General features: G+C 47.9%; 1 protein-coding gene across 1 annotated transcript; it reads left to right on the top strand.

The window, feature by feature from the left end:
• The first annotated feature begins 12,044 nt into the window (after nt 1-12,044).
• Nucleotides 12,045-51,833, top strand: LOC119387662 (uncharacterized). Its single transcript, XM_037655124.2, has 8 exons — nt 12,045-12,293; nt 34,170-34,374; nt 36,099-36,280; nt 40,286-40,441; nt 41,427-41,521; nt 42,575-42,776; nt 44,727-44,978; nt 46,131-51,833. Exons 1-8 carry the CDS (start codon nt 12,269-12,271, stop codon nt 46,403-46,405), a joined length of 1,392 nt encoding a protein of 463 aa, XP_037511052.1. The 5' UTR covers nt 12,045-12,268; the 3' UTR covers nt 46,406-51,833.
• The last annotated feature ends 20,256 nt before the right edge of the window (nt 51,834-72,089 follow it).

Genomic DNA, 72,089 nt, shown 5'->3' on the forward strand with positions numbered 1-72,089 from the left:
ACACTGCATGGTCTGTCTGATAAACGGTTTTCTGTTTTCGTACTCTTGAGCCTTCCTCGGAAATTAAGAAGCGGGAATAGGAAACAATGCCTCGATCTCTATAGACGTGTAATCACTTTGCCAGACTATTCCACGAATGTCCGATTTGTGCTTCTAAAGAGAACTGCGTTGTAACTGTTCTAATCTTAGATGCATCACTAAGCGCATCAGATTGCTGCTTGCGGTTAATGAAAAAAAAGGGGTGCATCCGCGACAATCTCTTCTTAAATCAAGACCGTAGTCACAGCGAAGGTCAAATCGCGCGCATGCCGGAATGCGCGGGCACTGACTTTCGCTGGAACTGCAGTGAACCCGCGTGATTGCGGAGTCTTCTCGACGCCGCCCCTCTCCTCCTGGCTTTTATCTCTCCGAGTTAATTATGCTCTCCAGGTCGGTTAACAAAGGCCAAGCCGTTCACCGCGTGCTGCGCCACACAGTATACATACATATGCTTAGTTCTCCATGTGTCGCTCGCGCTGCTGGTTACTTCAATTAGACACACTCGACAGCCTGCACCGAGCGGCGTGTCGTGCAGCTGTGTGTTTGCGGCCCGGCAGTGCGCACGTTACCAGTCTTTCAGTGCAAGATCCTGCTGAGGGAGGATGCGACAGTTTTGAGCGTGCCAAGCAGTTTCCCCGCTTTCTAGAACCCTGCTCTTGGTCGGAGTGAAATGAAAATAAGCGAGACAGGAAGGAGACGTTCATAGCAAAACGAGACGCGTGGTTGTAGCATTGTCTTGCCTGTGTGCAACGCAATTTTCTTTTTCTATCTCTTCTTCCCATTCCTAGAAGAACGGTAGAGAGAGAGAGCGAGGATGCTGTACGCTCAAAGAAAAAATAAAGTAACGCAGGAGACGCGTGAAACGACGTTTCCTGTCGCTGCAAAGTGCATGCGCGCGCCCGTGCGCGGACGCCTTGTGGGTGTGTGTGCATGAAGCAAGTGTATAGGTTGCTGGTGCCGGAGGCAACAACAACGCCCCGCGCGGTTACGGTTAGCTGTCTATTTGGAGCAGTCGACTTCCGTGCCCCACCCCACCCCCGTCTTGGAGGAGGGAGAGAGACGGACAAGACGACGTTGCCTTCATGGGGGCCCCCAAATCGATTTAGCATGCTCGACGGCGCGTCGCCGACAGACGTCGTCTTCTCGCAGCACGTGTACCCCACGTGCACGTGAAAGTGACAGCTCGGAAAAGAATGAAGAACACGAGAAAAAAAAATGAGTAAGGGTGGACGGAAAGAGCGGAGACAGAGCGGCGCGTCAATTGGGGCAGGAGTGAAAGTGTAACACGCGTAGGGCGCGCGAAGGCTAACTGCCGGCCGGTCCAAGAAGCGATCCGGCCAGTATCTAGCGGTGTTCTCACTGAAAACGTTTGCAACAATTCCTGCACGTTTTACACGTTAAGCGTTCATTTTACACGTTAAACGTTCATTTTAACACGTTAGTTTTACACAGGTACATGATTTGTATAGAAGGATTCCGCGGGGGTACGTAACGAGCGAAAGTTTCGAACTCTTCGGTGAAGTACGTATTCGGCGTACATGACGATATATGCTGCTGCTGTCACGCACAAGTGTTCCATTCATGGCTGCATTGGGCGGATCAAACACACACACGCACTGTCTCCCTCTCTCTCTCTGTCTGCTCTTCTTCTTTCTTTTGCGTACACTTACGTGCATATCGAATGAAGAACCCCGGGTGCACGGCTAAAATTAGAATTTGAGCCCTCCGGCACTGCGGCTTTACTCGGTGCGCCGGAAATGCACATGTTGGTATGACTCGTTAAATGTTAGTAACGATCGCACCCGCAACAACACTCCCTACACATCCGAACTTTTCCTGGCAACGTACAATAAGAAGAGAACTAAAATTAAGGTGTTAGATTTCAAGCTCGTGAAAAATCTTAAGGCTTCCGTTGTTCTGCGGCGATTGCATGATAGCTCGCTTACCCTGAAAAAGGAAGCACGCAGACTCATACGTGACCCGCCACAGTGGTCTAGTGATTATGGTGCTCGACTGCTGACCCAAAGGTCGCGGGATCGAATCCCGGCCGCGGCGGCGGAATTTTCGATGGAGGCGAGAATTCTTGAAGCCCGTGTACTTCGGTTTAGGCGCACGTTAAAGAACCCCAGGTGTTCGAAATTTCCGGAGCCCTCCACTAAACGGCGTCCCTCATAATCATATCGTGGCTTTGGGACGTTAAACCCCAACAATTATTATTATTGCTGACTCATACGCGAACTTTCCGGTCGGCACGAGCTATAGTTATAGAGGACGGCACAGCTGTGGCGTGAAAAGGACGTGCAACGTAGTACATCTATATAGGCTCTGTATGCAAAGAAAAGGCACGCTTACATGCAGCCCGCGTACAAATAACAAGCAGCCCACGTATTGGACTCGGCGAAGCGGCGTCAGAGAATGCTTCGGGGCCAGAAATGTAACGGGAACACTATCTCGTAGGAATTAAAATGAACGCGTCGTACGAAATAGAAAGGAAAAAAACCTCGACAAAGTGTGCCGCAGACAAAACATACACGTAGCTACATACTGTATCCGCGGCGCATGCGCGTGCAGCGGTGCACAGAGCCGGTGTGTATCAAACGGCTGCGGCTGGCTGCGGCTGTCCTTGACGTCGCGCCTTACTCTTCACCGGCACGTGACGAGACGGGTCACGGGTGAGGCTCGCCGTCTCAGGAGGCTGAACCGCCGCCGCCACTATATAACTCGGGCGAGGTTTCTCCCTTGCATATAAGCGACGAGAAGCCTCGGCAGAGACGCGGCCGGGTAGCTTCACGGCGTGCTCTACACGAAGGCAAGACAGGCACGCAGGGAGAGGCAAAGTATCGAAAAGAGCAGCCGTGCGACAGCACGCATTGAGGCGCCGAAGCACGTATAGTATCTATATACTCCTATGCAGGGAGCAGCGGGGCGTCGCTTCTTCGGCATGCCCTTCGACCTCCGCGATTCCCGAAATAGAGCAGCGGCCCGTCGTACGGTCGGGGAGACGGCGTTATCGTTCCACGTCTTCCTCTTCTTCTTCTTCTTCGCTATTCCAGCGGCGAGTTGCATATAACGCTGCTGCTGTTCCCCCGAGTGCGTGGCGTGTGTTCGTGAGCGCGCGGCTGCGAATGCAGAGCGTGCGGCATGGTGCAGCGGCGGCGGCATCTCGCTCCTCGTGGAACGGCTCCTGTCACTCCGTCTGTCTGGGCCCAAACGAGCCGCGACCCGGTGCTCTCTCTCTCTCTCTCCCTCTTTCTTTATTTCTTTCTTTCTGCACGCGAAAACGCCGGGCAACCTTGTGTGCCACCCCTTCGCGGAACCCCTGTAGCCGCTCGGATGTCTTCCAGGAATCGATATGCATATAGATTCGTGTTAGTGGACGCACGTGTTACGCGTATAGGAGCCCCGTGTTGTTGTTACGCAAGAAGTGTAGAGGTGCGTGTCCCTAACTATATCTATATTAACCGTAACCTCGTCAACTTCGAGGATCCGGTGAAAGTGTGCTCAGAACTGGGAAACATCCCCGTAACGCTAAAAGCTGGTGTCATTACGTTCGAAATTTCTGTCGGGAATGCGATTGGCATTCATATCCTTTAAAGATCGCATTCCAGGAGACGTATAGAGTGATTGCATGGGACGACTACGGAATACGCAGCTTTATGATCGTCGTTTGACACACTGGGAGTTCATTAAGGAGGAAAGACAATTCTGTCAAAGGATGTTTTCGAATTTTTACTGACGCGCATGCGTCCTAATTGAAACGGGAACCAGTTCAATATAGTCCATCTTCCTTTTTTTTCTTCTTCTCAAATCTGTCCAAGTTCCTTCGTCCGTCTCAGGTGAGTAAAGTTATGTAGTTGAAAGGAAGGTTGAGAAATTCATTCGTGCGATAATTCTGATCTTATTAATTAAAGCTTGAGCGTCAACACTTAGAAGCAGTCTCGCTTCGGTTGATTTTTTTTTCTTTGAGGTTTATGGAAACGCAGCACAGAAGGGCACAACAGGATAAACACGTTCGCAGCACTTAGCACGGAATGCGTACTGCGCAAGCGAACGAGTGTCGTGACGTTTCGGAGCGTGGCAGTAATTCCACGCGACGAGGCTGTACTGGTCATTTGTGCAATCTTCCTAACAAAGAAAACGTGAAAAGCGGGTCAAGAGGTACTTCTGACGAACGCAAGTAAAAAACAAAGAAAGAAAATGATCATTTTGCCTGGAAATCGGAGGGAGCCTTTCTGTTATTTGTTAGCTTTTGTTTTCGGTTTAAAGGTAAGGCCCCATGCTGCGACTGCGTCGTCTCCCGCAAAAGAACTCCTGAGCATCCATGCCGGATCGGGCTTGCAGACCTCTTTTGAACTTTGACACGCAGCTGGTAACGTTGAAGTTCTGTCGTTGCACACAAAGCAGACCTATATACAGCTGTCTTTTTTCAGTCTGTTCCAAGACTCGTATACAGCTCTTTGCAAGGGTTTTGTTGTTTCTTCGTCTAAAGGATGCCTACAGAGGCCGCAACCCCGTTTTGTCCTTGTTTTCCCACTGATTGCCGTGGACGTGCCATGCGCAAGCTTGCCCAAATTTCCTGAGAGAGGCCGCTTTGACGAGAGGCACTCACGGAAACAGATAGACAAGAAGCGTGCGCACGCGCAGACAGGAATGCCCTCACGGGGTTACCCTTCGTGATGAGAACGGTGTCGTTCGCGAGGTCAACTTTTGCTTTACTCGATTATTTGGAAACGTCTTTATGGCGTCTTTTTTTTATATTCTTCCTCTGCCAGAAGGGAAGGACGGAAAAACATTTATTAACAGAAAGGGGTTTGTGATGCAGGGCCAGCTTGGTCCGCAAGGATCACTTAGCACTGCTAGCTGGCTGCCCTCAGTCCAGGACGCCACAGGCAGTTGCCGCATTGCATGTCACTGTCGATCAAACTGATCTGATCATCAAGGTTACCGCTGGCCAGCAACTCCTCCCACCGCTCCATACTCGCTTGGTCAATGGGGGGCAGAAGGGAATATGAACTTCAAAATTGGATAGCGCGAAATCGGCCGGGGCTACGAAGGAACACAGATGCACAGGACAGGCGCCATCCTGTGCATCTTGTCCTGTGCCTGTCCTGTCCTGTGCATCTGTGTGCATCTATCCTGTGCATCTTGTCCAGCGCCTGTCCAGTGCATCTGTGTTCCTTCGTAGTCCTGGTAGATTTCGCGCTATCCAATTTTGAAGATTATGAACCAACTAGCCCAGCAACGTATTTTGTTAAGGGAATATGAAATTACGTGTAGGATAGGTGTAGTACAGGAGGGTATGGTACATGAGCCCGCGACTTCAACAATGGTCAATTAATGCAATTCAATTTCTTCAATTTCACTTCCTTTTCCAAAAAACAGGAGCCGGAACTCAAAGTTGTGCTATCAGCTTTACAAGGTGTTTCGGCTGGTATGACAGTGCTATCTTTACCGTTCGAAAGCGCGGTGTGCTCGTCATTATAGGGCTACCTTTACCAATCTAAATCCCGGAGAGATACGCACACAGAAATCTTGATCTAACTGAGGTTAAGGCATGCATCTTGGTGGGCGCTATATTTTTTTCTTTTTTTGTATGGGGGGAGGGAGGCGTTTATCCACTCAGTAGATTTCAGGATGTCCGTGACTTGTGATTTTATTCTATACAGTTTTTTCACGTCAATATATATATATAAAAGTAAGAAACTGCGAAGAATCGCCCCGCTCGATGACTTGCTGCATATTGACTGCAGCTCGGTACTTGCGTTTCCTCTTCTTTAAAGTGAAGCAACTGCATTCCGCTCTATTTTTTTTTCTTAATTTGCTCTTCATTCCGTGCGACATATATATGGGGAGCCACTGTTTACAACCCACTAAACGTCAATCTACGAAGAGTTTACCCGTACCGGTGGTTCGATCGGTATAAACCGCCCGAGATCCTTCAAGCCATTACGAGGCCTTCGGCCTTCCGTTCCAGTATGCTTCGGAGCCTGATGGTGCGCGCGGGCGGGCCAGCTCCGTTTGTTTGCAGGGCGGGCAGCACGGGGGGCCCCCGCTTTGCGGCGGATTGAGTCAGGGTCGCTGGCTCCATGGGCGAGAGCCGGTAATAAGCGATGAAAAGAGAACTCATTCGGAACATGGCTGCCTGACTCCATGGAAGGCTACTGCCAAAAGCTGCGGTGGCGGGCCCGCCAGAGTCAATGTCAATGGCTCCTCCGAGGAGAGCTAAAAAAAGACTCCGCTCGGCCTTCTTTTATTTTTTCTTCTTCTTCTTCTTCTTCCACGTCCTTTTCAGAACGCGTGCTTCATCGACAGACCTTGAAAAAACGCCGTTACTTTCTGCTTATTGCGCCATTGAGTTGCTCTTTTGACGACCGCTCCAGGCGCCGCGTAGTCGCCCACACCGCCGTTTCGCTTCTTTCGTTCTCTCTCTCTCTCTTTTTCTTTTCCTTTCGATGTCAGAACGGAGGACAAGAAGCTCGGGCGACCGGAAAAACAAGTACACAAAAGGCTTCATCAGTGGCCGACTGCGGGACAACGATTGTCTGTGTCTCTCACCCCAAATTGCGCCGCAATTTCGAAACGTCGAAGTTGGCTTTGTACGGGTTTGCTATACGTGAAAGACCACGGCAATGTTGCACGATTCGGGCACTGTTGGAGAGACATGAAAATGGGCTTCTTTTTGCGTTTCAGCCAAGCTCTCAGTGTATAGACGTGCACGTCGATGTTTCCCAAAATTCTGAAACAAAACATGAAGTGCCCACGTGTTCCGGGTAGAAAACTGATGTCCAGAAGCGGGCGTACTAGACAGTGGCGTAGCCAGGAGAGAGGTGTTCAACAAGCCTTCATGTATGTTCACGCAGTTAATCGAAATTGGAACAAAGCATGCACTCATATGTGTGGAAATATTCAGGCTTATAGGGTGAACCCTAGGCAACGGTTCATTATAAAACGTTTCAAACTCTGTGCACACACATGCCAGACACGCACGCGACGCCCACTGTGGTAGCGGGTTAGCGAAGCCCTGCTGGCCATCCATTGTCGAGTGACCGAGATAACGTACTGCTCACGCTCGCCTGGCCAGGCGTGCGTTGATTCGCGTTTGCTTCGCATTATCGTCGGCTGCCTGCGCAACGAAGTGTCCCCTATTAACGAGGTAGCGTGTCCAATAGAGGGCTCTGGCGTCGCTGTCGCCGCATGTGCTGGCGGGGTCGGGAAGAATCGGCAGCCCGGAAATTAAAAGCGGCGCCGCCTATCGTCGGCGTTGCGCAACGTCGCCGAAACTACCGGCCCTCCCGATAACGGGCTCTCTTGCCCTTCGGTAGATTTCGGCAACAGCACCCCCCCCCTTCCCCTCCCCTCTTTTAGCATCCGTCCAGTGAAGTTCGATCGACCGCCCGCCGACAAGAGTGCACTGCCAGCTCCCGTTATACGGCTGTTATCGTAACGGCCAGTTAGCCCTTGGATATATATATATATATATGCGCCGCCACATCGGCGACGGCTTTTATGGTAATTGTCGGGCGCCATAACGTTATAGCCCCGCCGGGCCGACTCGAGGAATGGCCTTCCCTTCAACGCCGCCACCCCCTTCTCGGTCGGAACGGCCGCGGTGACCGCCGCTCTTAAGCCGCGCAGGCCTGCACTGCAAATGAGAGGAGGACCGCCGCTTGTGTAGCAGTTTAACGAAGCATGCACGCTCGCGACAGCCTCCGTTATCGCTTGATGCTGTGTGTGTCCACTGAGCACTCTTTCACAGGTCCTTTCTGAATTTCTTACTCACATTATCCTCTCCGGTGCGTGTTATACTTTCTCGTACGAATTCAACCGTCGGTACGCTCGGTCGTCCATTGCCGAGTTTCGAGCAGCGGTAAAAAAAAAAGAAAAAAAAAAGAATGTCTCACACGGTTTATTTTTTCAGCTGCTGGGCTGTTCGAACTTCTTGCTCCCCTTAGGTCACTCTGCTGGATGGACTTCTTACGCAAACACGCAAGCAATTTGCTGAGTGCATCGCTTTTACACGCTCTTTCTTTCCACACGCCCGGTCGTGCTCTTATTTTGTTCTTTTTGTTCAATCTTTCGGCGGAGTTTTTTTTTTTTTTTCTGTAACGGCGAGCGTGACACAGTGACCCATCGGCAGCAGCCTTCGTGAAGGTTTTATGACTGCGCCCTGGTTAACCAGTTCATACAGATGGGTAATTGAATAGGGTGCGACCGGTTGGGTCTTTATATTATCTGTTGCGTCGGAAAGAATTCTTCAGTTGTTATTACAAAGACGGCAGCGACTGCGTCCTTCTATTCGTTGGGACGTTATATTACTTCCACCGCTCTGCATTAATTACGTCAGTACCTCAGCTCCAGCACTAGGAGCGTCGGGAGCCGTTCCTATTGGATGCCGCAGACACCCGATGTACATACATCATGATGTTGCGATGACTCCTGGGCCGAGGTTTCGGTCTCTTCTAATGAGTATCTGTGAGGAGCCTATCATTTCCTTACTTTGTCTAAACGAATCTTTCCGTTACTACGTCAGTGGTCTTGGTTATTGTAGAGGGAAACCTAGTCGATGATGCTTATATACGCCGATGGCATATGATATAGGAAGTTCCTTATGTTTCCTAACAGATACGACCGTTGAGGTAGGCTTCCCCGCACACGAAGTCTTGTAGCGGAGAAGCTAGCTTTCGCAAACGCCTTTCAGAGAGTTAAATATAAAACCGGGGCAGTTCTTGAGGGGTCGTCGAAAATATCGTGTATAGAGGTTGTGTTAGCCTTTGAGCGGTGTGTAGCAGGCGAATATAAGCGAGGCCGTTCTGACAGTTCGGAAATCGCTTTTGTTTCGGTACTCGCAAATGGCAAGGAAAGGCGGTTGGGGTGATAAGCAGAACCGTTTATCAAAGAGGTCTCTTCTGACGCTTTTCTTCACTTGAGCTGACACGCTTGTCGTTAACCTTTAAAAGACGATTACATTCTTCGGCAAAAATAGTGTCGCGTCGCGCTTCAAAGCGCGCAGTTAAACCCTCGCGCGCTTTCCGCACCCGTTTACATTTCATGCAACGCACCAGCGTCATGTTCATGATGAAAAACAGCGCATAAAGGAAAGAGAATTGTTCTGTGTATAATTAGAAGCCGGCATTGAAGTCTAATTCTTTTTTAGCAGTATTTGGCGAGAATGTCTGCAAGGGCGAGTGGAAATTGGACGATTTTGCTTGGAAGCACACCTTGACCAGACGGCTTCTCCTTCAGGCGTCCGGACCACCGTTGTTTAGGTTGAAAAAACACACAACGCGATCTTTATTGAGCCGTGGCTATAGAGTCAGTCCAGTGGCCAAAGATAGCATCCTCGGACAGTGGCCTGCCATGGAAGGTTGCCAAGGCAGCCTGCCGATGCCTGCTCTCGCTCGTACGTCATGTGGAGCGAAGATCACATAGAAACGCTCACTATACAAAGCGCTAAGCGCGGTTAAAGACGCGTAGGCAGACCCGTATCCCGTTTTATGACGCGTATACCCTGATCGTTACGTGGCAGTCGAAGCAGTATTGTAAGCTCTGGTGCCGTCGAAGTTCGCCTCGTAATTGCGCATTTTTTTTTCCTTTCCTCTCCGCCGTACCACGTGTATTAACCATGATTTCTATTGCTGTGTCCGTTATACTAACCTCAATTCATTTTCTTTGAGATGGGCCCTGCACTTTTCCCTTTCTCAACACGCGTTCGAACGCAACCCAGAGTAATCTAAGCTGCGATGTGCGCGGCTTCAGCAGCTCCCATAATGATATCAATTCGAACTCGTTGTTCGTGAGCTTTTAACATGTACACTTCATCTGCTATATTGAAACATTCTTTCATTTTATAACCGCGTGAAGGAACAGAATTTCTTTTTCTTCGCGCGAACCAATCTTGCGCATAGAACTTCAGGTCTGGCTGAAATGCTTCTAAAGGTTGAGCCAGCCGCGCCAGTTTCGCGACGCCTTATATGTACATGTATGTCGGACGCACAATTGGACAGCGCGCCTGCACGCCACGATTGCGCAGGTGCTCAATGACTCGTGCAAGACTGCATATAAGTCAAGCCAGCGATACAACTGCATGCCGAGCTCGCCGTTCCAACGTCTTATTCTTTCCCATCGATCCTCGTTGCCTCCACAAGTGCGGCTTGCCGCCCGTTCTCGAAGTGCACCCCTCTCGCCTCGCGTCTGTGCACCCTACAAATCGATGGCTCAGACTTTTTTCGAGTGTGCCTGGGTCGCGCAGCTTCCACGCTGCAGTCACGAACGGGTTCTTCGCCGTCGCGGCCCTTTCCACTCGACCTGCATTGTTATACTGTTTCGAGTTCTTTTCCTCACTTCAGGCCGTCAGAATTAAAAGAAATAAAGAATAACAAAGAAAAGGGGGTAAAAGAGTCGATGGACCGGGCCGCGCCGCGTAGATCGCCAAATCAAAACCGCACGCCTCTTCTTCGGCGGATGTATCGGGGCGACCGAGCGAGCTCACTCGCGCGGCGCGCCAATCTGTTAACTACATCGTTTTCGGAGATCGTGCTCCTCCTGAATACCACTGTATACGCCGTCGACTCCCGTACCTTCTCTCATTCTCGCCTCCTCGCAGCTTATCACGCACGCGCGCTTTTCGGAGGACGGCACGTTTTTTTCGCATCCGTCAATCGAGATATCGGCGATTGTTATCGGGTCCACCGTTACCAGCCTTCGAGAGTACCGGTCTCGCTCTACCTAGAAGAAGCGTACTGTGGGGTATGCAAAAAAAAAAAAAAGAAGAAGTAATAATAATAAATTTAATGCACGCGCTGACGTTGCCGCGCGCGTGCCGTGGTAGCGTATGCAATCTCTCTCTTTTGAAACTTTTTTTTGGAGCGTTTCGAAGCTCCGATGTACCTCTCCGCCTTCTGTCGCGCACTTCGCGCCGTCGCTGACCCGAATATAATGCGCGCGAACCTGGACAAGACCGCCTGCCGACCGGCTGATGCCGCCGAGCTGTTCCCGACCGCCGCCAATCTAGCCCCTCTCTCTCTCATCCCAGCACGGCGCGTCGTCGTAGAGATCACCGAGATCGCGCACACGCGCGCTCGCTGGGTCCATGCTATAGAAGAGGTATTGTAGGATGATGAGGCTCCACTGCATGAAGAATCGAAGAGGAGGATAAAGGGCAAGAGCTGCGCCACCGTGATCGGTGTGTGCCGCGCCCGAGTTCAAGGGCAGCGGCACAGGGAGGGGGACACACACACCCTTTCCCATCGAGGACCGCCGGAGTAACATCGGGGTCTCGCATCTATACGCCGGCCGCCGCCAGTTCCTGCTTGTGTGTTCGTCGTTGCCGCCGTCGCGAAGCTCCTTCAGCAGCATCCTCTTGAATGGGGAGGGGGGGGGGGGGCAAAGAGATAGGGCTGCTAAAAGAAGAGCCCCCCCCCCCCCACCCCCCTGGCAACCTCTCTCTCCGGCTGCTGTCCCTCCTCATCCCCGATAAATAAACCAGCGCAGACCCAGCGTAACGGGTTCCCGATGGAGAAGAGACCGTGGACCGCCAAAAGAGGAGAGCTGAGATGGGGGGTGTAAGGGGGGAGGGAGGGGGTGAATCGTCGACGAAAGGGTGTCGGCGGTGGTGGGCGTTGGACGGGCGGACGCTGGTTGCTGCAGCCGCCACACCATCCAGTCATCCAGATCGCGTCGGCCGGGACATCCCCCCTTGACTGACTGACTGGCCGCAGCGGGCGGCTGTTTCAGCGGCGGTGTTGTGGCTTTCGTCAGAGAGCCGCAGTCGCGTGCTTTCTCGGTGCCGGGTTTCTGCTTGCTTCTGCTGCTGCTGCTGCGGGGACCCCCCAGCGGAAACAAGCGCCTTCGCCTGCCTCTGCGGTCATTGACTGCTCGCCCGCCGCGGCTTTTTTGCTACTCGTGCCCACGCTCGTCGACGTAAGATTCTCCTCCTACCAGCAGCAGCGCCCTTCTCTCCTCCTTCGAACGTCTCCTCCGCCGGATTGTGTACCGCGCCTGCTGACGCTGACTGCCAGTGCACGCGCGTTCTCCGGTGCTGACGGAACGGAACGTCCTAGTCTGCGTGCCCGACCCTTTTGTACATACAGCCAGTGCTCCGTGCGCGCGTGTTCATTGTGTGCTCATCGCGGGATCTTGTCCACGTCTCTTCGGAGGAAGCAAGGAACGTTGTCGCGGCGACAGAGAGCTGTCCGACTGCTGCTGAGGAATCGGCTTTCGCCCGTTCAACATGCTATCCCGTCCGGGCGAGGCGGGTACGTAGAGGCCATCTGTGCCACGCACACGCGCCTGTGTGTATACGTGTGCGTACATTGAAAGTGAGCGAAGTGGGGGGGGGGGGTGCACATGTTTACGCACGAGAGCACGCGCGTGTGTCGAGCGCACGCGAAGAATGAATCGTGGATCTGGATGAGGCCCGCTTCGGAATCCTTGGGGCTCACAGACTACGGCGTCGCATGCAGCCCCCCTGTCACTCCGATACCGTTTACTTGGCGTCCGCCGCTTGTCCCGTCGTGTTAGCAATAAGTCTTGACATGCATCTGGATGCCTTCCGCCGAAGCCTTTCAGAAAGACGAATGCGGCGCCGAATTTCTTGCGAAGGCGTTCCGTCTCGCGTGCCAACATCCGGCGATTGTCGTCCCTTGCGGCTTTGCACTACTTTATTTGCTTTTTCTGTGGTTCGTCGAATATACACTGGTAGGATGCTATCCAGGGCACGTGCCTGTGATCTGGAGGCCTACATCGGAATCCTTGGGGATGGAAAAGCAAATAGAAGTGAACGACGGAGTGACCTTAACAAGAATTACATGCGTTTTCTTCTTATTGCTCTTAACTATAATTCGCAGCAATTCTGGGCTGTTTTATTAGCGTTATATGCCGAGTCACCGTCGTGGGTCATATATTGGCAATCTAGGCCATAACGTCCTGGTGGCTTCTTGTCAAAGTGACCTGGTGTTCATCCCTTAGCCTGCTCTGTTGTTTGTTTCATGAACTCCGAACTTGCGGATATCCTTTTGTACTAATGCATTCATGCAGCTTTAAAAGTGCGTTTTACGCGTGACGCATATTTTACGTAGCCCGATATTGGCGTGGTTTTTAACGGATAATCTTAACGTTATCCCGGCGACCTTGAAATTTTGCCAATATCGTCGTCAGTTCTATGCCTATCTCGATGCCTGATCACACCTCTCTTGCCCACCATGTGACAACGATTTGAGGTATATACAGGATCGACCACATACAAGGTGAACACCTCATTATTATTCAAGCTGGTAAAACTAGGACGTTTGTTTTACTTCACGATGAAAATGTCCGTTATACGACGTTTAATGACGGTACATGTCGATAAACACAACAATAGTTTTCCCAATTAGGCATGAGACATAAGTTTCTATGAGCTCTTAAATACTAATGAGGTGTTCACCTTAAATGCCGACGACCCGTACATTAAGCGTGACGTTACAAACGGATCGATCTATAGGTTGTTATGTGATCTTTTGTGCAGTACAGACCTTTTCACTGGAGAGAAGAAACACTTCCTTTGTGGACTGTGACATGGGAGTACAAAGGCTGACGTTGCAGCCCCGGCAGTGCAATTTTGGGAGGTCACACCTATTTAGCACAGCCCGAAGGGTATTATGGCGGCGCCCAGAGAACGTTCTGTGAACCACGATATGATTATGAGAGACGCCATAGTGGAGGGCTCCGGAAATTTCGACCACCTGGGCTTATTTAACGTGCAACTAAATCTAAGTACACGGGCCTCAAATATTTTCGCCTCCATCGAAAATGCAGCCGCCGCGGCTGGGATTCGATCCCGCTACCTTCGGGTCAGCAGTCGAGTGCCATAACCACTAGACCACCGTGGCGGGGCACAACGTAAAAGAAAAAAAAAAACACAGGTTAACTACCACATGTCTTCATCAGCAGTTCTCGGACGTTATGATGATTATCGTATACTGGCGCGATGATGAGATGTTCTCAACTTGCGCGGCGCACAGACATTGGGGTAATGTTTCAGCGTGGCTGTGCGTGTTACAAGTTGTCAGAGCGTGATCATCTCGTGATCCGTATGTAAGGATTCCGAAGTCCATACAATATATATATATATATATATATATATATATATATATATATATATATATATATATATATATATATATATATATATATATATATATATATATATATTGCCTACGGAATCCTTTTTTTTTTATCTGTGAGATCATATGTCTCTCCATTTCGTTGCAAATTTCTCGAGAGAGGAAAGGAAATGAGTTTAACCAGATTTGAGCCTTGGGTTTGCTACACTGCACTGGTGTAGTTTGTTACATCTGCGGCCTGAATAGAGCGGCGGCTGTTGTGGGCAGTCAGGGCGGCACAACGCGCTCGCCAGGTGTGTCGCACCAAGGCTTCCCATAGGGGCATGGAATGCTGCTAATGTGCGTATAGTTTCCGGTATTGCCATTGGTTTCACCTCAAGTGCGTGCACGTGACAGTCGTATACGCATCGAGGAGTCATGTGACTGCTGTTTTCAGTAATGGAATAATAAACTAACCAAACAATCACGGGAACATGCGCTTCCCTTTCCTTGTCCTCTCCCCCTCATTTATTCTTTTTTTGTTTTGTCTTTGTCAGCTGAAGGGTCTAGTATAGCTTCAACCCTGGCTAGTTTCAACGATGAAAGCTTCTTTCCTTACTGAGTCGCAGCGGCATTTGCTGCTGACAATATCCATTAGGAGAGATGAAAAAGAACACGCGGTCCTTGACGCATTCCCCTAAAGCGACTGCAAGGCGAAAGAATCTTTTCTTTTTTTTTTCTCTCAGTGGAAATGTGTTGATCCCTCCCCTCTAGACTTTCTGCATCTCATGTGGTGTTGCACGTATTCCGGCATCGGCTCACCCTTGGTCGAGCGACCATTTCATATGATGACGTCATCGCGACGTCATCATATGTGACGTCATGGTGACGCCATGATTACGTCCCAAATTAATGACGCGGTCACATATGGCGTCATCTGTGATACATTTTGGAAAGTTCGTGCTGACACCGCTGACGGTCACTTTTCGGGTTTCATGTGGCATCTAAGGCTTTCGCCTTAGGAAAACGTGCGCTTGTTCTAGGATGCACTCGAGCAACGGGCAACCAGAACGGTATCGCGAATTGGGGACATGACGTTCCTAAAAGAGGGGAGCGCGTGCATTGTTTCAGTGCCGCGCACGGCGTCTCTTTTCTCCTCTGCGACCCGAGGGTTCTGTTCTCTTCGAATGCGAGCTTTGGGCGAGCAAGCAAGCAACGGCGCGCGTCCATCCCCCACGGCTCAGGCTGCGCAGCGTCTGTCGCCGCCAACGGATGATGGAACGGCACTGCGCCTATATATGTACAAACACACACTGGCGGCCTCCCCGCTATATGAAAGGCACGCGTGAAGCACTGGGCGTGTGCATCGAGATCTCTCCACCGCTGTGTGTGCACGCGCGCGTATTATTTGCATGGAAGGCGTGTGCGCGCGTACGTCTTCGCCGGACGTCGTCTGTGCTGCATGCTGCGGCGGTACACGCCCTCTTGCGCATGCACGCGTCTTCGCGTTCGTCTCGGCGACTCCGTCGCGCTTCCTGTTCGGTCGATACACACATTGTGCCGCCTCTCTCTCTCCCCCCTTCACGTATTCCTGCCCCGGTTTTAACAAGCCTTGTGTTTGTATCTTTCTCTTTCGCTCTGTCTTCTTTTGTGTCGCTAGCAGGCGGAACGTGGTCACGAAACGGTCTTGTGAGGCTCACATGAGCGCACGCGCATTTGGGTGTCCACGTATAGATGGCGTCCTTTCTTTTTCTTCCTTTGAAACTTTCGAGGGTTCAGCCCCGCCCTTTGTTCTTCTCTGTGTCTCTTAGCTGCTTTTCGCTTTTCTGGTTTGTTTCATTTCTTCTGTTTTTTTTATCCGTTTTATCAGCTCTCGTACTGCGCTCTCTCTCTTGGTCCTCGACCTATTGATTGCTTGCAAGCGACGTCATGGACGCATGCAGGTTCTTAACGTACCGGTACTCCGACATGGTGGCATTGATGACGTCAAGGCAGCATAATCACGTGGCGATTAAGCTGCTTCAGTGTGATAGCGACGCCGCCGCTGGAACTCTTCTGTCCTTTGTGCATGAATAACAAAAGAACCTGCATGCGATGCACTGGTACCATTAACCCGACATCACAAACTTCGCGTCCTACCATGTCGGTAGTCCAACATGGCGGTTTCAGTCTGAGCTTTCTATTCGACCTCCCCACGGGGCTCGCTGCTCTTCGCCGCCGATCTCTTGGATTTCACCTCGGCTTTTTGCATTGCTCACATTTTCGTCTCACACCGTGGGCTCCAAAAGTATACAGCCACAGCCACACTTCCCCAATCACCAGGGGCGTCGTGCGGTATTCAACTGAGCACACGTCATCCAACCGCGAGCTTTGTCTTCTTCTTCCTTTGCCCCTCCTCGCTTTGCCTTGTTCGGCGGTCGAGCTACCGTTCTTTGAGACCTAAATTTCCCTGTTTGTTCCTTGATTCCTTTCTTTCCCACGTGCGCCGGCCGTCGCCCGGTCGCAAGCAATTACCGCCGAGACCAGTCGGCCGCCTCGGCGTGTGTCATTTCCAATTCCTCGTCGCCATATATAATGCTGTGCCGCCGGGGCTCCGACCGACAGCAGACCCCATGCTGGCATCAAAATACGGTCGGCGTGGGCGGGGGAACGCTTTCTCTCTGCATCACGTGTATCCACCGCCCGTACCATCGCAGGTTGAGCTGAAAGAGCGGGGGCTTTTGGGTCGCCGTGGAGGCGAGGTGAACGCGAGTACAATGGCGTTGAAGCGATGAACGCCTGCTGAGCGTGTGAGGAAGCGAGAGCTACTACAGGGAACGCGGTTCCCGCGACGCATCATGCGGCGGCTCCTTGATTCCCCCTCTGGTCAAATGAGCGCCGCCCCTCACGCGTGTGTGAGGCCAGATCTTTTATCCGCGCGTAACCTCTGCCCTCTTTCTTCTTCGCCGTCCCTGTTATTCTCTTCGCCATGCTTCCTATATGCGTAGCTGCTCTAATGCGGCTCTATATAGGTCCATCGTGAAGCGACAGGTCATTTATTAGGGCGTTCTCCTCAGTTTTCTCTCGCGTGGCCTACCGGCGGCCTTGGTAATTGCTTTGTCTCGCACTCATCACAGCTCATTATCACCGTAATCAGTGATAACCAACCGAAAAAGCAAACCATTAACTACGCTTGTCATCGCGGGGAGAGAGAGAGAGAAAGGTTTAATGTGGCAGATAAGCTGAGAGGTCGGCCTGAATCAATCTTCTGGCCTGCTACTCAGCGTTAGGAAAGGGGAGGGGAGAGAGAAGGTGTTGACAAGGAGGAAGGTGGCGATGAACCTTGAATGTCCAGAAACTATTAACAGTCTCTTGTCGAGCACTGTCTCGCGCAAAAAACTTGTTCAGCGCTTTCAGAATATCGCGCTGATGACGAGGTGGTGGTCCCAACAGAACTATTGCTGAAACTTGTTGTTTCGTAGATTTTAACAAGACGGTGGCTATCGCATTTCTTTGCGTGATATATCGTGGGCAGACGCACAAGAGGTGTTCTGTTGTCTCAGGAGTGCCACATACCTTGCAATTTGGACTGTCCGCACAGCCGGGGCCAGACAGCATCCCGTATGCTTGTCACCGCAGTTTTGTCCTCACTACATGCAGAACAAGAAACTACGTGGTGTTCGTGTTCCTTTGCCCTTTCCTCTTGAGCGTCCTAACTCGCTACATTGTTTCATTTCAAAAAGTGTGTATATATATAGTCTGCACGTGGAAGTGGTGGTGGTAAAGATTTTATTCAAGAAATTCACAAGAGTCTGTTCGGGTGTCAAGGCGTGGTGTCTGGCACATATGGAAAGCGTCCCACGTACATAGTCGACGTAGCTTCGCACTATGCAAGTAATACGCAGCCGATCGGTATGCAACTGCGTGGCTTACGCCGTCTTGCTGCACAGAATGAAAAAAAAAAAAATTACTGTGTTCCTCATCATCCAAACGCTAGGAAGGCGTCGCAGCACGCTATGGCGATAGCACCGGCCCCCACGCATAGTGCGCAGCGCACGCAGTTACAAGAATCGTACAACGCCAAATAACCTCTGGTCCACCGTATCTGGGTCACCGTCTGATCTCTTTCTCTAGATTAAAGAAGAAAAAAAAAGGAATGGGAGGGAGGAGAGGGTGCGTGCAACGCCGGACATATGGCGTTGTCATCCTGTTTGCTTGTTCGCTTCCTTCTATCTGTTGTATAATTGTGCTGAAAGTCCGGGAATGTACCGTCATTGTCGTACATTACCATGCGCCCGTTTTGCCTACAACGGACACTATACCACAACAGCATATAGTCAGTTTACACTGTAAGTTTGGTCAATGTAGACAGGAAAATTTATATATTTCATTCATTCAATGGTGAAAAGGTAAAAAACAAAAGAAAACTCGATTAGAAAAGGGGAACACCAGTCGGCTTTATTTTTCTTTTGTTGTTGTTTCTTTTAATTTCGAAGTCGCGAATTTCGCAACATTTTTTTCGTGTATTGGCGGCTATTTTGACAAGGGGAGAAAATTGTCTATTTCATTGAAACGGTCGCAGCATGAGTTTTGTTTACTGTGATCCTATTTCTGAAGGAAACGGGTCCGATTCACCGCCTGTGTCGTCTAGCACAGAACTTGTACTGCGTCAGCGGCAACAACAGTGGCCTTTCGTTTCCTCCTCCATCCCTCTTCCCCAGTGCAGGGTAGCCAACCGGGCTTAACCTCCCTGCCTCTCTCTTAATCTTCTTCTGCCTATGTCTAATCATCGCAAGCCAACAGGCAACTGTCCCTCTTTCGCATAGTACGCCAGTAGGGTAGCCAAACCAGGCGAGCGTTGCGAGCGGCTTCCATATATGTAGCGCCTTCCAGACAGCGGCACCCATCTAATATGGGTCTCCAGACGGCTGTGTGTGTATACCGTGCACGCGCTCAGTGAACGGCGATCCTCTTGCGTCTCACACTTTGTTTCTTTTCTTTTCTTGTCTACCTCTCTCGAGCTTTCTCGTTTTCCTGCTCCGCCGCCAACTCGTTCCCGCCCTCCTTGTTCATCTCATTTCGTTTCGCGCATCACCCGTCAGTGAACCACCGCAGGGGGGTGGGCGGGCGCGAGACGTTGTCTGGTTCCAATAACGGTTCTTCTTATTTTCTCTTCCATTACTCCCCGAAAAAACTGGGTGACCCCGAAAGAAATAAAAACAACAAAAGAAGAAACAGTACTGCAACAGCGGGTCCTTATACGATACGACGAGACGCGCGGGTGCCACCATGCACCACCGTCGCCTATGTTTTGTCGTGTGTGACGTGCCCCGCATCGGCCCTCCTCTCCTTCCATAAGCGAGGATGGCTATCACACGCGTTGAGAGACGTGGACTCCTTGACCCTAGAACGATATATATAAGAAAAGGAATAAAATTGGGAAGGGTGAAAGGAGAAGGACGGTTTTAGATTGAAGGATATTGCGAGACGCCCCCCCTGCGGAGTTTCTGCTGCTGCCGCGTTTGAGTGTACACTGTACCACCCTTTCCTATTCACCCCGTTCGCTTTGAGGAAGGATGTAACCGGTCGCTCCAGCAGTCCTTTCTTTATTGCATGGGCGGACGTCGCCTGGGCCGTGCCGAGACCTGCGTGTATATATAAAGGTGCGCTCGGCGATATACGCACTGATAGGCGCGAGCGCACACAACCGAAAAAAAAAAAAATGACGCTCTCTGGCCGTGGTTTAAACAAGAAAGAATACGACGACGACGAAAAGAAGAAAGGAAGAAGCGGTGACTCACGTCTGCCCCCCTCACGCATTCGTCCAAATATCGCCTCCTCCTCCTCAATTTGTGTCCTGCTGTATACAGGCATGCGGGCACATATATAGGAGATGGCCTACAGTGCAGATCGCGTTTGTGCAAAGCAGGACCCTGTTCAGTCCGAAGACCCGGAGCTCTCCAGATCCCCTCCCCCCTCCTCCCCCCACGTTGCTTGTGAGCGCGGTGTAGCATTCCATGTGGAGGGGGGGGGGGGGTTAGAAGGGGGGAGTACACTGGTCAGACCTGTTCGGGTCCCGGGAACCACCCCATTCGGTCTCCTGCTCCACCACCCGAGTAGCGATAACCGCACTGGCCCCGTATAGTCGGGTTATGGCGTATACTACATGCCACAGTATAGCTTGCATGGTCGAGACGTTCTGCAGTGCCGAAAAGGAGCTTCGCATATTTATTTGCCTTCGTTGTCCTCGTCCCCTTGATATGACGGGGAAGTGCCGATCACCTCGCGACGTTGACTATTGTGCACGTATTAGTGCGCAGGTCGGTCGTGTGTGTGTGCGTGCTATAATATGAAAGTTTACGGAATAGTTCGGACACCACTCGAGTTTGCTAGTTTTCTTCCATATGTTGGCACTGTAATCTTACTAAAGAGGATGGGAAGGAGATTACAGGTGTGGCTGTGAATACGGCACGTAATACGCGGCGGGTGTCTACTATAGCGGCTACTTAGCCTTCACTAAAGCAAGCACAGGTACTAGCCGCCACATGACACTGTTACCTTGAAGGAAAGGCGATTAATTGTAGCTACCACACCAGTTCGCCGTGAAATGACATATTTTGAGAGCTGCAATTCGCTGGCATAGTTGTCAGTAGTAAATATGAACGACAATTCGTTGTGTAACAACCGTATACAGACTCAGGTTAGGAAATTTTAAGGTTCCAAGGCCAATTCTGATTTTTTTTTTCTTTTTGTCATCCACTTCCTCGCGGAAAACTTAGGGGATATGACGCATTCACGTTTAGTGACAAGCTGTTGCACCGTCACGGAGATACCTTTCTCCCTGTCGGACATTCCTTCTAGTCGGAATGCGTGAGCCTCTGCCCTGCCGGGGCAAATAGCCCAAGTGAACGATTTGATGCGCGAACGCCGGACTAACGTATATAGCGTAACAAACGAGCGCTAAGAAACGGGGACATAAAGAAGAAGGCACACAGAACACAGGCTCGTTTGTTTCCCGTTTCGTAGCGCTCGTTTGTTTCGCATCACCAACCTCCGCAAACAGCCGTCCTTGAGACTTCTTCGCTATCTCAAACCCGTCACTTGAACGAAAACACAGCCCGTGAACGACGACATATACACACTAACAGGATAAGCGAGCGTTTCTTCACGTGGTATATATACAGGACCTCTCGCTTGCCTTTGCACCAACCGCAGGATATATACAATGTAAAGGTGTCATTGGCGCGCACTCTCTGGGAACCGAGTACTCAGAAGGACGCAAAGGATACCTTCGTGTCTTCCTGTGCCCTTCATAGATGTCGCATTTATACGTACGAATACAGTGAGCTGTAACACGACGGACACGCTGCATAGCCGGAGTCTGCGCACAAAGGGACAAAAGGAAACACCGAAGGTGAAGATGACGCGAGGTGTAAGGCTGAAAGACATCCGGCCCCTTCAACCACGGCTCTCTCGTTGATCCCGTGCCCTTGGTTCCTCCAAGCTCGTTGTCTTCAGCGCGTCGCACTTCGCAACGCGCTCTCCCCCTTGTTATCGCGAAGTGCTCGCTCGCTGGCCTTCTTTTATAGCGAGCCAGCAAACAATAATTAATCAACCTGCTGACGTGATTAATTGTACTCGACGCTCGCCCCGCTGAGAATATAGAATGAAAGCTTTATACATGACTCCTCGTATACGCTAATTAAGCGTTTCTTCGCCGAGAAAACGTGAGGCCTTTCTTCATGTGAAGACGTTGAGTACTGGTTTGTGCGGTTGAATGCATACCCTTTTATCATACTTACATGCTTCTGTTAGGCTGAAGTTTTCATGCTTTTTTTTTCTTAACAACGCTTCTTTTACGTTGATGCAACCCGTTGTACTGATCAAATGCTTTCCTGGAGGTCCCTAATGCATTCATAGTATGCAAATATTTAAAAAAGAAAGTGTGAGATGTCTTTTATAAAAAATATGTACACGTATCTAAGGCTGTACTCCCTCCAAGGACTACTCATTTTTACGACCGTATAGCACCCTATAGGCGGCCGGTCCCCCTTCGTGGGGGCAATCTCGTAGGGGCACTATCGTAGGGGCAATCCCGTAGACAATCTCGTAGGGGCAAGTTTCCGCAGAGCTGTGTACCGCCGTGTTCACTGCGTACGCAGCCGCTTGGAGATGGTCATCCCAGTCAGCTTCCCCTCGTTTGTGATTCTTACAATATATATATATATATATATATATATATATATAATATATATATATATATATATATATATATATATATATATATATGTGTGTGTGTGTGTGTGTGTGTGTGTGTGTGTGTGTGTGTGTGTGTGTGTAATCCCTGTGTGCAGCTGGCCTCGCCGACGGGTGATAACGGGGATCAAACTTACGTTCGATTGCTCTGAAAGTGGGTGCGAGGATAGAATAACATGGTCTATAATTACCTGCATGCATTTGTCCTTTATTTTGCCTTTATTTGATGAAAAAAACGTCTGCGAAGCTTTTTCAAGTTTCCCTCTGGTCTGCTCGTCCTTCTTCACGTCATCCTCTCCGCGCATGACTTTTTTTTTCTTTCTTTTTTTTGCGTCGGGTATAATAATTGTGCACTCGAAAATTCTTCGCGCACCTGAGTTCGCGTGGTTATGTAAGCTCCTCTCTTCTGCAGTTTTAGATAGTTGGCAATGGCTTCCCTTTTAACGCGATAGCGTTAAAGAGCTCGTATCGCAGAAATTCCGCCGTCGGCGTCGGCACCGTTGGTTGTGAGCGAAAAATCATCATCTTGTCCGTGACCGAAAAATCGAAAAAGCTGCAAATAAAATAAATAATAAAAATGTTGGGTCCGAGTGAGAATCGAACCCAGGCCGTCTGCGTGGCAAGCAGGTGTTCTACCACACAGCCACGCCTCTGCTTGGAGCTGCACTGAAAGTAACTTTGATGCTTCCCAAAAATACGCGTCCTGTATACAGGTGTCACAGTACGAGATGTAATATCGCAGTAATATTGCGTGGTACAAGCGTACGTTGCCATCGGGCGTCTCACCATGTCAATATCCTAACGACTTGGTGGTTTAAAGGCAGCCACCCATTACAAAAAGGCACATACATTACTGCGCGTATTCTCTTCAGACCACGTAGTGGGTGCATCTCTACTTCGAAAAAGTTTCTGGTTTAAAGCATGCTACCCATTACATAAGGCACACACCTTAGTGCGCGCATTCTGTTAAACACTCGTAGTGTTCGAAGTGCGCACTAGGGGCAGGATATCGCTATCGCGTTCAACTCTTAAAAGCGAAGCTTAAGCGGCCCCCAATTTTTATGCCTTTTTGCATATAGTATTAAATGAAGGCATTAAGTCAAAGCTTCGCGTCTTACGTATACAGATACCAGCAAATGCGTCGAATTCGCTGCATTTTTCGTTTATAATAGAACATAGCACGTAGTCGGCGGATTGTCTTGTGCTATTAGTCTTCGCGCTGAGTGTTATTGTTACGAGAATCTTACGAAGGAGCTGTGTAACGATATGGTCCATATATCGCAGCTATAGATCCTACACTACACTGAGTGCATAATGATCTGGAAACTTCACTTCTGCCAATAAATGAACCGAACACATCCACAGCAAGATTCGTCGTGCTGTATATACGCACCAGCGTACCAGGAACTTAGGCATTGAATGTCCCATTCCTCGCGTAGACGTCCGGGTCTGTAACCGCGTTCTCGTCTCCTGTGTTACGCATAGAGCATCGATCGTTTGTTCATTTGGTATTTTCGTAAAATCTCGTTCCGTGGCAGAGACGAAGTGGTGCCGCCTCTTGTGGCCCATGCCGATGCGTCGGTGCAGTACAGGTAACAAGAAAAAAAAAAAAAAAACAGGCGCGGGGGGCGGGGGAGGAATTGCTGTTTCCTTCTGCAGCTCCGTTTCCAGAGACACTGCGCTCATTCTGTAGCTGATAATTGCGTGCACTGCAGTGTCATACTGTAGTCGATGCTTTAGGGACAGCCTCATCATACATTTGCAATTTAATTACCGCGCAAGAATACCACTGGCGTCTTGCGGTTCGATAGCAGCGAAGATGGCTGCGACCGGAAGCTGTCGCGCTAAACAAGGATAAGCTCCATAGGTACTGCAACGCTTGCTGACCGAACGAGTCTTCTTACGTGTTATCTCCAGTTTGCGGACTCGCTGCACGGAAGTAATGATAGCGAGCGGGAGACGCATTACATGCGGACTAGGGGCATAGGTGGAACTTGATAGCCGCGCAGTTGCTGGCCGATGGGATGTACTCTCTCGCCCGACTCGGTATTCCTTTGTGTGCCGACGGCGAAAGCTGCGCGGCCATATAGAGATCGGAATGAGATGGAAAGAAGAGGGAGGGGCCGCCGCAGTATCACGCGCTGTGCAGGCGCTTCCCTTTTGTTCTTGAAGATGATATAGAGCGATTGAACCGCTGGGACACGTACGGTGGGAGAGCTGCAGTAGCGCGATCGTATACGGAGACGTGGGAGACTGCCGACACAGGCAACCCGATGGGAAGGAACCGTCCGATGAACCTTGCAGTGAAGAGTGCCGTATACGCAATGGCACGGCACTGTATTCCGGTGGGTATTCCTCCATGCCGGAGAGCGAAGCCCTTGTCTGTTCGGTTGGTCCTAATGAATTTCTTCGGTGATACAGTTGGTTTTCCGTTCCCTTAAAATTTTTTTTTTCTTTCTCGTTCTGGTCATTCTCAAAACAGGTGTTCTTGTTCTTCTGGCAAAACGAGAAGGAAATAGTACGAAATACACATGTGTTAAATGACTTGCTGGTGCTGCTCGTGCTCGAAGGTGTAGTGTGTTAAAAGTTTGTTAAATGGGGAGATATAAGAAGGAGTGGTGGGGGAGGGGTGCATCGCTGCCCAGTGCAAGCACCTCGTGACGACAGCGTTACGACTTTGTCAGCCGGCATGTCCTTTTCAATTTTATCCTTTAGACAAAGAACTACTTATTCAAGGGTCGCAACATATCATCGAGAAAAGGGACCTGATAACGAGCCTTCGCATATGATGTATTTCATGGCCGAGGCGTGCGATCTTACTAAAGGTACATAATCTCATATTGCTTAGGGTAGGGCTAGAGAGGGGATTTTACGGAAACGACGTAATCGCGATAACTCCTATCCAACTCCACTTGAAACACCCTTGATAAGTGTCCGGCACCAATACACCGCCATCCTTTACTAGCAATTTGTTTTCAATAGCGTTTAACTTGCCGAGCAGCTGACATGTATTCGCGTCGTGGCTTCGAAATTTCCGGCAGGGACCTGAAGTACCATTGTCCCGAGTACGATTAGAACAACCAGAGCCTCGCGATCCATCCATACGATCGTCACCCCTGCGTCTCGTTCCAGCCGGTGCTCTTCCTTTCTTCCTGCACTGCGAATCCAGGAGAGTAGCGGTACGCGCCGGGCTGGGGCTTTTGCTGTGCTGCTTGACTTGCCGGCGGAAGTGATATATATCGACACGGCAAGACACGACGCCGTGTGCGGCGCGAAAAACACGAACTTTTCTGTCGTCCATGTCGAAGGGATGCGGGAGGGGAATGGGTGAGCGAGACGGGACACGGGGGAAGTTTGGAAATCGCGAGGAAGTTGTCGGTTCGCTGCTTGTCAACGCGACAGCCGGTGCGCGTTCGCGCCGTTTCGAGAGCGGAAATGTGCGGTCCTCTCCCCCTCAAGTTGTCAGTGTACTCTCCGCGCACTTCGAGACGTATAAGCCGCTGTGGTGGGGAGAAGAGCGTGCGACGCTCGATGTGTACGGTTCCGCGCCTCAATCGACAGCGGCGATAAACGCCGACGACGGCACGGGTCTAGCATTAGCGCTGCGATGGAGCCATCTCGATTTCTGCCAGTGGCGGAAAGGCGCGTTTATGTGCGCAGAAGCAGGGGGGGTGGGGGGATGGTAGGGGGATGGGCCGCTGAGGAAGTGTCTGTCGGCGGCGCGATCTTCTTGTCTCTTCACGCAAGTTATCGCCGGCTGCCTGTGTTGTAGCTCTTTCGCGGATGCGAAGGGAAAACAAGTCCCAAAGACAGCTAGGAGTCAAGGGGGACTCGGGAAGCAACAGCTGCACTCGTCGAACACTGTGCATGGAGTGAGGAGAAAGCAAAGAAGGGTGGATTTCCTTTAGCTGTTGACTCACGTCAGCTGAAGAGACGGGAGAGCAGTGGGGCTCGCTACTTTTTGTCTGCGATTATGCGAAGAATATATATATATTAATAGTATATAGATATAGATATATATATATTATATAATATATATTATATATATATATATATATATATATATATATATATATTCTCTTCGCTCCCTATGATGTAGTTGCCGCCAGTCGATTACGTTATTTTCCTAGCTCGAGAGATTGCTACGCCTTTCTTCTTTCTTCTTTCTTTTTCTTTCTTTCTTTCTTTCTTTCTTTCTTTTCTTTCTTTCTTTCTTTCTTTCTTAGTGTGGTTCTCTTCAAACAGGCGGGAAATAAACTGGCTTCCATTTGTTTCGTTTTTTCTGTTACGTTTGGAAAAACGTGCCGTGGATCTGCTAGGCGTTCGCATTTGATGTTTCGCGCATGCCAGGGCGCGTCGCCAGCCTCGGAAACCACGTTGGGCCTACTCGTTGCGTCGTGCCTGACACGTCGCTTGTATAAGTGTCATCCACCTAGAACTTACGATATTGTATACGATATCGCAAACTTGCTCTTTCTGTGTACAAAAGGAGATATAGAAAGAAGGGAAGAAGGGGGGGGGGGTGTATATGTTGCGAAGCGTAACCCTGACGTCTTCAGTAGAGAGAGAGGGGGGGGGGGGGCAAAATGTCGAACGCACACCGTCACACCTATCTGCTTTGATTACAAAGATAGCTTCCGTTTTCTCCGTCGGATTCCAATGACTCGCATTCGTTTCGGTGCACCAGCCACAGGTAGCGGTGCGGCCAACGGGGTTGAACGATCGACCCTTCTTGTCCTCCTCGCCCTTCCAACCACGTGTTGCCTGTTTCAGTAGCCGGCACCGACCGGAGCCTACCTCGGAAGGCTTTGTCGAAGGGCCCCGCGCATGTGCCACCCTGCGTTGCGGCGTGAGTCACCACCTGTGTCTTTCTCGATCGGGGCGCGAGCCCCGCGAGTCACCCTCCACATATGAGTCACTCTCTGACTACGACGACCTTGCCCTCCCAACGTTGTCCGTTCGGCCTCGTCGAGATCGAAGCCGCCTCGATGGCTTTCGTTGTTCATACTTGCCCTCTCCGAAGCCCTCGCATACTTTTCTCGGGAGCAACCGTTGCTTCATTGTTCGAAGTGCCTCCTCCTTCCGATCGTCGTGCAACACGGCTCACTGCGTGCGAAAAGTGCCCTTCACGAGACGCTCAAAAGCAGCAACAAGGAGCGATGGAACGCGCCCGTTATTTGCGTATATATTCGCCCGCGTTACTAACTTGCATTCTTTTCTCCTGGCTCGTCAAGTGTCACACCCCCCTTGCTCGATGTGTCTCGCGTAACGACACAAGCTTCGGTCGACCTCGAAGCAGGAATGCATTACGCTCCTATTCTGAGTACATGTCTCTTTACAGGCTCGTTGTCATTGCTTACACGGCAGCGATTTCCTCGGTTGCTTTTCCCGTCAACGCGCAGAAGGGTATTACTCGAAACCTTGAACGCACGAGCGAAAACAGGTCGCACACAGCGCTTGGATGAAAGTGGCGTTAGGCCGCCGTTCGCGCTTGTTTCCGAGAAAATTGCTGCGCCAACTCAACGCCTTTTTTTTATTTTTTGGCAAGGGCGGGACAGTTGCAAAACGCATTCCGGGGAGCAAAAAAAAAATAAAAATAAAGAAAAATGTGAGCAATGTTTTGTTGCGGTGCGTTTGAAAAATAACAAATGGCTATGCGGTTTAGAAAGAAGGGTTCGATTATGGGTTATCCCCGAACACGCGTTCTCCGTGGAGTACTGATGTTAAAGATACAAACAAACAGGATTTTCTTTTCTTTTTTTTTACGTATGCCACACTGGCACTCCGGTGCTGCCATATAGCGTTTATAGTTTGACGCAACAGCAATAATGGAAACCCAAAAGTACTTACGGGGTACAGCCACCAATGATTTTATAACCTTATTAGCGGAGGCACCACACGCTTTACTCGAAATGTATGGGTTCGTCCCCCACATGCCACAAGTTGTCTTTTTGTCCATTTTCATCACCTTCCCCCCTTCTCTTTTCATTGTTTCTATATTTCAATTACACGCAACAGTTTATATGTCCTTCTTTATTAGCATCGGTATATGCTCTGCAAGTGTTCGATGTGAACAATTAACGTTTGCTGTTGCAGAGTTCACATGCTTGGCGTAAGGGAGGTCGTGTGACACGCACATCTCCCGGTTGGTGCCCCTATGAGAGCGGTAGCAACCTGGAATGTAAAGAGCACATAAAGAGCCAAATGTACTCCGCCCGCCTATAGAGTAGTCTCAGGGGGCACGTTTATCGCTGACCGCTGGACAAGTACAGCGCAAGCATGTAAGAGCCGAGAACTTGTAACCACAAAGCACGTGCGGTGTAATTCTGCACAGCACGTCATCTCATCGGAGAGGCACCAATTGAACTCGCTGAACAACTGGCATCCGCTTTTCCCACGTTTAACGAACGGACGCCCGTGAAGATGTAGGCCATTTGTGATAACTCAGCTTTATTATCCTTCCACTATGCAGTATGTGGCTTAATTGCTATCTGGCATGTACGTGGCATACAATAGAAACTCGAGGCCTATTGAAGTCTCTCTCTCGCCCTCTCTCTAGCTTATTTCAGTTGAAAAGAAAGGGTATATACACGCATGCATTTCGAGGCGGGTTACTAAAGCGTCGGTCAATCGCCCCTACACGTATGGTTTTCGTCCTCAATTGTTCGGCACAAAGCCCGATCGTAAATCCTGTAGCGCCATTGAACGGTAGACAAGATGCGAAGCTTCGCCGTAATTGTTTAATAAGCCGTATAGCGGGAATTCCCCGGTCATCCACCGTGCAGTCCGTAGCGGTTGCTTCAATATTTGTTACCGCATCGGCGTTACCCGTAGCAGTGCGTAAGTGACGTGAGGGGGCGGTACGGGCTCACTGAGCAACCCAACCTATAGTTTCCGCCGACTCGTCGTCGTGTTCGTTGTCCCCTGGAGAGGGTGAGATCAATACAGTGGTGCCCCCGGTCGGCTCGGGCCATTAGTATCTCGCTTTCATGCCAATGACTTCCTATTCTTTTCCTTTGTCTGTCCATCCATCTATTGGGAGGGACAGTGTCTGTGTGCGTGTGTATGCAGTTGCGCCCTCTAGCTCGGCGTGCCTCCTGTTCGCGGCGGGATCCCGTTGTTCAGGCGTCTCCTCGCCTCTTGCGCCGCCTAGCTTGCAGAGCAAACTACGCCGAGCACATCCTTCAATCCCGGTGGCGGCGGCGGGGAAGAGGGCGAGGGGGAGATACGAAGTGCTGGGAAATCGTGATGGATTGCAGCTCACTGCGGCTCGCCCTCGCTCCAACCCCCCGTCTCTTATTCTTCGGCGCTGTATATATGCGCGCTGCCTTTTGAGACCCTTTTGTGTGTTTCCCCGCCGTCGCTCGTTCTTCCAAAGCGCGCTTTAACTGTCACCGGCTGCTCATCCTTTCCGGCTCAATCGCTCAATTGTTTTTGAGTGCGACGTTTTATTTTTTTTTTCTCTTTCTTTTTTGGTTATCTTATGGCTCGTATTTCTGGTCTTATCATGGCTGTCTCCGCGCGGCGTAGCCCTTTACTCACGCGATTATGATGCTAGGAAAGGAGATTGGTTATTACGTCTTCAGTGATCTCCTCTATCGGGTCTGGCCCTTCTTTCTTTTCTTTCGCGAATATTTGTGTTTGCGCGTTGTTGACATCCTCTTCATCTCAATTCATTGGTGATCGGAGCTCCGAAGGGCGTGGCATTTTACCTTATTATTTTGCTTGCATACTAGAAGGGTTGACTGCTAGTATCCAATTTATGTTCTTCACGCCGCTTCATTCTCTGCAACACGTAAAAGCGCACAAACGCACGCACTTGCAGTGAAATAAATAAATAAGAAAAAATGAGAAAACCAGTCTTTTCACATTTTATTTTCTTTCGCTGAGGGTGCGTATATTTGCACCTTTTAACCTGTCTTGGAAAATGTGCCAACTCGCCTAGCCATTAAGTTCTGCAATAACACTTTCCTAGTGCTTACTTGCTCGACAGCTCAGGTGTCGGCACGCGTGCTCACTCTCCACCTGCGACTCTGTCTCGTCTGTACGACAACCGTGTAGTGTGGCGAAGAACGCTTCGCGTAAGGGTAGCGCATGTCCGCGTTGCAAACGCTTCGAAAGCGTTTTGACAAGCTCTGACACTTGCAACGCTTGCGTGTCGTATATTAATACTTATTAAGGGACGCACTCGTGTACAAGAACCGCGCTCCTTTTTTAGTTCTTTTTCTTCAATTTTCGGTGTGCTTTACTTTCTTATCATCCTAAGGTCTGCCTCCATATTCCTGTCCTTAACCGTATATTGCACCACAAGCATTCGACGCTGCGTTATGGTAGTTAACTTAGTGAAATTGCCGCCGATTACCCCTGACAAACGCACTGTGTCTCCCGTCGCAAAGTGTCCTCAGTCTAGCACTTCGGCACACAGCTTTTAGATTTGCCAGAAATTTAATTTTGGAGGAGAGGGGGGGGGGGGTGCGGTCCGACGACCTATTGAATGCTCGTGCGTGTGTCTGTATGCGTGCGCGTGTATATACGCATACAAAATGTAAAGATTTAGTGGGCTGGGGATGGGCTTGAAACCCCAAACCACCCCCCTCTCGTCTGCGACTGCGCAAGTGCGATGCGCGGTTCAGGAGCTACGCCACTGAATCTTACATGGCACTTGTCGCTATATTCTTACTTTCATCGCGGCTATGCGCGCAGTGCTTGTTGTTCCATCGGCACTCCGATTCGACTCTGATCTTCGTTGATACGACTCTCGTCTGGACAGCATCAACCAGCAGCAGCCGCTTTTATCGTTCGTGGGAGAGATCATAGAGGAAAGAAATAGAGAGAGAGAAGAAATATTCTCGAATGCCAACGAACGCTCAGGCATGCACGCGCAAGAAAGCGGTGCCTGTGTATAGGCAAAGCGGCATGGCATCGAGAGATGTGTATAAACATCCATTCCGGAGCAGCGAGCTCAAACGCCGCAGCGCCGCAAAGCCAATCCGGGCCAGTCCCGACGAAAGAGACGGTTCGTGAGGGAGGGGGGACGGTAAACAGGGCTCTTAAACCGATCGGGGCGCAAACGATGGCGCTCCCGGGCCGAAATCGGAGAGAGCTTAAGCCGGCTACGTCCCGCCAGTGGCGGCTCGCAATAAAGAAGAAGCGGATAGCGAAACTGCGGCAGCTCCCTATTGCCTCTGCATCCTCCGACCCCTCCTTTCCCGTGATAAACGTCGTCGTCTCGTAGCCCCGCCCGTGTTTGTGCGGTGCCTCGGCGTTCCCGACTTGAGCTGATGCTGCTGCGAGCGCACGTCGCTGACGTTGCTTCTTATTGTGCGGCTCGTCCTGCCCAGCTTGCCTCTTCGCCGCATGGAGAGATTGCTGGTCGGATGAGAGCCCTGTGACCAGGGAGCGGGGTGCGAAAAAACGCGGGGGCAGGGGAGCTCGCTAGGAGGAAGGGTTGAGTACATGGCGAGCGCAGCGCTGTGTGTGGACAATGGCGTGATGTACGGTATACGTATATGGGCGTGCACATACAAAGCGCTCGCTGCGCGTGGGGAAGAATGCGCTGAGGTGGGCGTAACGGTGTGGCCTCTGCGTATCTATATACCGGAACCACTTAGACGAGGCTGAACAAGCACAGTCTTTTGCCCTCCCACCAGCTAAACGAGATAGCTGAATAACTGAGCACGCAGTGCTATATCCCACTTGGCATAAGTGTCTCGCGTCATTTCTATAACGCTCACGAATGCAATTATCTGTACTGAGAGATAATATTCAGCGCATTCACTCAGTCCAACAACGAGTAAGTGACGTTCAACAGCTCTTACTTTTTTTCCTACGCATTGGTGAAATTTACTCGGGCATGTATTGAGCGCAAGCGTTATTTTACTGTAGGCGCTGCCAATTTTTGTAGTGAAACACATGGACTAACATTTACTGTGTGTTAACGAAAGCCTCGCGCTCAGTATGACGCTCCTGCGTGCACACGTGTACATAACTCACACTCGCAGAAAGATTGGGAGATTGGAATCAAGTAAAACCGGAAGCATACGCGCAGTAGTTGTTCCCGTAAAATTTGCATATTAAAGGCGGGCCAAGTTTGCACTGCCCATCGAAGCAGCCGTCGAGGAGCGTACGTGTTTGCGGTCACGGTCGCTTACAATCCCCTACTACTGCGCGTAGTTGCAGTGGCTAGGAATAAAATAAGCTGAAAGAGAGAGAAGCTGTAAAGAAAGAAAAAGGGGGAAGAAGGGTTGACGCTATGGCGTAAATCTCATGAAGGCGAAACGGAGCGTGAGGAAATACACTGAAAAGGAGCGCGTGAGAAGCCGCGATACTTGGATCGTCGGGAGGAGGGCGAAGAACCGCGGCGTATTAACACGGTTGGGCTCGATGCAGAGGCGCAGCGATGCAATGCAGCACAGCACACGGTGACTGCATGCAGACTCAAGTAATGCTCGCGAATCCCGACCGCTTTGGACAACGCAATGCGTAATGAGCAAAGGAGCCGGCGAGAAAGTGGACGCTCGCACGGCGAGGCGTGAAGCGATAGATGAGTGCGCGGCAAGCACAGATGCCGCGAGCTGCGAGACCGTGCGGAAGGGATGGCGGCGGGAGGGCTAGATCGGTACAGCCGCGGTAGCGGAATAGTGAAAAAACGGCGAGCGCAGGAGAGAAGCGGGAAAGAGAGAGAGAGAGAAAAAAAGGATTGAGAAAGAAGGAAGAGCAGAAAGGAGGAGGGAAGTCACGTGACGTCTCGCATGCGGTTTCTATGGCGACGCTTCCCCGGCGATCACTGAACTCGCTCAAAGGTCACGGCTAGTAGGAGCCCTCCGCCAATGCCACTGCTCCCTCCTCCCGCTGCTCCTCACGTTCCCATGGCAACAGCTTCGGGCCATGGTCACGTGCCACTCCCGGCTGTTACCCCTTTCTTTCCCCCTCTCTCTGCTTTGCCCGTGCTTGCTTAGCGCGCATGCTCGGGTGCCGCCAGCAGGCGTGGTCGTGTGTGGTCGTGCGGTTTTCGAAATGCGATTGTTATTACTACTTCGATGTCGTATACCTTCCGTGATTTGCGCTAACGGTTCTCACGTTGCGGAATTGGATCCGAAAACGTGGCAGTGCTGTCATGAAAATGAGAAAGCGAGGCAGGTGTGCTCAACTGTCGTTTATATTTTTCTGTTGTTGCGGAATCCCCTCGTACTTTCTTGGAGGGTGGCGGAAACATATTTAGACTGTCGTGTTGTGCCGCCTAATGACCTTGACAATGCAGTAGAACTAAATTGGGGGCAAACACACCGCCTCACCTGTACATACACCAATTAACTTTGGTGCATTGTTTTTGTAAACACTGTAGCTGACAGAATCGTGCATTACACAAAATCGCACTCACTGTTAAGGTGCGTATAGTAGCAAACGTAAACTTGAGAGAGAGAGAAAAAAAATCTTCTTAGTTACCATATGCTGGTACATAAGAGACTAGAATAAAGCTGCACGTCAGCCAAATTGCAAGTATTGTCGTTGTGCAGGTTAACGTGACAATTTATTTCACAATTTAATTTGTTGTGAAAATATTCCCATTACCAAGTCGAAATGCAAACATCATGTTGAGTGTGCATGCTTTTACCTCTTAAACATTCTGTGAGACCCCGTCTCTTCGCACTCCACCTTGTCCATAATTGCCTAGGTTGAGATAGCGTTAATCCTAGATGCTGCTCATTTAAGGCACACCCATCTGCAAGTTGACTGATGTATGTAGGCCACTGCATGCAGGTTGTGATGTCATGACCACTCACCAGGGCACTCCTTACTTTGCTCTCGTTTCAGTCGTGCTGGTGACGGGAGCCACGGGCTACGTGGGCTCACACATTGTGAAGCTGCTGTTGGAGGAAGGTGAGCTACGCGTCCGGGCAACTGTGCGCAACCTCGAGCAGGAGGACAAGACCAAGTTCCTGCGTGAGTTGGTGCCCGATGCTAAGCACCCCATTGAGCTGGTACAGGCGGACCTTCTCAAGGAGGACACCTGGAAAGAGTTGAGTACATGCTGCTGACTCTCCGTTGTCTGCTGGGCTGTGTACACACTTGTTTCTCTCTATTGTCCGAATGTACGTCTAACTCTGAAATAATGAATTATTGGACAAAACTAAGCAAACTTATCATGTTTCTTTTTCAGTATCAGCATGTAAGCTTACAACGAACATAAGATAATGAAAATGTTTTTTGTTAGATGCGACTTCATTGTAGCATGATTGTGTTTATACAGTCAAACCTGCATATATATATCTTGCAAAAATACGGTAATTAATTCGATATATTGTATAATTTGATATAAAGGTTTAACGAATTGACCGCATAATCAATGCGAACTTCTCCGTGCAAGTTTGCTTCACGGCACTGCTTCGCAATATTGCAAGAAAGGCAGCTTCACGGCAATTGCGCGGAGATTTTTTTTTTCTTTTTTTTAGCGGTTATATGCAGGAACGGGTTACACGCGAGAAAATGTGGTATCGATGTAGACAACCGCTCAACATCTTCATAGGCAACTGTGCGTACTCGTCGGGCGCCGGAAGGCTCCAGGCTCTTGGCCCTAATGTCGGCCTTGTTCTTCAATCGCACTGAACGTGCTTCTTTGGACGCTGTACGCAGCGGCGACGTCTTTTCTCCACATTCGAATGTTTTGAGTATCGCTAGCTTTGCGGTGAAGAGCAGGTTCTTCCGTTTCACGGCAACCATCGCGTTGACAAAGAAAGCTCATATTTGCAGAGAAGCGAACGGCGACCGCGCACGATAGCCTGACGGGTGCGAGGACGTGGAATCATGGGGAAAAGCATGTGACGCCACGCAGTAGTTTCCACTCGCTCCACTATGCGCCCTCCTAATCACGCCACTCGTTCACCTAAATACATGCTGGAAAGTCCCCATCCGTGAGGACAAGCCGACCTCTTCTGAGGGAAAGCCAACTTCTTGGGGCGTTTCGCATTGCCTGATGTTTGGTGTATGAAGTGTCCCGGCTATTCTTGTTTGGTGTAGCCGTATGTTTTCCTATGCGTTGACATTAAAGCATTCTAGTGTTCTAAAATAGTTCGATGTAAAGAATAATACGAATTACCTGAGTTCGATATAGTCGGGGTTTGACTACAGCACGAAAAATGGGACGCTAAGTCATGCATTTACTCCAAGTGTTAGATGCAGTCCAAAAGGCAAAGGAGAAAGAATTAGGTGGGGCACAAGTTTTTTTTCTGTCAACAGTAGCACTCTGTTTGTACACTGTGATGTTACTACTAATGTGGTGAACCAGTGCCCTGCAGAGTTCGTCTAAACTAGGAGAGAGTTAGTGTATCTAAGTGCAGTCGAATGTTTTCTCTTTTCTCCTGTAGCGATTCCAGTTACCACACTTTGCCATCACCTAACCAGCCGACTGGTAAACAATACTAGACAGGAAAATGAAAGCCATGTTCAAACGTGAGGTTTACTTGTATCAGGCTTCTCAAGGAAGCTCTTCAAGACAGTTTTGTTAGAGGCACTGGCATATGTGCGAGTAATTTAGATATTCTCATGGTTTCACTATTTTTTTAATGTGACAGTTATGCGCAGGTAGGATGGAAAATCGCAAAAAACCTTCAACACAACCCATACTTTCGTATCAATACGTGCCTTGCAATTAATGGCAAATCTGATGCATCTTTGCTTTTTTTCCTTCGTCGTGAATTGCATATTCTGTAGATGGCCTGACAGGTAGCATGTTTCTTCACGCAGTGCCGTGAAAGACTGCACCTATGTGGTGCATGTGGCCGCCCCAACACCACACTCTTCGCTGTCTAAGGACAATGATCTGCTCAAGTTGGCCGTCGATGGCACCAAGGCTGTGCTGCAGGCCTGCGCTGACTCGGGCTCTGTCAAGAGGGTTGTCCTCACCAGCTCCATCAGTGCTGTCTTTGGTAGGTAATTACCCTAAAGGAATAAGGCAGCAGCAGGCAGCAGCACCTACATTTGAAGTTTGGTTGCACATGCTTGCTTCTTAAGGATCAAAGGATGACGTTTTGCAAATATATAAAGCTTGGGAAACATCGATGAGATATTCAGTTGAATAAAAATTCGTCTTGCAATGCTGCACTCTGGCAAAATATAACAGCACGAAGGACGGGACGAAAGACACAGAAACCACAAGACGAGTGCTGAAAATCGTGTTTAAAAGTGACATTTTTCTGTATCTTTTGTCCCGTCCTTCGTGCTGATATATTTTGCAAATGTCACACCAACTTGCCCAGACAAAGCCTCTGCTGCACTCTGGATCATCAACATGACTGTGATGTCATGACATGCAAAATTTTCTGATCTTGTTTAGCAGCAGTGCCGTATATGACAATATTTGCTCTAGGAAATTAAACAAGAGTGCTGTGCACATTTCTGGCTGTGCTTGGTGAATGGTAGTCACAGAAGTTGCGGCGACACACACGTATATAGTTGTGTGCATGCATGTGTGTTTGTTTTAGCCTTTGTTCAACAAAAAAATTGACTTATTTAAAATGTCACTTTTAAACACCTGCTTTACAACCATATCATGTGCTACGTCCGTGTACACATTTTCTGTGGTATTTATGACAAGGGAAACCATACTAATGAAGTATGTGCTGCTTGCAGGGCATACTGCAAGTTTGGTTTTAGTTCAGCTTAAAGAGATCTCAACACACAAAGCATCTATGAGTTATGCAAGAATTATTATGATATGACAATCGGGCACTTTATGATATTGTTAGAGGTCGATTCCACGAAAGATCGAAAAAGGGTGTATATTTGATGTTTCCGATTTTCCTGATAATTTTGTATGTTGTGCACATATGATTGCACAGCACGAAATCGCAGTTCGTTTTCAAATAAAAATTTTTTTCAACACAGCAAAATTCGACAAGTGTCGCCGGTTGACGACGACCATTTTACGAAGAATGCGTTTTCGTAACTTCGGAACCATGCTGGCAGCTACTCAAGCTATATATTACAAATATCTTTCTTTTTGGCGGAAGTAGAAGTAAAGAGGAAATAGCTCTTATCATTTCATGGAATTCTGAGTAAATTATGTATTTTTAAAAATTCACGAAAAACGCTGCGTTTTTGAAAATCAGTCAAATTTGGGACGTTATGGCTACTTCTGTGCACATCTTAGCTTGTTCATATTTGCAGTGTGAATAGGCCTTTATGTGAATAATGAACCTCTGCAATTGTATTTCTCTAATAATATTCAAAGTAGTAAATTTTCATGCTCGAAACACCAAAAAGAGAAAAGTGCTCCTCCATTCAAAAATCTATAATAAAAAAAACCCAATCTCAATTTTGTTCAAAGTCCCCCAAAATGTTCTCAAAGGACCGCAGAACGATATTATGAAAAAACATGTTGCATCATTTTTATTAGACCAAAAGCAGAAAATGTCAAACATTGTGTTTCCAGAGCGTGGTGGCCACTGCGTAAAGGACATCTCTAGTAACAAGAAAATGCAGTAACACGTCTTTTTTCTTCTCTGAGCTTCGCTAAACAGCAGTAATGATCTATTGTTGGAAAGTGGGAACTGTTTTGTAAAGAAAAAAAAAAGATAGTTCCAATTAAATGCATTTGCGACACCGCTTACATTCCTCATCGACGGGCAGCACGGACATTTTCATTCCTCTGGATAATTTTTTTTTAGTAAATGCGCTTATATAAAAGTAACGAAGCTAAACGCGGAATATGTGTAGCTGAGTCGATCATGCATTGTAAGAATGTGAGAAATCGCAAATGGCGGCAGTGGTGAACGGCGAGTACCGCAGTGCAACCTAAGCACAGCAGCCACACATTGTTTGCCAGGCTTTGTCGCTATGCACGAGAAAAAGCTGGGGTGTCGATTGCATTGATTACACGATACATTTTTCACCGCTCGTCGCTCTCCCGCCCGGTCTCTGGATCCGCACAGTGCGGATCGTGTGGCCCGCGCTACAAGCACTCGTGTAAACGGAGTACTAGCATGCGTTAGGCGGACAGGTGCAAAGGGCGGCGCGATGGACGCCCGCCTGAGCAGACGACAGCAACGAGTACGGCTGTGCCAGTCAGCTAAACACCACCTGAGATAGAAGTTAAGCATCCAAATTGTGCTTCACTTTGATGCGGTCACTGTCCTACGCTCTGAAGGTGGCTATGGGTAGGCGTTATAGCCATGGCCGAGATTTTGTACGGACTGCCTCATGGTGCACAAAAAGAAAATTCCGCTGCAGCAGAATTTTCGTTACGTAGATATCGGATCGAGACTCTTTTGCGGAGGGTCATGAAGCAGGATACGCGCTCAATTCAAGAGGGAAACCAGATCTGCCAGCACTCCTTCAAAAGAAAGAAGGATATGCAAAACAAAGCAGATGCAATGCAAACAAAACGTGTTTTGTCCGTGGCCAGAACTGCTGCCACCAATCTTCACTTAATCGATTCTTTTTAAACTCTGCATTGATCACATAAGCTTTGACAACGTACACATTTGGGCCAACAAAAACCACACCTCTTGGCGACCGCTCTCCAGAAATTCATTTCCATTCATGAAGAGACCTTGGCTTTTGTACCAATCTCTCAATTCTGGCACAGCACATCATCATAAGAGACGCATGGAGGGAATGCGTTCTTTAGCACTCAAGATATGAATTATACTCAACTGAAATAGATGAAAGAAAAGGAGGCTACAACTGAAAGTACATACTGTGGACTGAGGGATGTCTAACACTGGCGTGAAGTCGCAAACCACGCGAATGCATTTAATTGGAACGGTCTTTTTCTTTACAAAACCGTTCCCAATTTCCGACCATAGATCATTACTGTTGTTTAGCGAAGCTCAGAAAAGAAAAAAGACGTGTTACTGTATTTTCTTGTTACTAGAGATGTCCTTTGCGCAGTAGGCACCATGCTCTGGAAACACAATGTTTGACATTTTCTGCTTTTGTTGTAATAAAAATGATGCAACATGTTTTTTCATAATATCATTCTGCAGTCCTTTGAGAACATTTTGGGAGACTTTCAACAAAATTGAGATTGGTTTTTTTTTATTATAGATTTTTGAATGGAGGAGCACTTTTCTCTTTTTGGTGTTTCGAGCATGAAAATTTACTACTTCGAAAATTATTAGAGAAATACAAATGCAGAGGTTCATTATTCACATAAAGGCCTATTCATACTGCAAATATGAACAAGCTAAGATGTTCCCAGAAGTAGCCATAGCGTCCCAAATTTGACTAATTTTCAAAAACGCAGCGTTTTTCGTGAATTTTTAAAAATACATAATTTACTCAGAATTCCATGAAATGATAAGAGCTATTTCCTCTTTACTTCTACTTCCGCCAAAAAGAAAGATATTTGTAATATATAGCTTGAGTAGCTGCCAGCATGGTTCCGAAGTTACGAAAACGCATTCTTCGTAAAATGGTCGTCGTCAACTGGCGACACTTGTCAAATTTTCCTGTGTTGAAAAAAATTTTTATTTGAAAACGAACTGCGATTTCATGCTGTGCAGTCATATGTGCACAACATACAAAATTATCAGGAAAATCGGAAACATCAAATATACACCCTTTTTCGATCTTTCGTGGAATCGACCTAGAGGCATAGCCAGGAAACCGAATAGTACTATGGAGCACTATGTGGTGTAGTGCGAAACTAGATGAGACTGGAACATAGGCAAGAACAAATGAATCAATTACAGCTCGCAGCAATTTTGGAATCCCTGAGTACTCTGTGGAAGTGCTTGGCAAATGAGGTAGAGAAGGCGCGGTTAGCACAAAAATGTATCAGATGAGCAATCATTCACTTTCAGTCATACCAAAGTCTTTGGATGATGATGTTCTATCTCTTGTCAGCCACTTTGAAAATTGGCATATCTTCCACTTTTAGCATGTGCACGGACATAGTCCGTAAACATCTTCTTTCGTCAACCGTGCAGATCAGTCCCAGCCAGCAAGTGCCCTGAGTGAGCGTGAAGGCAAACCATTCACAGAAGCTGACTGGAGCAATGCCGAATCTGCAACCCTGGATGCCTATGGAAAGGCTAAGACCCTCCAGGAGAAGGCTGCATGGGACTTTGTCAAGGAGCTGCCAGGTAAACATTTTATTGAAGTTTATGCGCATGACTTTAGTTCCATGTCATAAGTCTAAAGCTGCTAGCATCTTTTGCGATGACCTATTCTTAACAGCATAACACATGATTTCCAGTGTCTTTCATTTTAATATCCAGAACATTAGTAATGAACAATTGGTTGCTCTGTTCAACTGGTTGTTCCATTAGATTACATAAAGGAAGAAGGCGGTCAGGAAAATTACTGCCAGCCATGCTGTAACTAGCTTTATAGCTTGGGCTGCTGCTACCTGAATATGACATTGAACATGTGTATTATTGATAACATGCTACTACTAACAGTGGAGGTGCACAAACTAGAGCAATTGCTAGCCTAGACTGCTTCGTTAACCCTGCCTGTAGGCTATTGCAGACACCCATCAACCAATCCAAATGATGGCCAGTGAACTACAATTGTAGTTAACTACAAGCAACAGAGTGGATCATAAGCAAGAACAACCGAAAAAAAAAGTTGCCTCCATTTCAGTGTCAGAAATCCTTGCATTGCTGTGCTGCAAATTAGTTCACGGTCTATTTCTTATAACTCACATATACCACAGACATATAAGGGGGAAGGAGTACTCAAGATTTCACATATGAATCGACTGACAATAGTATTCTGAAAAATTTGGTTCTGCATATCAAATTGAACATTGCATTTTTGTGGGTCTATAGAAATTGAGGGACAATACATAAGCATTGCTTAAGTGTAAAAAGGGCCGATTCATGTCTCTCTGAATACATTTACTGGTAATTGTCACCAGCTTAACAATATAGGCAGGTGACGCACATGCGGGAGGCTGCTGCAAATAACGGTGCCAGGAACCTCCTGGAACAGTGACCAGGGAAAGACTACAGTGATAAAGCGTGACACTGCATGGTGCACTGTTCATGTGACCGCACATAATGTTGTAGGCTTGACCATATGCGTAATATTTACATACACCCTGTCACTTTATTCGCATTGCAGAAGAGAAGAAGTTCGAGCTGGTGGTCATTAATCCTGGACTCTGCATTGGACCCCTGCTGCAGAAGACAACCCATGGCGTGCCCACTAGCGTGCTGGTAGGAGTTGAATATTAATTGTTATCTAAAAGACCCAAGTGGTATAATTTTAACCTGTCCTAGCTTCTATCTATTAGAATGGAGAACATTGTGCGTGAAGAATAATTATTCTTTAGTTGACATCACAATGGGTAAAGTACTTTTGTACATACGACTTTGAAAGTAAAAAATAGAATTTGTCGGTTTGGGCTTATATATTTCGAAAGAACTCGGAATATAGGTGCCCCCATTTGCCGTCATAGACGTTTCGAAATGACCTTTGAGAAACCTGTGAGAAGCTGAAAATATTGATTGAGGCAAATGTCTTGCAACGTCCTTTTTACGAAGCTAAAGATCCTAAATGTATTCGATCGAATTGCTGCGAATAAGCTGAGGTTACACTTTCGCATGATGTACTGCTCTCCTGGTCATGAGCACGCAGGCACTGCCGAGTCAATAAAGTGACACATCTGCAGCAATATTTGCACAGTTATGTCGACTATGCCTTTGACATTTTAGATGAGAACTGCTGTGATACTATGATTAACAACTTCCAGGAGTGCTATGCTGCTGCTAGAGAAGGGTGTAGTGGTATCATGCAGTAAAACGTTTGTAGTGGCTTGCATTAAGCACCAGCCAGTCGGTCTTGGTATTGCACTTAGATCATGAACACAAATGTGAAGGAAGGCAAGCACATTTTTATTCAGCACCAGGGTTCTGGCACGCACTTCAAGACTGGATGTCTTCTTAGAAAATAGAAGTCTGTTACTTATATCCTCTGGTAATAAGCTTCTTTCTAGTAATTAATGAACATGGAGCTTTGAAGCAACACTTTTGCCTAAAGTTCCTCTCTAAAGTGCCTTTGAAGATTGAGACCAAATGTTTTTCTTCTGCCGAAGCTGTCATCATGTATGTCGTTGATACTGATGGTGTGTGCATTACAAGGCAGACAGGTACAAGGAGAAACAAAAGCAGGCATATTATTGCTGCAGCACTCTGCACTCTTGAAATTCGATTGCATTATCTCTTAATGTTTTCTGTGGAATGCATATATGTTTTTCCGTGCGTGTGCAGCTGATCAAGCGCTTCATGGACCGGTCGATACCGCTGGTGCCTCCAGCATCACTGAGCGTGGTGGATGTTCGTGACGTGGCACGGGCACACGTACGTGCACTCACTGCGTCGGGAGCAGCAGACAACCGCCACATTGTCACCAACCAGTGCATATCTGTCAAGGACATGGCCACAGCACTCGCAAAGGAGTTCAAGCCACATGGTGAGATACGTGGCACATTGCTTCATGCTTGCTGATACTAGCTGTCCGTAGAAATGTACAAGAAACCGTTAATTTTCTGTGTTCTGTTGAGACTATGAGCTTTAAAAAAACGGTATGCTAAGCATATTCGTAACACATACTTGAGGCAGCAGTGTGAATCTACACAGGAGGAATAAGAACACATGATGGACCGGTGGTGAAGACATGCTGGGCATGTTGGCATAGTACTTGAAACTGCAGCATAAGATTACATGGGTGAAAAGGAAGACACGATGAACAACAATCGTCATGTAGTGCTGTCTTTTTATTAGAGCTGTGCGAATAGCAAAATTTTGGGCGCGAAGTGAATTCGAATAATAAAGATTGAGTGCGAATCGAATCGAATAATTTTAGAATATTTTCGAATAATTCGAAGTGAAATTACAGGAAAAGTTGCAGAGAATCCCTAAGTATGTTCTTGTGAGATAGCAACATGAAAGTGTTTCTTTTCGCTAGGCTGATGAAGCGCTGATGGGGTCATATTTCATAGTTGTCTTTGTTATCAAGAATGAGGCAATGTAGAGGCCGAATTGTATTTGTGTACAGGATTTGGTGCAACCAAAGTGTTGCCGACAACACTTTACACGTGATAGGCAGAGATGCCATTTCCTCAGCCTCTCCTCCTCTTTCAAGTTCTGTGGAAGCGCAACTGATGTGGCAGACAAGGGTGTGCTCCCTTCAAGTCCGGAGTCCAATTCTGCTTCGTAGACGTCGATATATAAGAACATCTGAAATTTTGGATGCTAAAAAGCTTCGGCGTCCGATTTTTCGGACTTCCTGCTCAAATTTCAGGTCCAAAACAGCATTAATTGAGCCCCCAACTCTGCCACATTTTTCATCTCTATATTGGAACTAGCGTTTCCTTGAGTTAATACATTTGCGACCGTAGCGGAGCTTGAAAGGCAGCTTTGCCGCAATACGGGGGTGTGTGGAGGTGAAGCATATTAAAAATCTAGGGACCACTTCCAATCGGACGTTGACTGTCTCTTGCCCAAGTTCGACCGTAACGGAGCTTGAAAGGCAGCTTGGCCGCAATACGGGGGGTGATGAGGTGAAGCATATTGAAAATCTAGGGACCACTTTCAATCGGACTTTGTCTCTTGGCTAAGCTCGACCGTAACAGAGCTTGAACGGCAGCTTTGCCGCAATACGAAAGTGTGATGAGGTGAAGCATATTGAAAATCTGAAGGGGTTACTTTCAACCGGACATTGACTGCATTTGTCTTTGGGAAGTTCGAATAGTTCGAATAGTAAAATTTCAGTGCGAATCGAATCGAATAGCAAACACTATTCGAAAAATATTCGCAATTTCGAATATTCGCACACCCCTACTTTTTATGTCCTGTGCAACTTCACGCCATAGATTCAAGTAATATGCTTTGTTTGAAGTTTTTGTGGTTTGGACCGCTACGTCTCAGTGATTCGCACAAGGTACGGAAGCTTCATTTAGAGAGCCCGACCATACCCAAAACATTCCCACCTTTCTTAGAAAGAACTCATTTATCTTGTCTTTACTTAGTGTTGATTGGCCTTTCATAAGGGCTGCTGCGCATGCCAGCTGAGTGGCCTGTCGCGCTGCTGTCCGAGCTGGTCATAATCATTACACCGTGTTTCAAGCTGCAAGAAAAACTTTTCATGTCCTTCTCAGTTATGCATCCAATTCCATGTTTCATAGCGGTAACGCAGTGAAACAAAAAGAACAGTGAGGTGTACTGAAGATGACAGACACAACGTTTTGCTTCATCACGCACAAACCATCCCTGTTCGGTACCCTAATGCTGTGGCAGCATCATCAGTTGCTGCCATTATGTATAACTGCATAATTTTCTGCTCAAGTAAAGCAACTGCTTTTGCATGACAGGCTATAATGTGTGGCACAAAAGGCTTCACAGACAACATTGTGCATTGCAGGCTACAGCATCTCCACAGCCGGTGCACCATACTTCCTGATGTGGCTCAACAGTCTGGTGGACAAGAACTCCAAGCTGCTCATGTCCAAGCTGAACAAGCCAAGCACATACGACAACGCCCGCATGCGCGAGGTGCTCGAGATCGAGCCCCGTGATGTGCAGCAGTCGATCCTGGACACCGCCTATAGCATGATCCAGTTGGGTGTCGTGAAGAAGTCCAAGAAGATGAAGAAGCAAGAGCTTTCGACCGAAGGTCAGTGGCTCTTGTAACACACTGCTGCCGTCACTTAGCAATTGATGGCATCGTATTTCAATGGTCTTTTCAGTGCACTGTTGTGACACTTTAAAAATCATGCAAAAAGCAAGCAAGCATTATCGGAGGGCTCCAGTGATAAACAGTATCATCACTTCCGCAATTTGTTATTCTCATATCACAGTTTTAAACTTGTCAGTGCAAATTCACTCAACGAAACTGAAAAATGCAGGACAAATGAGGAGATGGACAAGGATGTTGCCATGTGGTTTGACAATGAACGGTGGCATCCCTGTCCACCTCTCATTTGTCCCATGTTTTACGGCTGGTAAGACACGCGTTGGCTATAAACCGGCCAACTCAGTTGAATATACTATTGAACCTTGCCTTTCATCCTCTTTGTAGCATGGTGAAGGGATTAATTGTTAATTACTACCCAAATTTGCTTTTCATAAGCCCTTTCTGATGGGTACTGTCAGCTGAACGAAGTACTTGAATGTGCATACAAGAATGCTTGCTTGTGCCTTATTGGAATGTCGTAATTTCTAGCGAGCGATAACTTATGTCACAGTCCATTGTTAAAGAGAACATTTGAGTGTGTCACTTTAACATCTCTAGTGTTCTAGCTGTGTTCCAGCCAAAAATGCATCTTATATTTCACTGTGGTATATTACCTCTTTCATAAATGTTGAACAATCCAGAGTTGCTTGTCTGCGTGCATTTTGTTATGAATATGCACACTGCTCAAAACGAAGAGAGGCCGACAAGATTTTTTGCCATGATTGAGTGCGGGGGACAGCGAGCTGGTGCATTCAGGTATACGGTGACAGCAACAGCCTTCTTGGCACGTTTTTACTCAATCTGGTCACCGAAGTCAGCGAACAATCAACCAATGCCTTATGGTTGCACAAAAAGCGTGAACATGAGGTCTGAGTAATGTGTTTTAATTGCTGAGCACAATACACATTGAAAGTGTGAGTTCCACTAGGGCCGATACATGCTCGTCTATCCTGAAATATCCTGTCCTTCTACTGGATGTGCATTTTGTGGCTTCGTAATAACCAGTCTTCTAAGAATTCTCTAATAAACTGTACTAATAACTACTAATAACATTGATGAGTTTGTTCACTCTTTTTCACTTGTCTGTTACAGGAGAGGGCCATGTGAACGGTGACCTAAATGGTGAAAAGGCCGATGATGAGAAGGACGAAAAGAAGGAAGGAGACGACGAAGAAAAGGCCGCTGACGAGAAGAAGGAGACGCCAACCGAGGACACCAAGAAGGCCGAAGAGGTCACTAAGAAGGCTGATGAGGTCATTGCCGAGCCCCCGCAGAACAAGGAGCTCGAGCCCGAAGACAAGGTCGAGAAGGCAAATGGCGATGTTGCGGAACCACCGCCACAGCCTGTAGAGGTGGCCGCAAACTGAGTTTGGGAGATGCAACATATACACACTACACATACACTCCTTTTTTTTTGTTTGTTTGCTGCCCCTACCTTTAATGTGGGCAGGAAATGCGATTGTTTTATTCTGTGCTGCAGACCACTGAATTGAATGCATCAGGGGAGAGAGAGGTGTTATGTTCACCAGTGTAGAAGCGTCATTGCAACCACTGTGGGCTATCAAAATTGGTAGCAGAAATGTACAGAGTGCATGGTGAGCAGGAGGTGCGAGAATTTGTGCATCTGCTTATCGTTAAAAACAAAACATAAAAGGAAGCAAACTATGCATCAGTAACAGTTCCTTGACAGTAACTTACAGAAGTGAGCGCTGTCTGGAATTCGCATTCTTTAATGGAATCAGCATTCTTGACATGGGTGTTTGTCAAACAAGCAACAATGCACAGATGATGCCCATGGTGAATCGGTCTCTCTCGTGAAACGTTTCTTTCAGTGTCTCTTTCGAAAACGGGATTTTGGAACACTCTTGCGTTGTTGTCTGCGGATGACATTTTCGTGGAGTCTCAACACTTGTCGCCTCGTAGATCCATCCATAGAGAAACTGGGGCTGCATTAGCGCTCGTTGATTCCTCAGTGCCAGACAGAATCAGCGCAACTGTAGCGAACAATGGCGCTGTTGTAGAAACCTGCCATCGCTTAACTCTGCCAGTATGATCGTAGCTTTGTTGCTTCCACGATATGCTTATGGGACAAAGAAGCTTCCCGCACACTTTTCTGAGAAGCTGGAGAAGGAAAAAAAATATGCAAAAGTGAGCACGGGCATGAATGAGACACCATCGGACAAAAAGGCAGAAAAGTATTTTTGATCATGACATATTTTAAAGAAATTTGAAAGATAGTGAAAACTTTTCTAAACTCTGAATTCAGAAAGCAAGCGCAGGATGTCTTTTGTAGAGAGTAAAAAAAAAAGTGAGCAAAAAAGCTTGGCAGTCAAGTTCATCATGCATCACACCACAAAATCATAGGCGCACTGTACCCTGCCATCTAAATGGTTTCATTTAGAGTATAGACTTCATGAAAATGGTACTTCCAAGGTGAACAACTAGAAGATGTTTCTTGTCTTTTTAGGCTCTCGTGAGATCTGAGAGTGGGAGGCAGTCTGAGGTGACAGAATGTGAACACTATGTGCCAGTGTTTAATTTTTCTTTTAGCTCCTTCTTTCTGAGGGCTTGATGCACCTATGTTTGGTGCACACACAATTTTTTTTAAATTTTGAACTGTTTTAGCATTATTGGTCTAGCATTACCGCAATGCGCTGATGACAGTGTTGTTTGTCACCATCGCCTGTATTTTTGCGTTTTACGTTCACGTACCTCTTTCTAGACCGCACTTGGAACAAAAGTGTATACAACATATATCTTGTGCAGTTTTAGCCTTTTCAGTCTGTTATTTTCGTCCAGGAGTTTGACAGCTGTGCTGAAAACTCTTGTCATTGTCCTGTGGCTAATTCCATCTTGTCACCGACTGTAGAACTGCTCTAAATGCTATATAGAAGAGTTACATATAACAAGCTTTCATTTCTTTATGTCATCACGATTATTTTAACGGTTCCCCATTACAAATATATGTTATCAAGGCATGGTTTGCCCGTAACACATGGCATAGACGAACAAACGGGCTGTGTGGCCGTATGCTGGGGAAATGTTTGCTTCTCAAGCCATCGAACTTGTGAGGTATATTTGCCTGATGCTCATCACTATGCTGTCGGAAAAGTGTTGTCCACGATGACGTCCCTCTATAGAGCGATGTGTCGGATCGACTATTTTGCTATATAAAATTATTTGAAGCACTTCCATCGGCACCTTCTTCCGCATACGTTCCAAGGTTGCCGTTATTATAGTTATTATCTTGTAGTAAACTTCCGCCTTCCTTTTATGACCTACATCTTTGTCAGTAAAGGGATGGGTGTGCTTATAATTGCAGCTGTTAAGAAAGAGTGAAAACGGAAATTTGCTGGAAATATTTGGAGTTATCAGTTTGTTTCATAGCGTGAAGGACTCCATGCCTACAATATCCCCCGCTATCTTGTTTCCCTCAGCTGTGTACCATGGCCTTTGCGAGATGTGGAGTTGACGGTTGCTTTGACTTCAGTGACAAAGTTCAAGTTGGTTGTTGCTGTACAGCGAGCAGTGACAGCTCTGTATTTGCGTGTGACGTGCTCTTTCTCTTGGTGCGACATGCTTGTGTGGCATGCATTTCTATTTTCTTGTTTGTTTCTCTACTATATGCAGCTGTGTAAATAAGTTTTAATGCTGTGTCATCGTCAGGGTTTGTCAGTTGTGGACCCTGCAACTTCTACCCTTTTCCTGCTGGAAAAAGAAAAGCTTCTTCAAGAACCTTTGAATAGACCACGGTGCTGTACTGCATCTTGTCTCCCCACTTTACACGACTTTCCGCAACCCTCCGTAAACATTGCTCCCGTAACTGTACTGAGTAACGTTCAATGTATGAACACACCGACTGGCGAGTACAGACACACAGAACTACCCACATACACACTCGTGCATCTCTGTCAGTGCGTTGATGTTGAGATCCAGTTGTGCAATGCTGCGAGTGGTAACTTGCTAGGGTTGAAGCTTGGGCTTAGGTAGGCAAGTGGTCGGGGCTTGGGTTTGCGAGCAAAAACCCTTTGGCATTATGCTGTCCCTTTCAGAAACACTGAAGCATTGCACGCCGGTCCCTCTCATTCCTTTTCACATCCCATCCGAGCGATGCTTAATTCTCTGTACAAGAGCTCTCGTAACATTATGTTATTTTGCTTCAGACCCTTTATCAGTTGCGAAGGCTAGGACTTGAACGGTCAGTGACGCAGCAATGGTGTCGAGCCTTGAGCTTTGAAACTTTTGGAGGCTTTGACAGCTGTCCCCGTACAATGCACTGCATCTTGCACTTTCCCTTTGTCTTCTCTAGGAACCAAAGATAACGTTGAGGTGACTGTTACTTCAAGAACTAACTAGATATAGATGTCCAATGTTGGCAAGATTTATGCAAAAGGATAGGATTACTAAAGCATTTTTTACCGTACTCTCACGTGGGGGTTTTATCAACCAGATATGGCAGTATTACGAGAGTGCTGTTCACATATTCAAAATATTCGTGTATTGCTACATTGCTATGACTGTATGTCAGATTAAGGTGTTAGTACGCAAAACATTTGATACCATGCCATTGCCAAAGTGGCCATGCCAGCTAAGCGACGTTTTTTTATATGCATATGCTTTGAGCTGTTTGAGAAGCCTGAATGTTTCGGACTGTGCTCAATTTTTTACACGCATCAGTAAGCAGAAGTTTTGAGATGGATGGCTGCATTGACAGCTGAACATTTACATACAGCACTTACCAAACATATGCTATATGGTTGTAATTGCTAAGTGAACGGTTAGCCATATATGCACCTTTTAAAATCGTATACCTTTTACACAGGTGTAGGAACATTACAGGCGGCTTTGATATCAAAGTCTTGCTCTTTTCTTTTTCTTTTTCTACGAGTTTACTTTTGATATGTGCCTCGTGTATAATGGCACACTGTGTTTTTACTCAATTAGAATAATAATAGTGAATGGAAGTACAGAGGGAAGGTAATCGAGGCGTGTGATATTTCTTCAGATTTTAATTAGCGTGTGTATAACTAAGGGGCCAAAATGTGGAGCGTATTATGTTCGGTGCATGCAGTTGACTGAAATGTACCACTGATTCATCACAGACTCACTACATATCCATCCCTCAAACTTGCTTTCTCTGGTAGTCTCATATAAAGGGTGATGAAGTCAGTAGGTTCACAGAGAAAGTGTCTATCAAAAAAAAAAAAGGCTATTTGTTTCAATGCGGCGCTTAAGGTCCCACGGTAAAGAAACATCGTAAATACTTGTCTAGCATACGAGAAGAAAACGATGAGTCAAAATTGGGCATCAGTTGTGCATAGAATATGTGGATGCGGTGATGCTGCAGTTTGTGTGCAAGTTAATGTAAGCACTGCAAAATGAAGTCTTCATCTAAGTGCCCCTCTTAAGCAGCAACAGACCAGACTTCCTTGAATGTGTAGTCGCTTTGCGAACTTTTATGCTGCGGGTGCATCATTTTCTGGTGGTACGCCTCATTCCTTCTTTTGTGTAATGCCGCGAGATTTACTGATGAAAGATGGAAAAGTAAGCAACCTTCATTTGCATCTGCACAATTGCGTGCACTGTGTGCTCTTTGGCTGAAACGTGCTACATAACTCACCCATACCCGCTCCAACTTGGGTGCCTCTTGTGGCACGAGGCTTCCTGTCATGGTCAACCTGTCGTTCATCAAAGTCTTATCTTTTTCTCGACCAAAGCCAAAAAAAAAGGTCTCTTCAGCCATGCAAAGTGCCAGCGTATTTCTGGCTCAATCTAACGTGAGGATTAATATGATTGAAATCACTACCGACAAATTACTGCCGTGTTATATAACTGTCACTGGTGGTGCTATGCTGAGGACCGTATGCTTGAGGGTCTTGTGCTGACGTAGGAAGGAATGGAACTGGAGTCCTCTCGTCCTCTTTGACTGCCCTGCTAAAAGGTGGTGCTTCGTTCACCTCCAGTGATTAGCCCTAGCTTTCTACACCTCTCGCGCAGACCAACAACACTTTGAGCCATTTTACCGAAACTCTTTTTAGACGGCAAGACTGCCTTTTTTTTTCTTGTAAGATTTACTTGATTACCAAGCACTAGTCAGTAGATGGAAAAAAGTTTATGGCAGAAGTAAGCAAGCAACAAGAGGTCCTTTGATGTTTATATTTATGTGTGAAGCCCCCGATTTGTTTCACGTGGACTTCTCTACCACTCTGCTGCGTACGTCGCGTTCAGTTTACCATCCTTCCCGAAGCTGCCATGTGTTGACACACCTTTAGGAACAGAGCGACACGTCTAAACTTTCAGCGAGCGATACAAAAAAAAAAGCGTACAGAGAAGACACACTAGCTGCTCTCACCCTGCAAACATTGTGTACGTGTACAGAGAGCACAGAGTATATCGTTTGCTGTGTGACATATGCTTTTCCTTATCACCTCGGAGCTCTTTCTTGTCTGTTCCTCCACCACATTTTTTCCATACTCCCTCACGTAAGGGACTACAGAGGTTCCACAGTGCATGAAAAAAAAAAAAAAACTGTGCGAGGCGATGCTGGTACGATGATATATTTCATGCTGTTTGTTTCATTTAGCTGTCTCGACGAACACGACACCTTGCTCTTACAGTTTTTCTCAACTCTTTGATCTCTTGTTTTTATTTCTTCATATGCTTTCTTTTGCACTGCAATCTGTGTGCTCAGCTTTGTAAACTCCATAGAAAAAAAAAACACTACTTCTACCAGTAGATGTATACACAGTCTCCTCCCGTGTATTTGTATGCTTGTTAATAAACGAGGAAAAGAAACAAATACTGACAGCTGTCTTGTATCTGATTTTCGCTCGTTGTAACAAACATTGCTAGAGGTCTGCAAAAGCAGTTTGTCCAAGCACAATTACTTATAGGGCATACCAAATGACAAATGGTGAATAATTGTCTGGATATTGCTGTATACCCTCATAGAAAATCTGCATCAATCGTTCTGTGAAGAGGTGCCATCAATGAATTCATCTGCCGAAAAATTAAATGAAACTACTCTGCTTGTAATATCATCATGGCAGCTTCATGGCATCATGGTATCATGGCATCATGGCATCATGGCAGCGTCATCATGGCAGCTTTCTACGATGAAATATTGATATAAGTAGGGCATGACATGAAGCACATTTTCACAGATGCATATTTTCCAGCGCAAGGTATATCTCTGTTCTCAGAAAAGTTAATACAGGAACAACAATATAAAGTGATCCCACAAGACTAGTTGAACGTGGTAAGTAAACCAGCGTAGTTGCTTAACAATATAATTTCTCTTAACATTTGCTTGATGGTGATTACCATGTACATGTCATTGAGAGCCTATGCTCATAGGCGCGCGCAGGGTTCTTCATCAGGGGGGGGGGGGGCAAGTCTCACCGCAGCCCCCCCCTCCCTGCACGTTTGTCAAGTCCGAAAAGAACAAAACAATTTCCACCATGGAGGCAAAAATGAAAATGAAGTGATGGCATGCTTCTCGCAATGGCCTGCCATAGGCCCCCGCCTTTCCTGGGTAAAGGCAGGAAGTAAACCATCAGGGGCGTAGCCAGGGGGGGGTTGGGGGGGTTCAAACCCCCCCCGAAAGTTTTCAATTTTGCTTGCGTATATAGGCACGCACACATACATACACATGCACGAACATACATAAAGTATGGTTGAACCCCCCCTGAAAAAAATTTCTGGCTACGCCCCTGTAAACCATTATTTGAAATCACCACCAAGGTCCATCGCTCGCCATTGCTGTCAACAAAACATGCGTAGCCACAACCCTCTGCGCATTGAAAAATGGCATGAAAGATCAGACTGAGTAAAGTATGGGAAAAGATTGGCGCCCCCCCCCCCCTTTCAAATGAATATGGGGGGCGGCCCCCTCGTGCACACGCCTATGCCTACGCTGTTATTTTATACTAGAATATACATAACTTTTTGAAGTCCCCGCTATTCTTCGTGAATATCCTTACAAACTTTTGCACACTATAATTAGTGACTGGTCGTATTTCAGGCCTTAATGGCTATATGCAGAGCTTTGGACCACACAGAAGTCATAAATTTTGGCATATATTGATAAGGTGGAGCTATACAAGAGTGTTTCACGTAACAAGAACAAAGGATTTAAAAAGGCGTGGATTAACCATATGAAGCCAATGACATATGGTTTGCCGTCATGTGGCGCTCGTTAAGATATTTATTATATTACGCTTAATTAGTTAATTAACTCATAAATTATTAAATTATTAATATTCACTTTAAGGGCCAAGTGCACGTTTCGTTACGCTGTAGAGAGCGCTCTAAAGCGTCCTTTTCTTCCTTTTTTTTTCTTTGGGGAGGGGGGGGGGTTCTGAGACAGCGTGCATGCTGCGTGGTGGTTTCTTCCGGGGTTTAATTAAAGAAAGCCCGCGAAACATGAAATAAAACCTCGTGACTGCGATCATGCGTTACCGTACCGTGCTTCGAGCGAAACAACCGTGCGCGCGGACCGTGGCGAAATGAGCGGCTGCGGCTCTAGGCATCGGTTTCACATACTCGTTAGCATATTGACTGCGGCATATGTCAAGGGAGCGCCGTTTTAGGGGCGAAGCTCCTTAGGGTGTGGGTCGTTCCCTCCTCTGTTGTAGTAGTAGTAGTATGTAGCCAGCTCTAGTTTAATGAATTCACTAGATGAGCAATTCACTAGTTATCATAATTTACAAGACATCGTGGTGTTCCTTGACTTAATCACACTAAAATATATACTTCGCGGGCGATATACGCTAGTGAGCTTTCAACTTTTCGTCTTAATGTACATGATAAAGAAATTATTTCTACGAAAAACGCAAAGCACACCTTGAGTAAGATGTTTGGCTATATGGGACCATGAGGCGATGCGAAGCCGATCGCGTTCCGTTGGCTTTCGTTGGGCATGCTACCGACTACAGCTACCGACCTCGCGTCGTGGAACGCTAAGAGGAACGCTACGCGCGTCGTGTCTTCGCTCTAGCCTTGCCGTTAATCACGGGGCGAGCGGGGAACGCGGTCGCTCTTGGCGCGCTTTGTCTTTCGCTCGGAGTCGCGCTCGCTCTTGGCGCGCTTTCTCTTTCGCTCGAGAGCGGACATTTTCCCTGCATTTCACCGATCACAAAGCGGTGATAATGAAGGGACCACGTAAACCAACAGTACAATAAAAGTTTGTTGTTTAATATATACACGGTGTTTGACACTCTTACTGGGCGAATTTCACGGAAGAGTTTCACGATTTACCGATGATTCTCTCCGGAGCTTCGCCCCACTCATCATCATTCACCCCGTGGATATGCTGTGATTTTTTTTTTATCATAAGCTACAGGCTGACGGCTTGTGCGCACGGTTGTTTCGGCACTTCCGGCCTGATGTAACAGAGTGGTAGTGTTACTAGTACACTGTAGTAGTGTTCCTTCCTTTGGTGTTCCCTGCCATCCTGCGCGCCGAGAATAGTCAGTTTCGATATCGCTATTAAAATTCGATCATAAGTATACCTCCAATGACGTGCAACTATTGCGATTTCTAAATGAAAAAGGGTAAGCCATAATTAAATTGTCATGAACTGCAACTTTATATAAACAACTGTCCTGAAGTCAATAATTAAAAAGTTAATTAACGAGTTATTGCTAATTAGTCGCTTCATATACCATTTCAGCTGCGGCAAAATATTTCCGTCTCGCGCATGGGTCTTGGCAGGAGTTTGTCTGAAGGGTGCAAACCCAACGCGCGCGAGGCGCGGGGGGGGGGGGGGGGGGGAGGTGAGAGCGCTTTTGTGCTTGAGGTGAGAACTGCCCCCTTTGCACCCCCCTGCCGGCGCCCATGCCTTGGCGTAGAGTTCGTGTGCGAAAACGCTTGTCATAAGGTTTCATAAAAGCCTCATGACAAACGTAATAGGGATTTTATAAAATATCCGTATTGCCAAAATATTTGCGCAGCTTGTACTAGTGGCGCAAGGCCGGAACCAACAGCAGCGCTTGGTGGCCTTCCTTGTTTCCTTTCATTCTCTCTTTCTTTCTCTTTCTCTCTGTTTCTTCTCTCTCTTTTTTCTCCATCTTGCTTTCTATCTCTTTCTCGCTCTTTCTCTCTATTTATTGATCTCTATTTCTTGCTTCTCTCTCATTCTCTCGTTCTTTCTCTTTGTGTCTTGCTCTTTGTTTTCTCTGTCCCCCTTTTTTGTGTCCGTTTCTTTCTATCTCTATCTCTCTCTGTATCTTTTTGTCTTTGTTCCGTTTCTTTCTTTTCATTCTTTCTTTCCTTATATCGCTTTCTCTCTCCTTCTATATCCCTGCACTCGTTATTTCGTCCATCCTGGTTATTGCATCCCACGTTGGACAAATCGGCGCAGCGGGAGAGCGTGCACCAGGCGCATGCTTTCGGGGAGCGAAGCAGAAGACGAAGAGGACGAAGAGAGCGCGCGCCTGCTAAGTCATTGCGTTGCACGCGCTAGGCGCAGCTGTTGATAATGATAGTTTCTTGAAGACGCGAGCAGGCGGTTTGCCGAGCTTAAAACAGTTTAAACCAAAGATTTGAACAGTGGAGCTCTCTAATCGGAGAAAGTCCGTCGGCCGCGTACAAAAAATGATCATCATGCACGAGCCGGCATGCGCTCTCTTTGTCCTCTTCTCCATGCATGTTCTTCGCTCCCAGAACACGTGCGCTAGATTTGTACCGGCACGCGCCACTTCCTTGTTTCTTCATTGCGCGAAGACTGGTTAAGCAGAGGAGCTGGTGGCAGTACCACATTGCTATTTTATTGCTTGTCTTTGCCCCTTAGTAGTTTTGCCACTATCTGCCTACACGAGCACCCGGTCTTCCTATCAAAAGTCAAGGAACAATTCTTGCAACACGCGTACGTACAGCTGCTCTATATTCTATATTCACGTTGCTTGCCCATGAACTTTCGCCGACAGTGTCGCCGTTTGCACATATTGCGGAAGTGAAATCCTGGGAAACACTGTAAGTACCTTGAATGGAACAGCGAGTGTTTGCACTTCTTTCTTCTGCATCTATCTATCTATCTATCTATCTATCTATCTATCTATCTATCTATCTATCTATCTATCTATCTATCTATCTATCTATCTATCTATCTATCTATCTATCTATCTATCTATCTATCTATCTATCTATCTATCTATCTATCTATCTATCTATCTATCTATCTATCTATCTATCTATCCAATATAGCTGAGAGCACACGACTTTAGCCACCGGTGAACATTCTAGTCATACAGATAGACTGCTTCATTTTTAGTGGACCGGAAGTGAGTAGTGGAGCTTGCCCAATTTCTGTGGCACGTGCCCTAGGCTAGTTATAAACAGCTTCTTCGCATTTAGTGGACTTCCGGTGTAGCTATGGCAACTGCCCAATTTCTCTGGCACGTATCCTCTAGGAACTGCGGACGCTCCGTGGGAATTTCCGCTGCAAAAAAAAAAAAAAAAACACCCTGTAGGCATTCTAAAATTAACGCGTTATTCTGCTGACCGCTTCTTGGTCCGTCCCTCTGAGTGGGTGTAGGTGCCACATTGTATAAAGTCATCATGATCATCATCGGGCGAACCAATCAATAAAGCAGCCATGGACAAGGCCAAGGACAATTTCAAGCTCGGGTCGTCCCCCGACCTCACACCCATGGTCGATGGCGCCGACGTCCACACTGCGCAGTCCCGTTCTCACAGTGTACTGCTCATAACCATAGCGACATTGGCGCTGCTGGCTGCGTTCATCGCCACTGCGCTGCTGATATTCCCCAAGCAACTGCAGAGGACGTACCAGGCGGAAAAGGAGCCGGCCCTCCAGTGCGGTGACGAAATGGTCCCCATCATTTCCCTGGTCAACGCGACTGGTGACCCCTGCACCGACTTGTACAGATACGTGTGCTCGAACGCGGAGGAACCTGATTCCTCCTACCTGCCACCGGCATTCAGAACAGCCTTGGCCTGGGAGCTCGTGAGAGACGCCGTTTCAGAGACCAGGAGAGCTGGCGGGGCTACCGAGAGGGCGTCCTTGCTTCGTCACGAGTTCTGGAACTGGCTCCGCCTGAACGAAGGAGAACGCGTCGCCGACTTCGTGCATGCCTTGGTGAAGGCGGGAAACGTCTCCACGTCGATGACCGCGTCGCAAATCAGGCACCTGTTGACCGAAATGAGCCTCAGATATGCCCTGGCGCCGTTTGTGTCCTCAAAGGGGTCTGCGACTCGCTTGAAGCTCGAAAGAAGTCCGCTGTGCTTGGGCGTTGGAAATCACACAGTTACTTTGGCTGTTCGCGCATTTAACGATGATCTCAACGCCAGCGTAGAAGTCGACGATATATTTAAGGTTGATAAAGCACTCAAGACTTTCGGAGAAAGAGCAGGAGGAGCAAGGAGTGTTCCCCAGGACATCGACAAGGTACCGTTCCGTCACCTAGGCCAGAGCGATTGGCAGGATGTACAGAACGACCCAACCCTTCCTATGCAGCTGGACAAGACTCACCTGTCGCAAACGGATTCTCAACGACTTGACGAGTTGGTTCGTTTAATCGTAAACGCTGCAAAGCAGCCCGCGGCACTGGCGTATGTCATCACCTGCGCTGCTATCAACGGTGTCGAAGCTCTTCAGCCCGAAACGGCTGCACCGAGTTCGCGACTGTACAGAACTACGTGCGAATTTTTCGGCATATGCGAGTTGGACGACATTGTCAAGTTAGAGTCCATGCGGAGCACCGCGGCCGACAAACGCATTCGGAATATGTTTTCCGAAGTCCGGGAAGAGGTTTCTTCCGCGGCTCTGAACTTGTCCTCGCTCTTTGGCGGGAGCAACGTAACGACAATTGTTGAACAACTGAATAGCGTCACGCTGTTGCTGCCCAGTGATATCGCTGGTTTGGACGTTCCCCTGCCAGATATGTCGAATTCTTTCGCGGCAAACTTGCTGGCCCTTCGCTCGCATTCTTTCGAGGTCAGGGCGGATGAAGCTTGCGCGCAACATTCCCGAAATGGGGGACCTCTTTATGCCGAAGGTCGTCAGGCGCGCGAGCGTCGTCTACGTTCCTGCGAACCTGTACCTGTTTCTCAACCCCGGCTCAGCGCGAGACGGTATCTATGACCTTGCCGATCTCGGCGTCGGATTGGCTGTTGAACTGTGGTCTTTCCTCCTGGACTTGGCCTGGGGGTCTCGAGAAAGTGCACAGAGCCCGCCGCCCGTTGCCGCATGCCTCAACGAAACGCACTTCAAGGACGTCTCGGACGAAGAAACATGGCGGAACGCGCTGCACGCGGCACTGGGTTTGATGTCTGTGGTGACTATGAGGAGCTCTTCTTACTGGCGTGAGAGCTGCACGACGAATTCGACCCGTCTTTCGAAGGCGCGGGCGTTCTTCCTCTACTGGGTGTACAATCGCTGCGCAATTTATCCCAGCGCCACTTCTAGACGAGCCATTAACGTTGCATTGAGAAGCCTACCATTCGCTGCAGAAGTGTTTTCGTGCGCTCCTACGACCCCCATGGCTCAGCGACCGGCATGCCTCGATAAGTTGTTCGCATGAGGCATGCAGTATTAAACGTCTTCGCCGTCTCTATAGATGTTTTTTTTTTCTCCCTTTTTTTACTGTACAAGCTGAAAAGCGCTCCACTTCACGTGTAATATGTAGCTGGCGGTCTGAATGTCATTTTATATGTAGTTTGTATTAGCGCTCATATTTTTACCCCTTTGCTTTTTTTTCTTTGTAAGCCCAACGAACTACGCCAATAAAGCACGCGGCGTACAAATTTATTCCAGATTTGGTATATACGTACACTATGTAGACATTCCTTGAAGTTATAGTCGCTGGTTTGGTTGGTAAAAATTATTATTGAGTGTCGTGCAGTTTGGTGACCGGGCTTAGGCTTGGGTCTCCCATGTCGGGACGTATAGTCGCTGGTTTGGTTGGTAAAAATTATTATTGAGTGTCGTGCAGTTTGGTGACCGGGCTTAGGCTTGGGTCTCCCACGTCGGGACGTCCAAGGCGTTGCCTATAGTCGCCGCTTCGCGGTCCTGCTGGACGGCGAAGCGGCGGCCCAGAGTTGGTCGGCGAGCTCTTAGCTGTGCATGGCATCGGCCCACCTCGCTGAAAGGGCTTCGAGATTAATGCCATCAGTATTTGCTTCACATTCCCAGGGAACTTGTTTGAGTGTGTAGCAGGTGATGCTCTGATAGACCAGGGCTTAGTCTCCCTTCATTGAAGGGGGTACCCTCAGAAGGCGGCGACCTTTATACATACACATACATACAGCCCCTCCTTAAGAAATGGAAGGAGGGCCGGACCCCCCCAAGCCCCCCTGACTTTAAGCCCTCAATAGACCTCGGGTTAGAATCGATGATACGCTAGTGGGTCCAGATAAGTGTCAATCTGTAGCTGGTGGCCTAGAGTTTTAAGCCTAGCACTAACTTATTTAACCATACATGAGTAATTTAAATGGGTACGCTGTTCTTGTTCTTGTTCACCTTCAACTTTGGCTCACACCCACTGTGGGGGATTGGCCAAGACTTGAGTGGTTTTATAAATGTTATAATACTTTAGAGGGGAGGTTGCAGAATAGAAAAATTATAAATTTGATAGGAAATTTTGACGCTTGATCAAATATGAAATAAATAAATAAATAAATAACAATAATAAAATAAAATAAATCAATGCCCGAAGTTTTAAAATATGTACATGTGTTGACACAGAATAATAATAATATAGATTATCTAGTTAACCGATTGGTTTCATTGAGGTAATCCCTCACAGCCACGCAAACCTTCGCGTTGGAGAACCCAGAAATAGAGGCTCCAAAAGACAAAAGCACAGGCACAGATAAATTCATTCCAATAGCCTGTAAAGGTCTGTTCACTCTGGATGCCCCTCCACTTCCAAACCTGCATCGGCACATGCAGGATTGAAGAATTTGCAATAGCTTTCAATCAATTCTGAGTTTCTCCCTCTTATTTCTTTTCTTTACTTTCGTCTTTTCGTTACTGACGTTAACTTCCCCAAAATATATTTTGCTTCGAATTAAAAACTACATATCACCTAATTCCACACAACTCTTGGCCAAACCTCCATAGTGGGTGCGAGTCATCTCCGCGGTAAACAAACAAGCAATATTTAAAAAGGGAAAAAGGTAGGAGGAAGAAGAAACAAAAGAGCTGGTCCCGGTTGCCGTGCGATTACTGAAGCTCAAAGGCTTCTAAAGCCTTCCATTTATATAACAAGGCACTGCCAGTTTCATGCATGGCCGATCCCCCGCTGTGGGTTGCGCCAGTTTACTGAGGATCAACCGACCTACCAACCACTGCGAGCCCCCACAAGCGTCCCTGTACCGTATCAACGCTGCCGAAGTTGTCTCGGCGTTTGAGGGGGAGCCGACATGGTGAGGGAAGCACTCCGAAGAATGCTCAGCCGAGGCCGTTCCCTGCTTCCTGTGTCTCGCCGCACGACAGCGGTGTCTTCTTGGCTATGTGCGAGGCAAACAATGAGGTACGACAATTTCACCATTCAAGGACCTAAAGGGACACCACAGATTTTTCTCGTATAAGTTAATTACAATTTCGAAATATGAAAAGCACCACTCTTACCGCGAGAAGACGCTTGGTAAGCAAGAAAACGCGCAAAATGAAAATCTAGGAGACGAAGCCACCTTGAAGTTTCCGCAACAACTTGCTGTGACGTCATAGATTTTTGAAGGCGTATGCAAGGGCATGCGTAATCGCTTATCGGTGAAAATCGTCAACCTTGTGTTTCGAAGGACCCCGAGCAAGTTTCAGAAAATTTTATAGCAGTAATGTGGGCAAAATACGAAAAAAGACTTTGGAATTTGTGACGTCACATTGTGGATCACGTGCTGAAGTTTCGGCGCGAAATTCAAAAATGAAACTTTGACCTTTATTTCCTCTTCAACGGTTATCCTATAATGGCGAAATGAATGACAATGAATGACCCCAGACCAGGACGAATTTTTCGGCAACTAAGAAGTTTTCTTTATGAGAAATCTGTATGGATTTCCTTGTGACTTCGTGCTACAAACGGGTGGTTGTCTATGTTCCCTTTCTGAATGACAATAGAATTCTCAAAGAACAATCAGCCCGTCTAAGCTGATTTGATGTTTCAATGTTTCACTTTAGTATCACTTTAAGAAAGCACTTGTCTGTAGGGGCATGTGAATAACCAAAATTTAGAATATTGAATCGAATAGCGTTCTATTCGATTCGGGACTCCAATATTTTGGAATATTTTCTGAATAGTTTGCACTGACAGGGAGACATCTAGGAACACAACGTTGGAACAACGAGGGGTCAGTTTTTTTTGCTTTAATAACTGAACTACCAAAGCGCATGCAGTCCAAGATTTTAAGCGACCATCCACGCTGTAATGAGGGTAATTACAATGTAGGCAGTTACCCAATAAGAAATAAAGAAGCGGGACAGAAATTATCTGTCAATTCTCTTCTACTCAAGTACGATTAGCTGCCGCAGTTAAAGCTTTGTATAACTACACACCTTGGAGGCTCATACAGAAAAATAACGCTTTGAACTAGAGGGTTCTTCAACCGGGGCACACACAAGCATTTTATTTTTATTTATTTATTTGAAATACTGTCAACCGGGTCATTACAGGGAAGTACAACATTTGGTATGAATAAAGTAGGCACATAATTATACAACTTGCAAACAATTATAAACTGAGACATACATTGATGCAACATTAGAAGTACTCTCTTGCAACCAACAAAAACTATATTGCTTAGTAGACCTTGGTATAAATATATTCTAAGGGAAACGACAAAATCAGCCGCTTTATAGCCATATCGCGATATTGCGATGTTCTTGTTATAACTATTTATTAGTGATCAACGTATAACAAGTTAAGTTCCACGACATTTGCCCGCTATTTCTTTGTAACTTTGATTGCTGGGCGTTTTATTCGTCGTGATGTCGAACATGGAACAGACCACATTTTTTTTTATCTCGTATAACGCCTATCTATCTATCTATCTATCTATCTATCTATCTATCTATCTATCTATCTATCTATCTATCTATCTATCTATCTATCTATCTATCTATCTATCTATCTATCTATCTATCTATCTATCTATCTATCTATCTATCTATCTATCTATCTATCTATCTATCTATCTATCTATCTATCTATCTATCTATCTATCTATCTATCTATCTATCTATCTATCTATTCTTTAGTAAAAATGGTAAAAGCGGGGTGAGTTGCAGGGCCTCCAGAGACGTGCATTGGGTGTTGCTTCAATAACCTCGAAGAGAAGTTGACACACCTTGATCGCTGTATGCTCAGTAGCATATCAAGGGCATGCAGCATTCTGCCACCCGCTGTTGTCATGAGCGTTGCGAGTACGCCAACGCTACAAAGCTGGCCGCCAAAGCGCTTTCCCTATACATATATAACGTAGTCTAGTAACGTTGGCACGAGCTGCCTTGCCTGCATGCGTCGCGCCAACATGCCACACGTATTGGATAATTGTAGTATTTCCTGTGAAACGCTTTAGTCATCGCTGTCAGTGCTTCGACTTTCGTTTGAGGTTGACATACCCAATTTCGTGATTCAACAGCCAGTGAAAATAACTTAACATTCATATCAAATTAATTATCAGCTTAAAGTCGAAGTGTGGAGCAAGCGTGTTGGGCTACACAAACAATGTCTCTCTATAGTTAAGTGCTATCGGCGTCAAGTGAATCCAAAACACCGGCAAGCATTAGAAATAGTATAGTGCGCGCCGTCCAGTCAACACCTTTGACAGGTGCGCAGCACTCCAGTTTCGCAGTGCTGCGCACATGGCTGCGCATGTCCAGGGCGATGACTGGACGGCGCGCACTACACCATCGCTAATGCTTGCCGCTGAGATAGGTGTGCGTTTAGAACCGCAGGTGGTCGAAATCTACTACATTCCAAACCTCACCGTGCCATCCTGTGTGTTTCTTTGGGATGTTATCTAACGTGAACATTTTGTAATGTGCCTAGCTGTGCTAATTATGGTAAGTGGTAATTATGCTAAGGCAACAACAGAATTTCATAGAGGAACGTCGTCGGCACATACTTTTCGGACGTACCTCTCGTGGCTGAGCGTAGTCGACGCTCGCTGATGTCGCAAACCGATTACTCGTTGGCGCGGCAGTTTCACGGTGCTGTCCCGCGTGCCAGCTCTGATCTTTCTATTCTCACGTCCAAAGGTCGTTCCGGTTGAGCGCGGCCACAGCCGCCTACCTGCTGACGTACGCGGGATCCATGTGCCAGTGGCCGTACGAGTACCGCTTCTACGACGAGCGCGGACTGGCGACGCACGATGTTCACGTCATTCTGGGCATTCAGCAGTTGGCTGTGCTCTTGGGTCCCTACCTGGTGGCATGGCTGGGCTCCCGGAGTCCACCCGTCCTGCGTCCCAAGTATGGGTCTCCGCATATACCACCGCTAAAGTGGCAGGTCCAGGGAAAGCGGAGAGAGGTTTTGGCACCTCCTACATTCTTACTGGCAATTCGTTTGGCACATTGTTCGGTTTTAAAACCGAAAGAAGCCAGAGCCGTATAGGGAAATGAAGCCATCAATTGTGAACGAACGAGAGCTGTCTTAGGTTCAAGATGGTGGTATGCTGCAAGTTGGTGCCACATATTGCAAATTCTTGCAAAAACATGCCATGCACTTGATTCCGTGTGCCTGTGAGGTGATGTACAGAATTCCGTTGAGCTGCGGAAAAGTGTCTCGCAGGTGGCACGCACCTGTCTCTGCACTGCAAAGATTGCTGGTGCAATCGGCATTTTATGAGCACTGATGTTCTTTGCAACTGAGTTTTAACAAAGACCGGGCAAACACACAGACACAACCCCTCCCCCTCCCCCCCGGCTACGCCAGTGCTGCACGTACACTTATACAGTATAGAAAACTTGGCTTGTATGATCACTGGTGTGTTATGCAACTTGTGCGCCACTGCCACCACAATGCTATTGCAGGGCCACCGTGACACTGTGTCTGATGGCGACTGCGTTGGCTTGCGAGATCAAGAGGACCGGCCTGTGTTGGGAGACCTGCGTGGTCGTGGGTTTGGGCCCGTCTGTGGCCGCCTCGTGGCTCGACATTAAGGATCACGTGCTCGTGGTTAGGCATCTGCAGGTATGTATATATGCGCCAATTAAACCTTGCGCAAGGACCCATTCACTCTCTCCTTATATTTGTTATTGTGTGAACGTTCATGTTCTCTCACTTTTACAGCGAAAGCTGTTATGAGATCATTTCTCCGGCCGTTTTTGGCGCCGTAGTTGTCCGCCGCCGCCGCCGCCGCCGCCGCCGCTGCCGCCGCCGCCGCCGGTGTCCGTAACCAGTATCGCTCGAAATAAGAAAAAAAACTTAATAAGAAAAAAATTCCAGGATGGAACGAGGTTCGAACCTGGGCCCTCCGCGTGGGAGCCCAGTATTCAACCTCTGAGCCATGCCGGTGCTTGATACTGCATTGCAAAAAGGTCCTATACAGGCTTCATGTCGGGAAGGAACCACATTAGCATATGCAATATAGCGTGGTAGAAGATTAAAATAAGCACCAAGCGTCGCACAACGCGAATTCTGTAACCAGGCGTCAAACAATTGCGAATTGCGCAACGAGTAGGTTGTTGAATGCTTCCAACCCATTACAAAAGGGCTCTGCCATAATTCTTCATCGTCATCAGGCGCAGAATCAACAAACTGCGCATAATCCCTTACATGCGTTTAGCAGGTACCAACGCTCTCTGTAGAATGACGAAAAATGGCACAGTGCCTGCTGCCCTACTTCTAAAAAATTACAATTATTTATAGCGTAGTGGGTTCCTCGCAAGTGCACTTGTATTGGTTGCCAAGGAAGCCCATAAGCGCATGATCCACTTCCTCGGGGTCTCAGTAAGATTACAATGATTTATAGCGTAGTGGGTTCCTCGCAAGTGCACCTGTATTGGTTGCCAAGGAAGCTCATAAGCGCATGATCCATTACCTCGGGGTCTCAATAAAGTTCTTCGCCCCCCCCCCGTCTCTCTTCCACGTCAACGTATACAGCATGACGGGAGAGGGAAATAGCGACCGGGCGTCACCCAATGCAAATTACATAACTGGTGGGCCGTTTAAAGATTCCAACCCATTACAAAGGGCTGAGCCATAATTCTTCATCGTCATCAGTCGTCACGTCAACAAAGTGCACATAATGCCTTACAGACGTGCAGCTGGTGCCTCGCTTCTCCATAGAATGACGAATAATGGCTTTGTGGGTGCTTCCCAACTTCACAAAAATTTTGATTTGTGGCGTAGTGGGTACCTTTCTAGTGTACTTGTATTGTAGCCCCAAGAGAGCTTAACGGCCTCTAGAAACGCCGCTCTTCCAGCTTTCGCTGTGACTGTGCTTCGGTTTCAGCGCAGGCCTGGCGTTTTTTTTAGATTGCAACGATTTATGCACACATGGCACTTTCGCCTTCCCAACACATACGTGCTTAATAAGGCTGCAACAGGGGCTAGTCGGTACGTCTTCATGTTGTAATGCGCTGCCAGGTATGACACCCTGTGTTGTCCCTTGCTTTTTCTCCGTCCGTGTTATACCTGGCAGCGCATTACAAGATGAAGACATACGTGCTTGTTATTTTAAGGCGAATGACGCGCTTTACCTTATCTAAAGGATTTTTGTGATGCAAAGAGTATCTAGAATGAACACATGGCTTGAGTGCAACGTTTTACGTTTAAGCCAGAAAATGTACGCTGATCGTGTTTTCAAGTACAGCGCGAGACAGACGGTACGATTTTCCATGCGATGCGATGGCCGACGCGGCGGTGCGGCAGCCGGAATGGTGGCTTTCCGATGCTATGAAAGGTCACCATTTCCGGATTCCCCACCACCGCGTCGGACGTTGCATCGCATGGAAAATTGTACCGTCTGTCTCGGCCTTAAGACTTGTTCCGAAAAGGTCAGTGCAAGCAAATACTCTACAGAGTGAGCGATTGGCGCGCAGCTGCGAACTTTGTTACGCTCCGATGCAATGAGCCTGACGAGTTAAGGCCAAAACAGACGGTACGATTTTCCATCCGATGCGACGTCCGACAGGGTGGTGCGGCAGCCGGAATGGTGGCGGTCCGATGCGATTCCGGCTGCCGCACCACCGCATCGGACTCGCATCAGACGTTTCGCCTACCACTGAATCCTCGACACATCCGCACGCCAAAGGAGCTCCCCATCCCCTTTTACTCTTCAACTCATTCCCACCGGCCAAGCCCTAGCACTCATCTGTTCTTTTGCTGACGAACACCGCCGCCGGCTGACTCACCCTTTCATATCCGCCGAACAAGAAAAGAAGCCCTCTTCATATATGTCGCCCTCCCTCGAACTCTCAAGAAGGAACCGTATGGATTCCGAAACGCAGAGAAAATGCTCACGCAAAGTTCCAAAGATAAGAGGGCGGCGCTTCGAAACAAGTGTTTTCTGTTTTCTTCGGGACTTGCGTTTTCTGCAAGCAAATGGTGTCGCCAGCGAGGTGGTCGTGCATTTTTTCTTAACTTGGTTCACAGTCAGGGGCGTAGCCAGAAATTTTTGTCTGGGGGGGGGGGGGGGGGGGCGGTTCAACTATACTTTATGTATGTTCGTGCGTGCGTTTGTGCGCGTGTATATATACGCAAGCAAAACTGAAAATTTTCGGGGGGGGGTTGAACCCCCCCCCCCTGGCTACGCCCCTGTTCACAGTGGACAGACGAGGCGCATTGGAGCGGCGAGAAGAAAGGCGACCTCGTACGAGGTTCGTTCGTCAAAGCGTCCGCAAACCCCGGAGGTCGTACAGCACGAGCACATGACGATATTAGTTTAAGCACATACACAGTGGTTCCTGCATTTCTGAGCAAGCCTTGGAGCAACTAGCGTGTGCATCGCCAGCCATGCCGCAGTACCGCCCGCACTCAGGGACCCCAAGCAATCACGAATGCTATGAGAAATCCATACGTTGAGAAGATGGGAGGAGGAAGACGACGTGGCAGAATGAGTAAATATTTTCAAGGACGTGTGACAAGAAAAAAGGGCTTTGGAAAGTGCGAAAGGTATATTGGGGTGCCACGTTTTCTTTCTTTCTTTTTTTCAGTACACAACTCTCGCCCTCTCTCTTTTTACCACTTATTTTTTGTATGTTGTACATCCGACGGAAGCTACAAAGTTTGATGTGCATCCAGACACACGTTCAGTTCACTTGCTAGAACTTGCTTCTGTGTCTGCTGCGCGAATATGCGTCGACAATGAGCTACCACACCACAGGCATCTCGCTAAAGCGCCAGTCGAACACGATCCTCACCTACTTCCCGAAAAAGATTCCGTGTTCAGATTCAAGAGACGCAGCAACAGCACCGGAATGCCCGATTACGGCCAAAAGGGAACCGATGACTCAGCACATGTCGCCTTCAGATGCGTCAATCAGTCACTTATCACTGAGGATACTTCAGTCGCTGAACCTGTGCACCCGAATGACATGGCAAATCGGTAAGCGTGGCTACAATGCAGTTTATCCGTGAGCTGAGAATTGTACTGTACGGGTGCTGCATTGAGCTGTGCATACTGTTTATAATCAATGCCACAAAGTTTATAATCAGTATTTACGATGCACTTTCAGATTTATAGTTTGGCGAGGCTCTAAGGAAGTATAATATATACGTTCTGCTCGCATTATGCACAAAGCTCTGAATTGCAGAGTTTTTGAACTGCTAAAGTTGCCAATGGGGCTTGTTTGTATGACACTTCCTGATTACTGTGGTAATCGGACACAAGACACAATAAATGGGACACAAGAAAGGCTCACGGCGCCGGGTGTCCTCATGTGCCTTTCTTGCGTCCCATTTGTTTGCGCTGCCCCGCCATGGTGGTCTAGTGGTTATGGCGCTCGACTGCTGACCCGAAGGTCGCGGGATCGAATCCCGGCCGCGGCGGCTGCATTTTCGATGGAGGCGAAAATGTTTGAGGCCCGTGTACTTAGATTTAGGTGCACGTTAAAGAACCCCAGGCGGTCAAAATTTCCGGAGCCCTCCACTACGGCGTCTCTCATAATCATATCTTGGTTTTGGGACGTTAAACCCCAGATATTATTATTATTTGTTTGCGCTACCATAGTAATAACTTTTTTTAACAGCATTGCGCGACCGCCAGCCGGCCGGCACGTCAGCGTCCTAATCATTACATGGAGCTAAAAGTGTGCAAAAACAAGTATTTGCCAGGCGTCTTTCTCGGAACTATATTACGCATTGGTTTATTCCATTTATTTTCTACGTGCACTGCTTCGCTGAATGGTTTCTTGGCCCTCTCAAGTTTTTTTCAAGACCTTGCTGTAAAACGCTGAAAGATCATCATCATCACATTTGATATGATTATTATTACAGTGAAACCTCGGTGATACGAATCTCGCGGAGTTACCAAAAATATTCGTATCATCCGAAATTCGTATCACCAGAAAACATGGAAATTTAGTATGCGACAAAAGAAAGTTGGCATACGTTTTGATTCAGTGTTTCTCAGGGCCGCAGCGACGTCATGAACAGCTCCGAATGATTGCCAGTAAAGTTTTAAACGACAACGATCATACTTATACTCGTATATAAGGTGCATGCGCGCGTGTGTAAATAATGAACCAGATGTGTTGTGCCCCGTGACCGCTAGTAGCCCCTTCCTAATCTTACTACGCTTTTCTGCATGACATCAAAGTACTGCAGCGAAAGTGACTTAAAAAGCGCTTTGCACACTGTAGATGCTAGATGGAGGCCAAGCTCGGTCGCCAACACCGTCCGCTTTGTCTCTTGGGGTCTTCGTCCACATTTAATGGCACTTCATGGCGGACCCGCAGCCCAAGTTTCAGTCTTGTTTCACAGAACGTCTGATTGCGGGGACATGGCTTGCATCGACGTGGCAGGCACACAGTACAAAGACGCTGCTGCCTCGATTACAGGAGCGCGCGTCAACGCGTCGAAAAAAAAAGCGCGACGCCAACGGCATCTGTAACCTAAACGCGAAGGCGCCTAAAGGCCTCCAATATTCGCGCGCACTATCTCGGCGGCAACGACGCACCGTTGATGGCCGGGCTAGTTGGTTGATCTTCTGCGACAGCGCGGGCCGCACCTGTTCGTACGTGTGCGCCAGCGTACGTTCGTATCAAACGTCGCGGGGTACAAATCGGTTCGCAACAACCATTCTCCAATACATTGCAGGCTAATGGGCCTTGGCGGGGACCGCAGAAAAATTCGTATCACCCCGAAATTCGTACGAGCCGTGATCGCATCACCGAGGTTTTACTGTATTTGGTATCACATATATTTTATTTCTCGTTGCATTCCTCCAGCCTAAGCAACGAAATCTTTTTCCGGAGCAGTTCCAAGCACATGGAGTGGCTCTGTACAATATGATGATTGCTGGGGTTTGACGTCACAAAACCACGACTTCATTATGAGGGACGCCGTAGTGGAGGGCTCCGGAAATTTTGACCACCTGGGGTTCTTTAAGGTGCACCTTAATCTAAGTGCAAGGGCCTCAAGCATTTTCTCCTCCATCGAAAATTCGGTCGCCGCGGCCGGGGCTCGATCCCGCGACCTTCGGGTCAGCGGTAGAGCACCATAACCACTAGACCACCATGGCGGGTGAGTGTCTCTGTGGTACAATATACGCGACTTACGCGCAGAGTGACCGGGATCCATTCCGGCTTGAACCGCGACTTTGATTCTTTGAATCCATCTGCTTTTCTTACTCACCGATAAAGCTGCCGACGCCGGATTTTCTGCGACATTTGATCCTTAACTCCAGAGCGTTAAGCTTTGCAGTCTTTTTCTCGCGATTCCTAATTTTACATAGACTCTGAATCACGTTAATCAGGAAGGCCATCAAGAGAGCTCTTGGGCTCCATATGTACACAAGCTCGGAGAGACTGTTTCGTCTCGGAATGCACAACACGCTGGAAGAAATTGCGGAGGCTCAGGAGAGGGCACAATTCGCCAGGCTGTCCACCACGCGTTCCGGTAGGAACATTCTGCGGGAGTTGGGGACTCCAGCGACGGAAATCGAGTCTCGCTTCTGCAGCATTCCTCGTGAACAGCGAGAACGAATCACCGTTGTCCCCATCCCGCGAAACGTCCACAGGGTAGGAGACGGGCCAGGGCAAAGGCTCTTTTAGGAAGGGCTCACGATCAGGCCGGGGACTGTTGCTTCGTCGACGCGGCCCGGTATCCCGAGGGGAAGGCCTATGTGGCAGTGAGCATCAACCACGATGGGATAATCACAAACTCGACGACGGTCCGGACGACGGCAGCCGAAATAGCGGAGCAAGCTGCGATTGCGTTGGCCTTGCTGGACAACAGGAGGTCCACGATTTACAGCGACTCGAGATCGGCGATCAGAGCATTTGCCAAGGGCACCATCTCGGAACCGGCCTTGCGTATCCTCCGGGACAAGAGCGTCGAGCCACACACACTTGTCTGGTTCCCAGCTCACATGGGACAGATCGAGGGAGCCCCGCCCAATCTCAATGAGTCGGCCCACGTAGCTGCGCGAGGACTTGTAGACCGCGTAGTACCGGAGGGCGTGCTGAGGTTTTGGAGAATCGGGACCCTCCCACCTCGTATAACGAAATCACCAAGCATTTTTACCTGGGGCGGAGACAGTACCCTCCACCACACAGAAAATTAAGCAGATCACAGGCTCTGACACTCAGGTTACTTCAGGTCGGGGCGTACCCTAACCCCGCGCTATTGCACAAGATCTATCCTGAAATACAGCCAACTAATGCATGTTCATTATGCGCAGATATCGCCAATCTCGAACACATGCTCTGGCGGTGCCCCGCGTTACACGGCGGCGAAGTCATCACGCAGTCAAAATGGGAAGATGCTGTTACAAGCTCCTGTTATGATCGGCCTGCCTGGCTTGGCGCCGCTTTGACGCCTGAGACGTTGCGGCTAAGACTACCCTGATTTCTTCCGGGTCAGCGGTTCCAGAGATGCCCCAAGAGCGGTGACAACACGAAGGTCGTTCGTCTAATATTCTCATGTTGTCTGCGCCCCTCGTAAAACCCTTTGGGCACGCCTGACCGACTGACAGATTAGGAAGAGTTGTTGGCCGTCGAGGCGGCTTGCTTTGTCGTCAAGGTGCCCCGGACAAAGAACGCAGCGTCTGGGAACCGTCTGCGGATGCATTTCCCACGTTCTCCGTGGCGCCTTGTTGCCGCTGTTTCCACAATTCGTGGTCTGCCTCGCGCATAACCATCATTGCAACAGACTACGAAATTGACTTCCACGTAAGGCTCAACGTCTTCGTGCTGTGCCGTGTGTGCGCGGTGGGCAGTGTTTTTCCCTCGCCATGGGACGAACTGGATGTGCTTCTTTCTCCTTTCGTGGGTTGGGAAGGAGGCGGCGTTTCACCTTCCTCTTTTGGGGGCGGAGGTGAAGATGGAAATTTTCATTGGACTGTCCTGGCCTCCATTGTTTTTTCCTACAGGGAACCCTGGGAAGGCCATGACATAAAATGCGAGCGCCGATGCGCTCCCGTCTAGCTCCCGACAAGTTCTCTCAAGCTCTCACAAGCTACGAGAAGCTCCCCTCGAGAGCTTCCATGATGCTAACCCCATCATGTAGCAACACGCTACCTGTAAATATGTAATAAACGTTACTGTTAACAGCTCCGGGCTCCTCTCCTCGACATCTCCCCGGGTCTCTGGCTGGCTCCGGTCCTCTGGGCAGACCCCCGATCACATCAACTGGATGGCAGCGGTGTGATGCTGCTGACAACTGGAACACATCAACTGGTTAGCAGCAACGGGATGACCCATGCTTGACTCGGGCCTCAACGATATGGTGAGTGCTTGACTTTCTTTGAGTTTTGCCAGGTTTTAGCTTTTGAAGTTTCTAAATCTGTGTGTAATCTTCTGTGCATATAGGCTTCGTTGTACCGCTACCATACGTCACAGCTATTCACCATTTTAGCTTTCATGTTCTAAATCTGGCAGTGTTTTTACCGTGCGTCTAGGCTTCGCTTGTTCGCTACCTGACG

The sequence above is a fragment of the Rhipicephalus sanguineus genome, chromosome 3 (genome assembly GCF_013339695.2).
Source record: "Rhipicephalus sanguineus isolate Rsan-2018 chromosome 3, BIME_Rsan_1.4, whole genome shotgun sequence".
Lineage (NCBI taxonomy): Eukaryota > Metazoa > Arthropoda > Arachnida > Ixodida > Ixodidae > Rhipicephalus > Rhipicephalus sanguineus.

Coding starts and splice junctions, on each gene's coding strand:
- LOC119387662 (XM_037655124.2), top strand. CDS start 12,269: ATGCTATCCCGTCCGGGCGAGGCGG. Junction 12,294..34,169: donor ATCCCGTCCGGGCGAGGCGG/GTACGTAGAGGC, acceptor CTCTCGTTTCAG/TCGTGCTGGTGACGGGAGCC. Junction 34,375..36,098: donor AAGGAGGACACCTGGAAAGA/GTTGAGTACATG, acceptor TTCTTCACGCAG/TGCCGTGAAAGACTGCACCT.